We start from the raw sequence: 65,307 nt of genomic DNA on the forward strand, positions 1-65,307 counted from the left end.
TTTTATAGGATAGTTTATTCGTACATTTTCAAAAATGCCAATTTCCGAGTGGAATTTAACAGTTTTTAAGTCATTGATTTAACACTGATCATTAGCAAGAATAGTTCATAAAATTACTTCTAAAGTAAGACATTTTCATTGTTGCATTTTAAATTTAATGTATTTAATTATGGCTAACAAACAATAGACACATGAACCAGCTAGTCAATAATAAAAACATTTTAATTTTTAACACATTGTAGTTCTGCTTTTCTTCGGCTGTCCATTTTATTGCCCCGCCCCCTATTTATGTTGAACTCGTTTGGCTGTCACTCATTTTGAGTGGGAGGGGCGAACGAACGTTGTTCAAATGGATGAACAAGGTGTGCCAGGATTAATTGATGGCTAAATAGCTGACACCGGCTTGGATGTCTAGTGCCATCGATGGAACCCTGCGACTAAAAAAGGAGAATCGACTTTCGGGAATGAATGAAAGCAAATGCATGGTGCAAGCATTTAATTTTTAGTCAATCAAGCGACGTCGTCACCGTACAGGCGGACCAGAGCAGCCTCTCCTGGCACGGTGCATGGCGTCCCAAGTGGGCGACAGGTTACCAAGCTTCAGCGACCGTGCGAGAGTTTTAGCCCCCGGATCTCGGGGTATGCCAGTGAGTAACATCCCCCTTATGTTACATATCCAAGCACTTCAGTTAAAAACTAATATATAGTATAACTAATACGACCTCATAGAAGTTGTATGATTGAAACGCCCTATCCGGCGCGTAGTGATTACGTAATGAGTGACGTCAATTCAAATCTAGCAAGACAAAATATATTAAAATATGAAGAGGAATTGCCTTAAAAGCCCCAATTGATAATTGCATCGGATTTTATTCATGGTGAATCAACATTGATCATATTTATGAATACAGTAAAAATGAAGCAATTTGAATGTTTTGGCGCGGTTCATCGTCTCTCTTTCCGTTTAGTCGACCTAGTAAGTTGATCGTTTATTTCTAAGGTTAATAATTACGTTTTGAGGGGCACATTTTAAATCGTAGATTGAAATTCGAAGTAAATTTCAAGTCCGCATTCAGATATAACTATCTTTGACCGACATATTTCTCTCAGTATATCTTTTACATCCAATGTTAGCTATTGCTAGCCAACCAAAAATAAACATTTTAATAAGCAATGTACCCCATGGGAGTACAAACTATTGAACCCGCCCTAGAAAACATGGATTACGCTGTATTTTCCAAACAATAACGGTGACAAAAAGTCACGTATTCATGTCGTGAAATAAATCTCCCCCAAAATTGAATCCAACGCGTTTATTGTACATATGTGATTTATTTATTTTTGATCAATTGGAATGTATTTTTATGTCATCAAAAGGTGAGCCGACCACCTGTCTCCGAACGTCTTAAGACACCCCGTTGGATCCCTCAAAGTTAGTCAACATGGAGGAGGGAGAAAAAGGCAACAGTCACCCTAAAACGCCAGGGTCACGTGCAGAGAAAGAAAAGTTTAAAAAGAACAGGCAAATTGTGTCATGTGTAGCGTGCAACGGCACTGGATTCCTTATGCAACACCACGTACGGCCAATAGAGGGAGACAAAGATGGACAAAGTCCCGCAAAACAATCTCCACAGCAAGGTCAGAAAGGGGACAAAAAATCCCCCTACAACGAAAGATGTGCAGGTAAGAATACTTAAATTGTACATTGCTGCTACAAAATATTTTGTTTATTAATCTGAAAGATCATGTATCGGTGAATTGTTTAAAGGAGCCATTTCAAACATTATGCTGCGTTCTGACCATCTCCTCATAATGTAACTTTTCTTTTGTAATATTAAAATTTATGGCTTAATTTTTGTGATTTTAATCTCTGAATATTTCGACTATTCTGCTAGTCCTATTTCTTTTTGTTTGTACTTTTATTAAATTGACCTTGAGGAAGGTTACAGCAAGTAATGTCAAGTAAATGAGAATACATAGTTAATTCTAATTCAAGGTGGGGCATTGTGAGGTGTGGGCTATCTACTCAAACTGGGGACATTGCATCACGCCTGACGCCCACGCGCCATTCCATTGAACAAAAAAGCAGCCATCATGAATGCGGGCATTACTGTTTGTTCCACTCGTTTAGGTTGTATGGTGCCATTTGAGAGCGTGACAAGTCGCACGTTTGCATCCGTCCTACGTTCCTGTCGTCAGAAATGCGACATGCACAAAGCCCTTGTCGAGGCCACGGACCGCTACATGGCATCCCACCGCCACGCTCTGCTAGAATTGACCCACTTGGATCCCAGCGGTCAATTGGCCTTCAATCGGTCATCCCCCACATGGCAGAGAATTCCTTGTTTGAATCTCAAAAGTAAATACTTTTAATATACGTGTAAAAAATATAAGTCCGAGTGTCTTAATATTGGAAAAGAGTACTGCAGGGTTTCCGCCAGTCATTTTTTAAGTGTTACAAAAAGGCACAGTACTTGAAGTCGGGGGGTAGGAAGTGAATGAACAAATATGATTGGACATCTATGGCAGTCAATGATTTAACAAATATACAAAGCATTGGAATTACATTTAAAAGAAAGTACAGGTTAAGAAAATACATGTAGAAAATTCGATTGGAAAATACAGCTGGAAATGAGAAAATCTTTCATTTTTTAGAAACTTAATTAAAGGGCAAAGTGAAGTTTTATTTTCTCACCCCACCAGATGTTATCCTGACTCCCACTGCCAAAGGAACACAACAGAAGCTGACATAAAGGATTTATACAAGGCAGAATGTCACAGCATGTAAGTAATTAATTTTATTTAAAATCCATTATCAGTTAAATATTCATTTCATCTGGCAGATAAGTACTTAACTCAAGTAGGGAAAAAAGTAGCAGAGTTGGCAATGCATTGACATATGCAAAACAGTCTTTAATCATTTAAACATTTTTTCCTCTGTCTTTAGGACAGTAAAACCACAGCATGCTAACTGAATGCTACATGTTTTGCCAGTCTCTACATAAACTGTTAGTAGGTTGTAGCTAGGCTTCTGTCCCACACTGACTGCAGTTTAAATGTAAAGGTCCTGATATTCCTGTAATAACATGTTTGTTGCACATGTACTTCATTGGCTTTAATTTAAAAATAAATAGCAAATGGAACACTTGCGAGTGTGAAGGGTGTGTTAGTATGGCATGTTCTCATCAGTTGAAAAATATTTCTCGTACAAGGCGCATGGCATCGTCGCCACCCTGCTCCTCTGCTTTCTCCTCCCCCTCGGCATCCTCAGCGTACGCTACAGTCGCCATCTCGGCAACATTCAAATCCGCTTTGGAGATGTTCATATTTTCGCACGCTTTCTCTAAAGTCACGAGATTCCCCGTCCGGTTTGGTGAGGGAGTTCTTTTTCCAACAGCGCTCTCCATTTTGGATTGAACCTGTAGTGCATATCAATCAGGAAACAAATTAATCCATTTAATTTGTTTCCAAGATAGATGCTTTTGTACTCGTGGAGTACTTGTAGTTACGTTTGTTATGACTGTGATTGGCTGGCCACCAATTCAGCATCATAACATCTCTAACTCTTGGAAATGGCGTCACCTGCTGGTCGGCCCCGGTACCAAGATACTCAGCAGCCGCTTCAAGCAGTTCTTTTTCGTTCATGCAGTAGAAAACCGATCTAGAGAATCCATGTTAACAATTTATCTTTGAACTTTGATGAATTCTAACGTGAAATTAGATTAATTGACCAACCGCGCGGTTTTCTTTTGCTTCCCGGTCGTCTTCAGGGTCGGCTTTTCTTTCGCCTTGTCCTTTTTGGACATCCAAGACGGCAAAATGCGGCGTCGCTCCGACATATTGTTTTCCAAACCTGTTGTTTATATGACACCATTTGTTCTTTCTTGGTTTAGCGCTTTGCTTGGTGTTTTTCATTAAGACCAGGCGCGTTTTGCGGCATTGGCATATGTCGCATTTGAACTACGTCACATCCGTTTACGCCGCAGCATGTTTTGTGTCACTTCTGGGGCAAATGTTTTCTATATTTTGAAATAGGCCCAATTCAGTTCATATCGAATAAATACCTCTTGTCAAAATACTTTAACTAACATTTAAAAAAGTGTTTTTATATCCGCTGCAACACCGTTGTCAAGTTGCAGCTAAATCACTGAAACTCAACTTTATCTATATCTATATGTATTTTTTTATTTTATATATTATATATTTATATATTATATATTATATATTTATATATTATATATTTATATATTATATATTATATATTTATATATTATATATTATATATTATATATTTATATATGATATATTTATATTATATTTATATATTATAGAAATAGAGAAATTGTATTTACATTTTATTTGGCAAAAAGTGAATTCGTTTTGCATAATTTTACACACAGGGACCACACAAAATGATGTGGTGGGCTGAATCAAGACCCCGTGCTCCAAGTTTGACAGCGGTGCAATATAAAGTCAGTTCCGTTTGAGGTTGGATTTAATCTGGTGTTTCAATCACTATGGTAACTGTATACTGTGTAATTAAAACCGCAAAGTCTTTATATCTTACAAACACGCAAGGCCTGCTCTTTCTGTCGGTTTCTTCTTATTTACATCATTAAATGTGCTAAAATTTAAGAGCTCTGTAAGAAAATTGGCTGTTTAACAGAAAATTGAATAGTTGTTAATATAAATAAAATAGGAGTTCAATGAGTGCCCTGAAAAGGGTTGAAAAACAAGTATATTTTAATAATCAGTCATGCATGAAAGATGTCACTTTTTTTAAACAAGATAAATACCCAAAAAGATGATTTTGACATGAAACTGACAAAGTGTGAGTTAAATGACATTTCCCCCACTTCGTTCATGTTTGACCCACAAATTGGACAGGCTTTTTCTTCTGAAAAACAAACTGAAATCGTCTTAGTCCAGCCTGATCTGTGAAAATGGCAGCAAGCCTGGAGAAGGATGAGAGAACTCTTTGGCTTCTCATTTTTTAGAACATTTACATTTCATTAAAATTACTCACCCTGTCAACATGTGCTTAGCACTGAAAAGCTAAAAATTATTAGCCAAGTGGGCGTTCCCTGGAATAACAATGAAATGAAGAAAAAAAAACGCACAGCTGATTGCAAAATTTGGTTTTCAGCACCTTTTTAAAGAACTAAAACATGCATATAATTGAATTTGTTATTGGAAGGTTGGAGTAGGCAATACCCAGTGAATGTCTCCCCTTTTACTTGTTCCCACTTTTAATTTAGTCCAATATGCAAAGCTGCTCTTTGCAATCAAAGCATAAGCACTTGTCACGAGGGGCTTTGGCGGCGTAATTAAAGGCCGACTGAGTGAAAGCTTTGGGGCCCAAAGACGGATAGAAGTTTGGATCTTTAAAGAGAGACCCAAAGTGTGCAAAGAAATACAAGTTTACAAAAATTACAAGTTACGAAACAGGTTCTGGAACCAATGAATTTTGTAAGTAGAGGCCCCACGAAATAAGTTCTGGAACCAATAATTTTTGTAAGTAGAGGTTCCACTGTAATTCATTTTCAACAACACTTTAAAGACACCACGTGATTGATCACGCCGCCCTCAGCATAGGACTCGGAGGCTTAAGAATAATCATCAATTTGTTGAAAATATGATCAGTTTTGCGTGACCCGAGTTGAACCGGACATGTTGCCGCTCTAAAGGTCAAAGAAAAGAGTCAGTGTCACACAATCTCGACACTCACGGCTTCTTCAAGCAGACTAATCTCGCCGCTGGTCGTCTCGGGCTTAACTCCCCTTTTTGATTAAGTGTCTCCGCCATTGGCCATCTGTGCCTAAAACGCTGGTGATTGGCCATATGGCGCTCAGGCGACAGATTCAGGAAGGCCTTTCTTCCTTCGTATAAAACTTTTGCCGTTCATGTCTTGGCTAACTTCCTGCCCGTGAGAGCTGAAACTCCAGGGAAAAAAGTCTTAAAATACGTTTAAACAAAAAGGGTTCGAATAGTGATGCGCATTTGAAGCCGAGCTAAAATGATGTAATCATAACGTGGTTATTGGTGAGACAGATTAAGTCTAAAGCTAAGCTCTATTTCATGTCTAAATCAATGCGGGAATGTTTGTGTTCATCCTTGGAGACTTAAGCTGATGCTTATGTAAAAAACCGTGAGGATTAATGCAAAAAAAATGGAGTCAACATCCAGCAAAGAAGTCTTTAAAGTCAAATTCCACACAAACGGAAAAACGAATACGAATGCGATTATTTTGTATTGTGCCATGTTTCTCCCCCTCCCCCCCGATAAATGTTATTACTCTGTTTTTTAATAATAATCACTGCAAAAAGCAAATTCCTGTACTGTAGTGTTGTCTTAATTCATCAGCGTCTGCTTTCGAGGTACCCGATTGCGTCACACCCAGCCAGCGGGCGTGACCGTGTTGGTGGTTGCCGTGGCGACGGCTCTTGTCTCCTTGTGAGAATTGATTTTGTAAAAATAAACAAAATGAGAACATAATAATAATAAATAAACACTTTCAATGCCGTCGGGAGTTTTAGATATCAAATCCATTTCACTTGAGTGATCGCTTTTCGCTGCCATTTACGTCCAATCCAGTTAGATCGTCCGATCGTTGCCACCTCTCCCCAGACAAATTGGATTGGACGTTTAGCGCTGTCAATGGAAGCAAATGAATATTAACACATTATAGAAAAATTGACTTTTTTTTTTTTTTTTTTTTAACGGTAATATTATTAAGTAACGTTGGTTAGCTGCCACCCTCCCAATTCGAATGGTTTGGACGTCTACAAGTAATGAACTCATTTAAAAAAAAAATCGGTTTTAAGAGAGTAAATCTGAAAGACGTCAAAGATGGTAAATGTTGAAGTTCTCTATTTGTACCGTATTTTCTGGACTATAAGTAGCACTTTTTTCATAGTTTGACTGGGCCTGTGAAGTTGTTTTTTTTGGGAAACAGTTATGTTAACTGATGCCTATTTAGCCTGTTGTTCTCCATGTTATCATTGTTACTTTAATGCAGGGGTGTCAGACTCGGGTTGGTTCGCAGGCCACTTTAACGTCAACTTGATTTCACGTGGTTAGATATAATATTTAGATTTTTTTATAAATTGATTAAAAGAACTGGATTAAAAGCCCTGAATATTCAGTTTTTTTATAGATCTAAAACAATGTTTATTTTAGCTTTTTTTTAAAATATATTTTTAGATTTTACAAAATGATTTTTGAACTAAAAACACAGAAAAAAATTATTAAAAAATTACAATTATTGATTTAAAAGGGGGAAAATCAGGAAATTTAATATACATCTATACTCTTCATTTTAATTTGATCCTAAAACAGAAAGTTGGCACTCATGATTTACTTTCCCGGGCCACACAAAATGATGCGGCGGGCCAGATTTGGCCCCCGGGCCGCCACTTTGACACATGTGCATTAATGTATGTTTGTTGTTGCTTTTGAAAAATCCAGTAGTTGCACATGTGCAAGTGATCTCACCCTCCCTCCCTCTCCCATTTAAACCCCTCTTGAGGGATCTTCTTCTTCTTCCTCCTCCTTCTAACTGATGTGCTGAATCGGTATCTCGACGGTCTGCAGGCATCGAGGATTGTTAGTAGAAATTGTCTTTTTTTTTCATGTGTCAACAACGTCGATGTAAGCATGTCAATTCCTTCTCCGGTTGTAAAGTAGAAACTGAATGAGAGGATGAACGTGGGTGAGTAAAATGTTCTTTTTTTGGGGGGGGGGGTCGAATTAGTGATTTGAGTATTAGTTCCCTGGTAAACTTATATGCATAAAGTCATCGTTTGCTGAGATGTTAACTGGTGAAGGGTAAACCTGCTCAACTTAAAAGAATTGCATTGATGGAAGAAATTTTGGGGGAGTCAAACCAAATCTTTTTTTTCTTCTGTAAGCACTTTTCCCACACAAAAATCTGGATTAATAAATGTACTGCTTTTCAATCATTTCAGTGTACATATAGAGACTTAAAAAAATAGCCCAAAAGCTGTTATGCCCGTTTTGGCCAACTTCTCCACAAACGGTCTTTTCTTCTTTTTATCCAGTATATATTTTTTTAATGAATGAATTCAATTATATATGAATAAAATGAGTATAAAAAAATATATAAAAAAACAGACACCAATAAGAAGAAAACAAATGTTGGAATGTGATTCTAGCTCGCAGATGGCGCTAGTTTTGTGTGTTTATTTTTCCCTCCAGCAACAAGTGGACGTCCACAAATCCTTTTAAGCACTGTCTGTCTTTCCTTTCATTCTCTTGTTGTCCTCGTATGCTGTCTCCACCCGTCCGTCTGTTCTTTGCAGTCTGGATACTTCTCCTTTTCATTGAGGAGGGATTTGCTCGCGCTCAAAAGACTCCAGGTAAGAGAAAAATCTGCCCCTTTTCAGAGTGAACCCGTCCTTGGTCTCGAAATACATGTACTACAGTTTTTTTTTTTTCTTAACTGAGTGAAGCTCTGCCTTCTTTTCACCATAACGTCCCCAAATATGCTGCCAATTTTCCACCTTAAAGACATGGCGTTGGTGTATTGTTTAATGCACAGATGGCGGCGCTGCATCCAGAGGACTGAATCCGTCTGCCAAACCTTCGCGTTCTCGCCATTGCGGGAATTGGAACCGAAATGCAGAAGGCGGCAGCTTCAGCTCCCCCAACTACCCCGACACCTACCCGCCCAATAAGGAGTGCTTGTATGTACTGGAAGGTAAAAATACTACATTTTCACTGCATTTTCTTTCTACAATCACTGGTGACGTAAAAAGGAACAGAGTACAGTACAGTAAACCCTCGAATATAGCGGCTTCACTACATCGCAGATTTTTTTTCGGGGGGCATTTTTTCTTTTTTTTAAAGTTCAGAATGTGAAAATCATGCTGAAACTCGCAAGCGGAAGCCACTCCCCTGTCCTCTGCTTGCCACTAGAACTCAGCATGGAAGTAAAAAAATAAATAAAATTTTCAATATATATTTTTTTCTTCCTAAAGTTCATAAAAATGTGAAAATCCACGCTGATACTCCCAAGCAGGAGCCACCAATTTTTTTTTAAAATTAAATATGGGTTGATAGGTTCACCAATAGGCATTTCCAAATGCACGCACAAATAAAGAGAAAAGACAATCTTCTGGGTTCGCAGTTTTTCATTTATCGTGGCCATGTCTGGTCTACGTTAACCGCGATAATCGAGGGATTACTGTAATACCGCATTTATCGCAGTTAATAGTTTCCTTGACCCGCCGCTGTACATGAATGTTTTTATGTTTATTTTGACTTTTAAATCCATCTCTGTGCCATTACGTGTTTGCCAAAGGTAGACACTGTCTCCTAGTGAGTGTTGAAATACTCTCCAATGGTGACCAGACCCCCCCCCCTCTTCATGTTGGTTCTGCACGATAAACCTTTCCTATATATTTGGCGGATCCAAGTGGTCCATCTGCCAAGTGGCCAGGTATTATTTCAGTGTTCCCCTTCCCCACCAGCACTCCCCCGCCAAAGGATCGAGCTGTTTTTCGACAAATCCTTCTACATCGAGGCATCCTTCGAGTGCCGCTTCGACCACATCGAGGTGCGCGACGGGCCCTTCAGTTTCTCGCCGCTCATCAATCGCTTCTGCGGCGCCTCGTGTCCTGGCCTGGTCCTATCCAGCGGACGATTCATGTGGATCCGCTTCTACAGTGATGAGGAGCTGGAAGGAATCGGCTTCCGGGTTCGCTACAGCTTCACACCAGGTAGCTCCTCCTCCACCTCAGCCACGAGGCGCCGTGTCGGTTTTACACCATTTCTCAAAAGACGCGCGCGCTCCCGCCTTTCCGTCCAAAGACCCGGAGTTCCACCTGCACGTGGGAGGACTCCTAAACCCCATCCCAGGTAGCCTCTTCTCGACTTCTCCTCGGGCGAAAACATCACGCTGAGACTCGGAACTTCTCCAGACTGCCAGTTCGAGCTGTCCGGGGCCGACGGGCTGATCCGATCCAGCCAAGTGGAGGAAGAGTACAACGTCAAAGCCGACCAGGCCGTCGACTGCATCTGGACCGTACGCGCCCCTAAGGACAACAAGGTCCCGGTTCAGATCTTTTGTTAAAGAATGTTCAAAGTGGACGTGCGATGGATCACAAACCCGAGTTTGTACATTTTCTCATTCCGTCATGTAGATTTACCTAAGGTTCTTGGAGTACCAGATGGAGAACTCCAATGAGTGCAAGAAGAACTTTGTGGCCGTTTACGATGGGAGCAACGCCATCGAGGATCTCAAGGTCGTTGACGGGCCGACGAGTACTTCTGGGAGAATAAACCTAAAATTACGCTGACAACTAAGTGTTGCACCGACACAATAAAGACCAACTATTCATGGTTTTGGAAATTTTGTGGACAAAAACCCCCAAAAAATGCACTGGTTTGCACCAATCATCAGGTTTATTTGCATTCCCTTAAAAAAATATGAACATTTTTACGGCCCGTCGTTTGCCCTTAACTGAAATGTGGTTTAATAACGATTGGTCAGAGATGAGTGTGATGAGGGAAGCCGTTGTCCTATTTTTTTTAAAGGTTTTAAAGGTCTCAATTAGATGGGTCCATATAATTTGCCCAAAGCGGACGTGGAAAATCCCAAAAATAACCCCTTCCTTTTTTTTCCAGGCCAAGTTTTGCAGCACGGTGGCCAACGACATCATGCTGGACACGGGTGTGGGCGTGATCAGGATGTGGGCGGACGAGAGCAGCCGCCTGAGTCGCTTTCGGATGTTGTTCACTTCCTTCGCTGACCGTGAGATCAGTCACATTTTATCTCTTTATTGTCTTTCAATTGGGTTTGTTCCCTCCAATTTTCTTTTTTTTTTGGATGAAGTTAACATTTCAACTTCCCTGATACTGTTTTTTTTCTATTTAGGCTAGTTATTTTTAAGCAAATCACAGGGTTGTTTTATTTCGAAAAGATTTTCACTTTTCTCGTTGTACCATTTGTAACGCGTTTCTGTATTTGTTTGCAGCTCCGTGCGTGGGCCGCACATTCTTCTGTCACAGCAACATGTGCATCAACAATTCTCTGGTGTGCAACGGTATTCAAAACTGTGTCTTCCCCTGGGACGAAGGCAACTGCAAAGGTATTGCCTTTTTCTTTTTATGACATTTTTTAAATTTCCGTTTATATTATCGGTCAGGATCAAGCAGTAAAAATTAAATACTGCATACCTGCCAATTTTTTAATGTTTTTTGATCATTTCAAATTGTGTACCCAGTATAATTTTTTTTAGTAAGTAGTAAGTAAGTAAATTCTTTTTAAAACTGATCTCATTTCGGCTCTAATCCGGGTCGCTTCTGTCACTGGTAGCAGACGGAAAATACTGTTTTCATGCTTTAAGCATGATATGCGCACCCACCTTCCCCTTTCACCCGTCTGCCTTTTCACTACATAAATGTAGCGCGTCAGAAAGCCGTCCACTTTGGAGAAAATTTACGTGCGCCCTATGTGAGTAAAAATGTGCCATGTTACATTTGCAGTTGTTTTTCAAATCGTTTAATAGGGGTATTGCAATCATTAATATGGGGAGCAATTGGCGGTACACGGTCGATTGGTCGCCGGTCTTTTGGTCGCCCGGAAGGTTATTGATAATTACCATTTTAAATTGTTGCTCAAATTCCCAAAATACAAACTGTGAATTATTATTTAGTCATACTTAATGCCCTATTAATTATTAGGCTAAAGAAAAGCTCCAAATTTCCCGGACTTTTATTGTTTTTTGTTGGAGAACTTGTTAAGACCCTGACTGACGTAGCTTCTTAAAGGGACAACGCATGTATGTACATACAAACTCTTATACACTCACACGTCGGCTCAGTGAAAGTGCTCATGGCCATTGTTGGCTTTTATTGATGCGTAGACCGTGTTGTTTTACCTTGTTTTGTCGCCGGTCTTTTGGTCGTCGGTCTTTTGGTCACCGGTCTTTTGGTCGCTCATTGTCGCCGTCGGGGCGACCAAAAGACGGGGATCAAAAGACCGGCGACCAATCCACTGCACACGTCAATTGGCTGAGGTTGACAGGCATGAATACTGCCCGTTTTAATCATTTGTTTTTCAAAAATGTTACAGGCAGGGGCGGCCAACTCCAGTCCTCGAGACCCCCGATCCAGTCTGTTTTCCATATCTCGTTCCTCTAGCACACCTGAATAACGTAATCAACTCCTCCTCATCGGCAAGCTCTCCACAAGCTTCAAACTGATCCATATTATTTGATTCATGTGTGTTGGTAGAGGGAGATATGGAAAACAGACTGAAATAGGGGCTCTCGAGAACCGGAGTGGGCCACCTTTGTACAGCAGGTGTCTCAAACCGATTCCGCAAAGGGCCGCAGTGGGTCCTGGTTTTTGTTTCAACCGATGCAGGGTCGATATCTTCTAAAATAAGTAGCACCTGGCTGCAATCAACTGATTACACTTGCAAAAGGTGTCCGCTTGTTGGGTTGGAATGAAAACCTGCACCCGCTGCGGCCCTTTGAGGACCGGTTTGAGACCCCTGGTCTACAGGAAGGAAGTGAAGCATCTCTAGAAAACATCTTTGGTTTTTTTTTTGTGTGGTGATGTGTTTTTTGTGCTGCAGAGAAGAAGCAGAAAGGAATCTTTCAGCACATGACCAGGACTCACAGCACAGTGATCTGCGTGTCCACCGCTGTGGTTCTGCTCCTCTTGGTCATCTCCATCTTAGTGCAGATCAAGCAGCCGCGCAAGAAGGTAAATGCATACCTGTCAACCTCTGCCGATAACTGCCCTTATAAATGATTATGATTCCCCTTACAAACCCCCAAAAAACCTTACAAACACCGTACGACTCGTACAAGTCGTACGGTGTTTGTAAGGTTTTTTGGGGGTTTGTAAGGGGAATCATAATCATTTATAAGGGCAGTTATCGGCAGAGGTTGACAGGTATGTAAATGACACGAGACGCTTTTTCCCTTGCCGTTCAAAAAGTGACGTTTTTTTGGCTCAGCAGGTGTTGGTACGCAAGAACCATTTGTTCCAGCGCGACAACTTCCGCTCGGTTCTTGAGCCCCCGCATTATGAACTACTGACTCTCAGAGAAAAGGTAAAGTAGACATCTTCATTGTCAACATCATCAATGGAATTTAATGTCTTTAAGTTGGCAGTTTTGTCGTTGGCGTTTAAATTTTGGGTTCAAAGCTCGTCGCCAGACCTATAAAAGAGGTTTTTTTTAAACGGATTCTGCGATATTAGTTTTTCGCGTTTTGTGGTACACCGCGAGAAAATGGGGAACTAAAGCAGATATTTTTTGCAGAATTCCCCCATTTTTTGGTGTTTCACGATTTTCGCAGTACACTGTGAAATATGGGGGACTACTGCTTAAATATTTTTCACAGTATTCCCCCTTTTTTGCAGTTTTATTGGTACACTGTGAAACACAGATGCATACTGTGGAACTATTTTTCGCAGTATTCAACTGTTTTTTTACGTTTTCGCGTTTCGCGGTACACCGCAAATATTGTACATTGTTTAAGATGACTTTTTCATATTTAGAAACCTGTGCCTAAGCAGATTTGGACTAAAGTTTGTTTGCACTAAAAAGAGAAAATCAATGTAAAAGAATGTTAATGTTGTTTTAATGTGTAATCGTTTTTGCAAAAATCCCAAAAATGAACGATTTTGGGTAAAATTAGCAACCGTGTGATCATTTGCGTGTCCAATTTTTTTGCTGCCGTTTGAGGAGGGCCACGTTAATCGTTCAAATCGCCCTTGTCGTCGTTTTTCCAAGTAAAATTGCTGTGTAGATAGACCTTTGATTTATTATTCATTGGTTATCCGATCATCACATGGGTTCAGATTTTTTGTTAAAGGTATTTCTCTTCAAAAAGACAATTTTAAGTTTACCTTCCAGAAGCTGTCGGGAGAATTGGGAGATCTATCCGAGGAGCTTGAGTCCTTGCAGGCCCTGAGGAGATCGTCATCCTTCGGCTCCCGCTGCGTCCACGAGCATCACTGCGGCTCTCGGGCCTCGCTCAACTCTATCAAAGGTGGGACGGATGTGCGCCGCAGTTCTTCAGAGGCCATTCCGGGCGAGCTCCGCGTGGTCCCACTTTCCCCACGCAAGAAAAGTTGGCCCAGCGTCAAAGCCGCCGTGGCCCTCCGCGATCACCAACTCTTGCCCGAGCGACAGCGCCGCGTCGTGGAGGACGACCCTGACACCATCCACGTCTCCGGTTACGATATTTACCTACATGAGCCGGCCAGCAGGAGAAGCCGCTACGCCATGGCCCAGCAAAGGTCTTTATCTATGGACTTGTAATAGAATTACGAGTTCAGATGGCAATTCATTTTTTGTTACATATTACAATTGCGCTACCAAGGCTACATTCCACTTGCAGGCCAAACTCTGATTTAGATCCAATCGCCCCTGTCCAAATCTTAATTTTGATTTCTTGGAATCTGGTTTCATGCAGTGTGACAGGTCTAACGCTCAATTTTTCATATCCCATCTGAGTTAATTTATATATGGTTAAAAATCAGATTTCTCTCTGACATCACCGTGTGAATGCAAACTATTCCAATTTCTTTGTATCTGTTGTGTAAAAAATCCAATTTGGAAATGTTCATACTGGATCTGAGCTCATTCACACAGGAAAAATAATAATGTGTACAAATCCTGTATGGAACAAATGAATGCAATGTCAGAAGCTTCTGAGGTCAGGGGTTTTGGGTTAGTCCCCTGAAGGCAGAACAATAGATGCTAGTTAATGTAGTAGACATTAAGTAAACAAAATACATTCAAATAAAAGCCTTTCTATGCATGGTCTTTATTTTCTAAATGAAAAAAGACTTCCTTTACTTTGTCTTTATTGTTTTTAAGGGGAAAAAGCCTTACTATATATGATCATTTTTAAAGAAAATAAAAGCCTTACTGTCCATTGTCGGTTTTTCTTTAAAAAATGACTGTATAGTAAGGTTTTCTTCTTAAAAAACAACATAGTATAGTAAAGCTTTTTTTCTTTAAAAAAACAACATCATATAGTAAGGCTATTTTTCTTTAATAAAACAACTTAGTTTAGTAAGGCTTATTTCTTTAAAAAACGACATAGTATAGTAAGGCTTTTTCCTTTAAAAAACAGCAGTATAATAAGGCTTTTATTTATCCAAAAACGACCATGTATACTATGTCGTTTTTTCAAGAAAAAAGCCTTACTTTACTATGTTGTTGTTTTTAAAGAAAAAAACCTTACTATACTATGTTGTTGTTTTAAAAGAAAAAAAGCCTTACTATACTATGTCTTTTTTAAAGAAAAAAAGCCTTTCTATACTATGTCGTATTTTTAAGAAAAAAAGCCTTACTATACTATGTCATTTTTTAAAGAAAAAAAGCCTTACTATACATGGTCATTTTTTAAAGAAAAAAATCCTTACTATACCATGTCGTTTTTTAAAGAAAAAAGTCTTACTATACATGGTCCTTTTTTTAAGACAAAAAGCCTTACTATGCTATGTTGTTTTTTTAAGAAAAAAGCCTTACTATACTATGTTGTTTTTTTAAAGAAAAAAAGGCTTATTATACATGGTCAATTTTTAAGAAAAAAAGCCTTACATGGTCGTTTTTTGACAAATAAAAGACTTGCTATATTAAAATACGACAGTATAGTAAGGCTTTTTTCTTAAAAAAACGACATAGTATAGTAAGGCATTTTTCTTTAAAAAACGACCATGTATACTATGTCGTTTTTTTCAAGAAAAAGCCTTGCTATACATGGACGTTTTTTTTAAGAAAAAAGCCCTACTATACTATGTCTTTTTTTTAGGAAAAAAGCCTTACTATATGTTGGGGTTATTCGGGGATGTTATGTGTGCATTTTAAATCATTAATATGTATAGGAGCTTCATCTTAATTTGGGACCGAGCAAAAGGACGCAGCTGGCTTCGAGGACATTTAATTGTTTTCAGGACTATTGACAGAACATGACAGGAAACCACGTTCCAGGCCAAGGACTGTTGATCTGAGTTCTACGAAGGACTCTTAAATTGCTTTGACTTGGATTCCGGCAAATGGCGATATTCGAATCAACTTCCGAAAATACTCGCATATTGTTTAAAAACATCGCTTGGTTTTAACCATATATATGGCTTATTTGTGCAAATTCTTACACAGTTGTGTTGGTTTTCGATCCGCTCCGGTCACCTTGTATGCTTACTTGTGCAAATTTATACGCAGGTGTTCTTGGTTTCCAACCTGATATGAAATTGTTGTGGCAGTTGTTTTTTACCTTAATGGTGTTATTCAATTAGCTTATGCAATTGTTTGAATCAGATTACCTTAGATGTTTTGATTATGCGCGACTAAATGGACAGAGGAGGATGGCGTTTCTTCAGAATCATCTGTGACAAGGACGAAGTCAGGGTGGATTCTCCTTGCAAGTTTCGTAGCTGGAATATGTCAACGATGTCTCTCTGTTTTTATTAAAGTATACCTATTAATAAACCTATCACTATACTATGTCGTTTTTTAAGAAAAAAAAGCCTTACTATACCATGTCGTTTTTTTTAAGAAAAATGCCTTACTATACTATGTCATTTTTTTAAAAGAAAAAAGCCTTACTATTCTATGTCGTTTTTTAAGAAAAAAGCCTTACTATACTATGTCGTTTTTTTAAAGAAAAATGCCTTACTATACTGTCATTTTTTTTAAAGAAAAAAGCCTTACTATTCTATGTCGTTTTTTAAGAAAAAAGCCTTACTATATTATGTCGGTTTTTTAAAGAAAAATGCCTTACTATACTATGTCGTTTTTAAAGAAAAACAGCCTTACTATACTATGTCGTTTATAAGAAAAAAAGCCTTACTATACTATGTCGTTTTTTAAGAAAAATGCCTTACTATAGTACAGACGCTCCCCTACTTACGAACGCAATTGGTTCCGAGCGATTGTTCATAAGTTGAATTTGTTTGTAAGTTGATTCAGTGCTATATTTTGTATTATAATTTATGTTTAAGGCCGATATAAGTATATTGAAGGTTTATACAAGTGCATTTGTATGTTTAAGGCTTGTATAAGTAACACGCATTGGTTTGTACTGAAAAAAAACATTTAATAAAATGGAGAGAATATGTACAGTACTGAAGAGAGAGAGATTTATGTATTAGAAACTGGCCAAAAGAAGCGACCTAATGACGATTGCACAGTTTTCTTCTTATTTTCATCATAAATGATGCGGTACCACTGTATGGCATCATTCAATTGATTTGCAAACTTTGTGCAACGTTCAATATTTGGGTCCTGCTGCTCGATCTTTCTGTTTATAAATGGTACTGAATGTGCAACGCTCACCATTTTCTGACGCGCATCAAGCTTCGTTATTATTGCCACTCGTTTCAAATGAAATGGCTTGCCTCTTCCTTGCAACTCCCTCAATAGAAGCCTTTAGCTTTTTACCAACCATATTCAATATTGGATGCATGAGATATTTAATGATACAAATGAAAAAGGTTCTTTGCACACTGGAGATACATTCACGCACTTCCGCATTGCAACGAAGAAGGTAGATGCTGGGTGAGCTGAGCTCTCACAGCGACAGGCGTCGGTATTAGCGGCGGAAAGAAGTACTACTCCGAAAAAGGGGCGAAATACAAAATTGGACTTGCGAACATTTTTGGACTTAAACGCAATTTGCAGACATGTTCGTATGTACCGTTGTTCGTAAGTTGAATGTTCGTAAGAAGGGGAGCGTCTGTATGTCTTTTTTTAAGAAAAAAAGCCTTACTATACATGGTCATTTTTTGACAAATAAAAGCCTTGCTATACTTAGTGATTTTAACAATTAAAAGCCTTACTATACGTGGTCCTTTTTTAAGAAAAAAGCTTTACTATACTATGTCGTTTTTTTTAAGAAAAATGCCGTACTATACTATGTCGTTTTTTTTTTAAAGAAAAATGCCTTACTATACTATGTCGTTTTTTAAGAAAAACAGCCTTACTATACTATGTCGTTTTTTTAAGAAAAAAGCCTTACTATACCATGTCGTTTTTTTAAGAAAAATGCCTTACTATACTATGTCATTTTTTTAAAAGAAAAAAGCCTTACTATTCTATGTCGTTTTTTTAAAGAAAAATACCTTACTATAATATGTCGTTTTTAAAGAAAAACAGCCTTACTATACTATGTCGTTTTTAAGAAAAAAAGCCTTACTATACTATGTTGTTTTTTAAGAAAAATGCTTTACTATAGTATATCTTTTTTTAAGAAAAAAAGCCTTACTATACATGGTCATTTTTTGACAAATAAAAGCCTTGCTATACTTAGTCATTTTAACAATTAAAAGCCTTACTATACATGGTCCTTTTTTAAGAAAAAAGCTTTACTATACTATGTCGTTTTTTTTAAGAAAAATGCCATACTATGTCGTTTTTTTTTTAAAGAAAAATGCCTTACTATACTATGTCGTTTTTTAAAGAAAATGCCTTACTATACTATGTCGTTTTTTTAAGAAAAACAGCCTTACTATACTATGTCGTTTTTTAAGAAAAAAGCTTTACTATACTATGTCGTTTTTTTTAAAGAAAAATGCCTTACTATACTATGTCGTTTTTTAAGAAAAAAGCCTTACTGTACCATGTCGTTTTTTTAAGAAAAATGCCTTACTATACTATGTCATTTTTTTAAAAGAAAAAAGCCTTACTATTCTATGTCGTTTTTTTAAAGAAAAATACCTTACTATAATATGTCGTTTTTAAAGAAAAACAGCCTTACTATACTATGTCGTTTTTAAGAAAAAAAGCCTTACTATACTATGTTGTTTTTTAAGAAAAATGCCTTACTATAGTGTCTTTTTTTAAGAAAAAAAGCCTTACTATACATGGTCATTTTTTGACAAATAAAAGCCTTGCTATACTTAGTCATTTTAACAATTAAAAGCCTTACTATACATGGTCCTTTTTTAAGAAAAAAGCTTTACTATACTATGTCGTTTTTTTTAAGAAAAATGCCATACTATACTATGTCGTTTTTTTTTTAAAGAAAAATGCCTTACTATACTATGTCGTTTTTTAAAGAAAATGCCTTACTATACTATGTCGTTTTTTTAAGAAAAACAGCCTTACTATACTATGTCGTTTTTTGAGAAAAAAGCTTTACTATACTATGTCGTTTTTTTTAAAGAAAAATGCCTTACTATACTATGTCGTTTTTTAAGAAAAAAGCCTTACTATACCATGTCGTTTTTTTAAGAAAAATGCCTTACTATACTATGTCATTTTTTTAAAAGAAAAAAGCCTTACTATTCTATGTCGTTTTTTTAAAGAAAAATACCTTACTATAATATGTCGTTTTTAAAGAAAAACAGCCTTACTATACTATGTCGTTTTTAAGAAAAAAAGCCTTACTATACTATGTTGTTTTTTAAGAAAAATGCCTTACTATAGTATGTCTTTTTTTAAGAAAAAAAGCCTTACTATACATGGTCATTTTTTGACAAATAAAAGCCTTGCTATACTTAGTCATTTTAACAATTAAAAGCCTTACTATACATGGTCCTTTTTTAAGAAAAAAGCTTTACTATACTATGTCGTTTTTTTTAAGAAAAATGCCATACTATACTATGTCGTTTTTTTTTAAAGAAAAATGCCTTACTATACTATGTCGTTTTATAAGAAAAAAGCCTTACTATACTGTGTCTTTTTTTAAGAAAAAAGCCTTACTATACTATGTCGTTTTTTAAGAAAAAAAAGCCTTACTATACTATGTCGTTTTTTAAGAAAAAAGCCTTACTATACCATGCCGTTTTTCAAGAAAGAAGCCATACTAGACATGGTCATTGTTTTAAGAAAAAAATCCTTACTATACATGGTCATTTTTTGACAAATAAAAGCCTTGCTATAATTAGTCATTTTTAACAATTAAAAGCCTTACTGTAAAAGGTCCTTTTTTAAGAAAAAATCCTTACTATACTATGTCGTTTAAGAAAAAAATCCTTACAATACATGGTCGTTTTTAAGAAAAAAGCCTTACTATACTATGTCGTTTTTTTAAGAAAAAAAGCCTTACTATAAATGGTCATTTTTAACAATTAAAAGACTTACTATACATGGTCCTTTTTAAGAAAAAAAGCCTTACTATACCATGTCATTTTTTAAAGAAAAAAGTCTTACTATACTATGTCGTTTTTTTAAGAAAAAAGCCTTACTATACTATGTCGTTTTTTAAAGAAAAAAGCCTTACTATACTATGTCGTTTTTTAAAGAAAAAAGCCTTTCTATACTATGTCGTATTTTAAGAAAAAAAGCCTTACTATACATGGTCGTTTAAGAAAAAAAGCCTTACCATACTATGTCGTTTTTTTAAGAAAAAAGCCTTACTATACTATGTCGTTTTTAAGAAAAAAGCCTTACTATACTATGTCGTTTTTAAGAAAAAAGCCTTACTATACTATGTCATTTTTTTAAAGAAAAAAAGCCTTACTATACATGGTCCTTTTTAAAGAAAAAAAGCCTTACTATACCATGTCGTTTTTTAAAAGAAAAAAAACCTTACTATACTATGTCGTTTTTTAAGAAAAAAGCCTTACTATACTTTGTTGTTTTTTTAAGAAGAAAGCCTTACTATAAATGGTCATTTTTTAAGAAAAAAACCTTACTATACTATGTCTTTTTTTAAGAAAAAAGTCTTACTATACTATGTTGTTTTTTAAGAAAAAAAGCCTTACTATATTATGTCGTTTTTTAAGAAAAAACCCTTACTATACCATGTCGTTTTTCAAGAAAGAAGCCTTACTAGACATGGTCATTGTTTTAAGAAAAAAATCCTTACTATACATGGTCATTTTTTGACAAATAAAAGCCTTGCTATAATTAGTCATTTTTAACAATTAAAAGCCTTACTATACATGGTCCTTTTTTAAGAAAAAATACTTACTATACTAAGTTGTTTTCTAGGGAAAAAATCCTTACTATACTATGTCGTTAAAGAAAAAAATCCTTACAATACATGGTTGTTTTTAAGAAAAAAGCCTTACTATACTATGTCGTTTTTTTAAAGAAAAAAGCCTTACTATACTATGTCGTTTTTTTAAGAAAAAAGCCTTACCATACTATGTCGTTTTTTAAGAAAAAGCCTTACTATAAATGGTCATTTTTAACAATTAAAAGACTTACTATACATGGTCCTTTTTAAGAAAAAAAGCCTTATTATACCATGTCATTTTTTAAAGAAAAAAGCCTTACTATACTATGTCGTTTTTTTAAAGAAAAAAGCCTTACTATACTATGTCGTTTTTTAAAGAAAAAAGCCTTTCTATACTATGTCGTATTTTAAGAAAAAAAGCCTTACTATACATGGTCGTTTTTTAAGAAAAAAAGCCTTACCATACTATGTCGTTTTTTTAAGAAAAAAGCCTTACTATACTATGTCGTTTTTAAGAAAAAAGCCTTACTATACTATGTCATTTTTTTAAAGAAAAAAAAGCCTTACTATACATGGTCCTTTAAGAAAAAAAGCCTTACTATACCATGTCGGTTTTTTTAAGAAGAAAGCCTTACTATACATGGTCATTTTTAATTAAAAAAGCCTTAATATACTGTGTCATTTTTTAAGAAAAATGCCTTACTATACTTTGTCATTTAAAAAAAAAAAGCCTTGCTATACTATGTCGTATTTTTAAGGAAAAAGCCTTACCATACTATGTCGTTTTTTAAAGAAAAAAAAAGCCTTACTATACTATGTCATTTTTTAAGAAAAAAAGCCTTACTTTTCATGGTCATTTTTTAAGAAAAAAAGCCTTACTATACATTGTTGTTTTTTGACAAATAAAAGCCTTGCTATATGTGGTCATTTTTTAAAGAATAAAGGCCTTCCTTTACATGGTCGTTTTTTGACAAATAAAAGCCTTGCTATACGTGGTCATTTTTAACAATTAAAAGCCTTACTATACATGGTCATTTTTTAAAGAAAAAAAGCCTTACTATACATGGTCTCCCTTTTGGTGTCCATTTTGGCAGATTTTTTTTCCAACCCATCCAATACATACAGTTTAACCAATGAGGTTTCTGCTGAAAAAAAGAAGCACCTGACTGCAATCCACTGATTGCACTTCTACGATACCAGAGTGGTGGAAAGGTTTCCCATTACAGGTTGGAACGAAAACCCGCACCCACTGCAGCCCTTTCTGGAATAGTTTGGGGACCATTGCTATACATGGTCATTATTTGTAAGAAAAAAAGCCTTACTATATATATAGTCATCTTTTTTGAAGAAAAGAAACCTTACTATGCATGGTCATTTTTATCAGGAAAAAAAGCCTTACTACACATGGTCATTTTTTTCTGCAAAAAAAGCCTTACTATACATGGTCATTTTTTTCAGAAAAAAAGCCTTACTATATACATGGTCATTTTTTTTCAGAAAAAAAGCCTTACTATACATGGTCATTTTCTTTCAAGAAAAAAAGCCTTACTATACATGGTATCCCTTTTGGTGTCCATTTTGACACTTTAACGACTGGTCAAAGAACGCCGCGTGGTGGTACGCCATTAACGGCGTTCTCTCGCCCAACACGGCCAGGGTAAAGTTGGGCCGTCCCCACGCGTACACCAAACTGTTGAAGAAGCCTTGCAAGGACACGCTGGCGGCCTGAAATCAACAGAAACACAGCTTTCAACAAATACACCTTCTTTCCTCCACCTCCTTCTTAATAACAATACTTCAAGTACGTATGGCCTCATATATGGCCAGAACATTCGATTACATCCCAATACCACACTATACAATGATCCTTGCCATTTTTGCACATCACGTGATAAAAAAACAAACAAATTAAAATCAACATAAGCATACAATTTATATGCATTTATTTGTGAAACCTCATTCAGCAAAGTAAGGTTGTTTTTTCAATGTTTGAACAACATGCCTTCGTGATAACATTTTCTCAGTGTTTAGTGCAAACCAGATGTAGCCATGCAGCATTCCAAACAGCTTAATTTTATAACCAAATTTTTTTTTTTTAAATGGCAGGTCAAAATATTAGCTGGAGCATTCCTGGGCTACCAACCATCAAAAAAATAGCAAAATAACTTACGTGAGATATAATATAGATATAATTTTTAACATGATTAAAAAGTACAAAACACACCTGGATCAGGTAGATGAAAAAAAAGCTGCGCTGTTCAACACCAGGCCACACCATCAAGCTTGAGAGCAAAATGACTAGCAGGGCTGGGAACATGTGGAGGAGACATGCTAGTAGTCAAGGCAACCCAAACAATGAGAGTTTCTCAGCAAAAATCAGTTCTATTTGACTCCTCCCCCATATTAATAATTTCTTTGGCTATGACACGTCGCGGTCGTTGGAGCTGTTTTACGAAAATAAACACGCGTGGAACCTTAAAAGGTTAGAGGTGATTTAAAAAAAGGTGACTTTAGCTAATTTAACATTGAGTTTTAGCTTTAAAATTGTTACACAGTACCGTACCTGGTGCCCAACAGAAGAAGATTACCATGACCATGTTCCTGGCCGTGGAATAGACACCTTTCAATCTCCTGCTGGAACGCCCATCTCCTTCCACCGGGAACAGCGCCTCCTGGCGGTGCTCTTCGTACCACCTGCCCACCTTATGGTAAATCACCTTTTGCCCGTAAAGAAAAAAAACCAGAAGCGATGTTAAGACTTTTTCAGAATGAAAAAGGCTGGACCAGCGGGTGAAATCTTACGGCGCAAGAAAAGATCACAGGAATCACCACAGCCAACAAAAAGACTCGCATAAAAGTGTCATGGATGATCTCCTGGAAAGACAAACAAATGTGTGACTGGAATGAAATAATTGCTACCCACCGACATTGACTTTCTTACAGTTTTCCATATGTCCAAATATGATTGGAGAATGAGGAAGTCTCACTATCACCTTAGGTGCAATTTACTTCACTGAGCCAAACCCTAAACCAAAAAATGTAGCGCTTTCAAAGAGCATCAATGGCGTTGACGCCCTTGGCCGTCATGCACTGAGCTCGGAGGGACGGACGGGAGCTGAGACACGTCTCGCTACCAACAAAGGGCGCCGAATGGAAACAGTCGGCAAGCGTCTTTATCTGTTTAACATCAAAGGACCGACTTAACAAGCGGCTGTGACAGGTCGTTTATGCTAGGTGGGACTCTCGGCACCACACTTAAGATCCTGATGAGAGCCTGATGATTGTTAAGAGAGTCAAACAAGCATGTTCAAGCAAAGCGTGAGTATTGCGGTGGGAACATTACAAACGAGACATTGGCAATGATCTAGTCCAAGGGTGTCAGACTCGGGTTGGTTCGCGGGCCGCGTTAACGTCAACTCGATTTCATGTGGGCCGGACCAATTTAGATATAATATTTAGATTTTTTTTAAATAAATTGATTAAAAGAACTGGATTAAAAGCCCCGAATATTCAGATTTTTGATAGATCTAAAACAATGTTTATTTTAGTTTGTTATATATTTTTAGATTTTACAAAATGATTTTTGAACTAAAAACAGAAAAATGGACTAAAAAATTACAATTATTGATTTAAAAGGGGGAAAAGCAGGAAATTTAATATACATCTATACTCTTCATTTTAATTTGATCTTAAAACAGAAACTCGGCACTAATGATTTACTTTCCCGGGCCACACAAAATGAGGCGGCGGGCCAGATTTGGCCCCCGGGCCGCCACTTTGACACATGTGATCTAGTCGATTAATGCTAAAATACAAATGTCGCCCTGTTTTACACTCACCGCATCGGAGCAGGAATCCTTCCAGATGTGTAGGAACAAAAGACAACTGAAGGTGAAAAAAGTTGACAAAAAATGTGAGAACTGGCATGTTTTTTTTTTACATTCAATGATAAAAATGTGCTTCTGACCTGGAGCAGTATTTGGCGTCATCCCCGGTGGCAACCATTTTCAGGTCTGGATTGAGTGGAGTCGCTTTAATGAAGGGTGTCAACACGTAGGCTAAGTACACGGCGGCAGGGATGGACCTGATAACATTTGCGAGATATTAGCCGCCACGTGGACGTCTACAAGTGACCAACCAATTGAACGAATCATTAGAATGGACGCTCACCACACGTAAACGTACACCGGTAAAGATAACACTTGACTCCAGCATGGACTCTGCGAGAGAGAGAGATATTATTCCAGTGCATATATTAAGAATGTGCGCATTAATAGGCGTGTTGATGTCCCACCCGCCTTGCTGTGTCCTCAGACGGCGTCATCCTCCATCCTTTTAGGTTTTTTTTGGACTTCCAGGCATATACTGCGACCAGCAGGAATGAAATCAGATAAAATGTCTGCAGAATAAGAAGGGAAAAAACAAGTTGAACGCATTCAATGCCATTCACAGCAATTTGAACACATAGGCATACAACAATTTGGAATATATCTGCTGTGGAAATAAAAACGGCTAAACCAAGGGGCGGGAGTTACGTTGATTTTGGTCAAGTTGTTTAATTGTTTTTCCCCATCGTCATTAAGGTATTCATAACACAGCACAGCTGCAGTAGAAAGTTGAGAAAAAGCAAACAATACTTCCACTTCTGCTTTCGCAACAAACTGAAGTTTTCATGACTAAGTAGCACTGCCTAAAATACTTTTTGGGGGAGTTTTATTTTGAATACCTTTATAATCTGTGATCCTTTGACTGCTGAACTGGCTTTTTTTTTTATTTTTTTAATATTCAACCTGATACCTTGAATATAAATTGTTGTCAACCAAAATTCGTACATATTTACGGTTTGTTGCTTTTATGTACTTTTCTACCCTAGAATTTCACCGATAACAATTTTCAAGTGTATTCAAGAATGTTACTGTTTATTAAATTATATTATTCTGTTGATTTCTTCTTGTTTTTATAAATCAACAAATCCAAACAGGGGGTGGCCCGGTAGGGCGAGTGGTTAGGCCTCACAGCTCTAGGGTCCTAGGTTCAAACCCAGGTTGGTCCACCTGTGTGGAGCTCGCATGTTCTACCTGGGCCTGTGTGGGTTTCCTCCAGGTACTCCGGTTTCCGCCCACATTCCAAAAACATGCATGGTAGGCTGATTGGACACTCTAAATTGCCCCTTGCGTGAATGGAGCCAATTCAGGGCATCCCCTGCCTGGGGCCCAAAGTCAGCTGGGATAAGCTCCAGCACCCCCCACGGCCCTTGTGAGGATAAAGCGGTTCAGAAAATGAAATGAGAGAAATCCAAACAATAATAAAGTAATATTAAAGGAGTGATGTACTCACTAAAGTACTTTTTTTTTGCATATTGGATTGGATTGGATAACTTTATTCATCCCGTATTCGGGAAATTTCGTTGTCACAGTAGCAAGAGGGTGAGGATGCAGGAATAGGAAAGGCATTTTAGACATAAATAGATAGGTAATAAGTAGGTCAAGAAATAAATACATGAATAAATATATAAATAAATAAGCGTGTTGCTTAGCACATACACATAAATGTACATGCATGCATATAATGAATGCAAAGGGCTTACAGTTTGCTACTGGAAGTTGAGCTACATTTCATATCTGGCTGCAAATCATAATTACATTTGAGTGGCCCTTCCAGTAATTCAGTTTGGCATGGGACTGCCTAAAATGGCTTGCACCAACCTGGGAGATTAAATTGAGTCTCTTTTTGCTTACCAATGACAGCGGCAGGCTATACTGGCAGATGGTCACATTATTATTCCCCCGAACTTTATTCATGGCGCTGGTAAACATCAGAATTAGAGCAGCCATGAGGTCTACCGCGGACAACTGAACCAGGAGAAGCACCTGCACGCATCAACAAACAAACACCTTGCTTTCATTCCTGCTACCCTGTTAGCTAGCTAGCCAGTGTGCGAGCTAGTTAACAGAAAATAGAAGAAATGATCATCAAATAATAATCGGAGACTCAAACCTGTTCCTTCAGATGCCTCCATCGTAGCAAAGAAACCACCAGCACAGAACAGCTGCCAATCACGCTGTAAATTAAAAGCGATTTGTCATCATGTGTCCAATTACCGGCGAATAGGATGGGCGGAATTTGGCAGGCTAGCAAGCGGCGAAACCGGCTATTAACATTTCCACGTCGCGTTGCTTGTTGTACAATAGAGTCAATGAGGTTTTTAAAATGCTGTCTAGTCGCTATTGTTGGGTCGAGACGCCGCCTAGTAAATGACACGTTTGAGGAATTATGAAGTAATTATGCTCAAGGGCGCGCCCAAGTGAAACACAATATGTTCTCTGGCGTTAATTGACGTCAATGTTCTTTTAATTTCTGGGCATTGAAAATATTCCGCATTGGAATGAATGCAAAGTGGGAAAAAAAGGTCACATTCATTACATGTAAAAAAAAAAAAACATATTGAGCAATTGTTTATTATGAGATATAATTAATTTATTATTAATGTTTAACAAGCAGTAAGTATCAAGTCACAAAGAAAACTATATATTCATTATTCTAAAACAATGACAAAAACAAACTAAGCCTTTGGCAATCTACAAAAGGAGAATAACTCTATTTCTTCTAGTATTTTCAATGTCAAAATTAAGTCAGGCCTATTTTCATGTCAAAATTTACGAATCAATTTTCTTCTTTAGAAAATATTTTGCCATCAAATATATACGTATTTTTCTGTGTGTGGGTTTTCCCCAGGTACTCCGGTTTTCTCCCACATCCCAAAAACATGCAGGGTAGGCTGCTTGAACACTCTAAATTGCCCCTTGCGTGAATGGAGCCAATTCAGGGCATCCCCTGCCTGGGGCCCAAAGTCAGCTGGGATAAGCTCCAGCACCCCCCACGGCCCTTGTGAGGATAAGCTGTTCAGAAAATGAAAGAATAAACTCCAATGTCAAAGTAATGATTACATATGTCACCTGGCAGTTAGCGTGAATAAATACACGGTTGACAGAACCTCAATCTGGAAAACAAAACAATATTTTACTCTCATTTTTAATGTCTCGGATCAAAAAAGGTCTTACCTGATAAACCGTAAATGTGCCGTTGAGACCCATGCTTGATCAACGAGATCAAGTTCACGTCAAGTTTGCTTGGAGTCACGCACTCAATAACTTTCCTCAACGTTACCTCGACATACAACACGTGTATATTGTGGTTAATGAACACAAATGTAAAATGAAACAAGTCATGTGGTGCTGCTTCCACCTGCAAGATGCTTCTGTTTTTTTAAGAGTGATTACTAACTATCATCAGCAAATGAATGGGAAAATCCATTCTTTGGGTTTCCGTTCTATTTTTATTCTGAAAAGAAAGTAAAAACTTTTCATGTATGAATTATTATATACCTTTTTATAATCAGAAGGTAACCAAAGAACTTCTGTCGTTTTTTTTATTAGCCGTTGATGCGTGTAAAAAATAATAATACACATACCTACTGTGAATTTTTTTTCCCTTTAAAAACACACATTGGTTACCTCAATACATTCATATTGTACATGCAGTACAGTACATACAGCCCAGGGGTCAATTGCCCCCCAGCTGACCCCCATTTGACATCCATACAGTATTGCCTACATATATTTTACAAGGCCAATTAAAAAAACATTAACAAATGAATACTTTGACATTGTAAATGTGATCTTAGCTTGCAGTGAAAGAATTGTAACTTTAAAAATGATGTCCCTCAAAGGGTTAAAAGGATCCCCGATTACGTAAATCATGTCGTAATTTTAAGCAATATGAATGTTCCAAAAGGACACTCGTTAAATATGAAATAAAATGACATCGTGGTCACAAAGTTTTTTCACTGGGCTGACGTTACATAACAGAGACAGGCAGTTTTCAATCATTAGCCAAAGACGCTATCAGAATAGAGAGTGGAAAATGAACGTTTCCTTGTCGTATTGGACGTCCGGCATCGTCAATGGCACTGAAATGAGCATTCCCAGCCAGTCTTTAGTGTGCACTTTGTATTTAGTCATTTTAATCTCATGAATTGATTTTAACAATGTATGAAAATGTGTGGATAATTTAAAAATTAAGAGAATAGGTGCTAATATTACAATTTTTAAAAGGACCCTTAAAAATAATAAAATATGATTTAATGATAAATAGTATATAGTAGGGCGGCCCGGTGACACGAGTGGTTAGCGCATCGGCCTCACAGCTCTGGGGTCCTGGGTTCAAATCAAGGTCACGTCCACCTATGTGGAGTTTGCATGTTCTCCTGCGTGGGTTTCCTTCGGGCACTCCGGTTTCCTCCCACATTCCAAAAACATGCATGGTAGGCTGATTAGACACTCTAAATTGCCCCTAGGTATGCGTGCGAGTGTGAATTGTTGTTTGTCTCCTTGTGGCCTGCGATTGGTTGGCCACCAATTCAGGGTGGCCCCCGCCTCTGGCCCGGCGTCAGCTGGGATAGGCTCCAGCACCCCACGTGACCCTAATGAGATAAAGCGGTTCAGAAAATGAGATGAGATAGCATATAGTATATATAAATATAAGCAATTTGTAAATGTAAAATCATAATCAAATAGAAAATTAAAAGAAAACGTATATATTATAGTAATACTATTGATTGAAATATACTTTTTTCATCTATTTTGAATCATAAAATAGATGAAATATTTACTAACATATAATCAGTTTCAATTCAATTACCTATTCAAAACTGTCCAATAAAGTGACCACTGAAAGGGTTGAATGGCAGCAAATGTAGCATGTTCAAAATGGTAAGAGTAGAAATAAAGACCAACACGTTCTGGTGTGGGACGCTTTTATTCACCAGGGGGATGCGCTTTGTTTGTTTTTTTGTTGACCAACTTCAACTTTTTTATCGTCTAATTTAGTGAGTTTCCACATTTCTGATGCAAACAAATGAGTAATCCTCTGTTGAGCAGTCCTCATCCTGCCAAAAACCATCTGGAAAAAAATAAATAAAAAAATACGGATAAGAAAACAGTTCAATAGCATTTCACCAAAAACAAACCAAAAAAATCTCCAGGTGCTTTTGTCTAATTAACAAAAAAAAGGAATTTTTTAAAGGTTCATAAATGGAGACTTATTGACATGACTGTGGTTCAAACAAACTGCACTAAAAGGACATCATCGGGAGTGCCGCAGTGAATTTGTTCGATTGGACGGCTAGCAACGTCAATAGCAACCAATGCGAAAGAAACGTCAAGGAGCGGCCAAGACGCACACCCTCTCACTAAATAGTTTATAATTATTGGGCATCAAAGGAAGACAATGAGTTAAGCATTTTATGACCAAGCCCTCTATATATATATATATATATATATATATATATATATATATATATATATATATATATATATATATATATATATATATATATATATATATACATTTCAAAAAACGTGGTATCGGTTCAGCATCGGCATTGACCAATCCAACACAGCCAGGTGTCAGCATTGGTATCGCTGCAACACAATAGTTAAAGTCCCGCTATTATGAATTATGAGACCACACTGATTCATAACTATTGAAATTGTGCAATAAAAATCATTTATGTAACAGTTGGCCTCTGCATAGTTGAAACTGACGACCTCACCGAGCGTGAAAATTCCGGCACAGAGCGCATAACTCGTTGGAAAACAGTATTCAAGACTCATTGACTTTAATGTGCGAGGAGTCGGAATAGAATACAATTTCCAGCATCCTCGTACAATGAGTTGTTTTGTTTTTTGGCCTAAACTGCACCAAAATATACCGAGGTTAGATGGTTAGCGTGTGTGCTAGCTGCCCTAGTTAGCAGCGACATGATGGTGAAATCCAACATTCTTTGGGGCTTCTTGTTCTGCCCCACTTTTAATTTTGTATTCCGTGATAAAACCAATAAGAATATGTCAAAATACTGGTTTTTCGTTTATTCATACGCCTTTTGCCGGCTCCAGTATTTATTGTGACGTTGTCGTTTTCTTAAGGAAGCAGAGGGCAATGTTACATAAATGATTTTTCATAGTTATTGAATGGTTTATTTGGGAATCCTCTTGGATTCGATCATTTAATTGGAGGGTAAACATTTGTGATCTAGCAGCAACACCGTCATGGCAAAACATAGGGATTTGGCTCACCTGTCACATCCATCGCAACACAGGAGCCACTTCCGTCAGGTTCAGTCCCAGAAGGGTCAAAGTTGCTGAAGTCACTGCTTGCGCCATCATTCCAAGTAAAGTCACCCTAGAAGACAAAGAGACATTTAAAAGCTTCTCTCTTCATTTTAGCTGCCAACAATAGAGACTATTTCATTAGGTCAGTATTTTTGATTATTTTTTTTTTTTCACCGAAGCAAGATCGTTAATCCCTAGCCAGATCAGGTCGTTTTCAGCATCTTCAGAAATTCCTGCGATGAATGCATTCTCCAAGAGATTCTGGATGGAGACCAGGTTGCCACCCAGACTCTGGCAGATAGACTGTTGGAGTAAAAAAGAAAATAATAATGAAGATTTCCATTGTTAACTAATGCCAAGGCCAATCCGTTTTGACAGGGAAGGGCCAACGAGCAAACAAGCTTTTTAAAATTCAAGCCAAAAATGACGAAAGAAAATGCGTAACCATTTTTCACCGCTTTATGTGGGTGAAAATTATAAAAAAATAACATTTGGGAAAAAAAGAAAAATAAATATGAACGGATTACATGAAAAATATGTTACGAATGTATGAAAACAACGAGTGTTTGTTTTTTAAAAAGGAAAAAAAATCAATGTTTAATTTCTTATGAAGCGGATACAATTTTGAATTCAACAATACTGCTAAATATTTTCTCCCTCAAAATAAATGGTGATTTGTCTGCCAATCAATTAGTCAATCAATCCACAGCCCCTTTTTCCATTTCTTTTTACTTTAGGATGTTCCAATTATTTGGAACGTTCATACGCCCCGCCCAATCAAAATGGATTGGACGCCGAGTGCTATCAATGGCACTGAAATTTGAGCATTTACAGTTAGTCTTCCTGATTGAAATACATTTTCCATCAATAGCATGCAATGAGTTAAATACTAGGAAAAAAAGCAACTTTAACCAGACTGTATTTCATTTTTTAATTCATTTTCATTTTGTTAATTTCTAAATTATAATAACTACTTACCTCTGCATCGGCAGAATCTCTGACTTCCTCTAGAAATCTGTAACAATGACAGTCCAACTGAGTCCAGCCTTTAGGACAGTTATTGATCGCTACCCGGAAAAGAGTTGCCGATTAAATTCATGTTGACGAAACGGGCAAATTGTTTTGTGTATAAAAATATCACCGACTTTTCCAAACATTCCAAAAAGAGAAGCAGTTCTGCAAAAGAAAGAAAGACACATCAAATAGAAGAATATTTTCCCCAAAGGAAGAAACTATGTGGAAAAAACCCCGTTTTGGACTCACCGCGCCGGTCAACAGAGCGCTGAACCCACAAAAGAGGAACAGCGAGCGTAGAAACAAGGTCATCTGGCAAACAATTCAAAACATATTTTTCATAAGGAAAGTTGTTTTCGCCATGTCAAGTAATAATTGTACAATGGCTAAAAGATTGGATTCATAAGGGAGTGACATTCGGGAGAAATTACCTCTGCGGTCGAGTTGCTTGATGCCCAGGAAAAAGACGACGACCGTTCCTTTTATACGTCGGGTTGGCCGTTTTGGAATGTTTCAAACTCTGTCAAAGTCACATAACATATCCAACGGGTTTGCACCACAAGGAAATAACTTCGTCGAGTTGACGAAGGTGTACACGAAAAAAAGACTTAATTGATGGTGTTTTGTTTTTGTCGAACAGGTTTAGACAATGAGATCAAGAATTTAACCCTGTGCGGAGTTAACATGTTCTCCTTGGGCCTGGGTGGGTTTCTCTGGGGCACTTTGACAACGGGCAGCCGTAGACAGGGAATCGAACCGCAGACCCTTTGGTCACCGGACAACTTGAACTACCAACTGGGGCGCCCCCCCAAAAAGAGTAGTCAACATGGCCCCACCATGTTGACTACATTTTTTGCGCTGTTATGTGGCGTGACAACATTTTTCCATTCCTGCACAAACCTGCTCATCGTTCGCCATCAGGCACCGTGTAAATTTATGGCGAATACGTGGAGTACCCAATGGTAGGCCAGCAAAGTGTATGGAGATTGTCAAGCAGGACGCAACACTAGCGCGACAATTTCAAATAAAATAACCGACAGGGGAAATGTGTTGAAGCTTTGAGGGATTTCATAACTTGGACCAGTAATTTTCACATCGAAGGGTTTTGTAACCTGAAGATTTTGTATGTAGAAGCATTCATAAGTAGGGGTCCCACTGTATTCTTGACTTTTTCCATTGGTCCCCGTGCTGTTTTTCATTCGTGGATATACAGAAATCGTCTCTGTAGTCTAAAGGCAGTCCATACACATCCGCCTATTGTACTAGAAAACTGGTTTGTAGTCCACCTAGTAAAACAAATTGCAGTTACTTTATAACTATTATTCGAGTAAAGTGAATGTCTTGTTTACTTCATTGTTGTTTTCGTGCACTTCAGTCTAGCAAGCATTAAGTTGTTAAATCAAGTTTATTAGCTGAATCTCTATTGTCTACTAAAATATTCTTTTTCTTTCCCTAGTGACTCACTCCACTTAAAAACCTGTTTGTCAAAGACTAATTATAATCACTACCAAAGATTTGCCGTCCACATATGTGAAAATAATCCCACTCGGAGGCTCGTCTGCCACACTACATGTCCAAAAATGTCACGTCAACGTATGGGGAGATTTTTCTTAGATATTGATTTCTTAATTTTGGGGGGTTGCAGAATCCACTTCAAGTCATTTCCTTGTTACGAGACTTGAGCTGATGCGTCACGTGACTTTGGTGTGATCTGACATATTCAACATTCCAAAAGCGGCCAACCCTACCTATAAAGGAAATCGGCATTGGCTTTGTCGTCGGTGTCGAGCAACGTGACAGCAAAGGTATCGTCTTGTTCGACTTCTTCTATTCAATTGCATCGGACATTAACTCCATCTTCATTTGGCAAGATCCGAAACACAGAAGCTAACATATTTGTATGTCATCACACAGATGGCATTTGCTCTTTCCTCTCTTTTCCTGATATTGGCGATCAGCGGACTGTTGCCTGGAGTCGTAAGTCAAAATCTCTGATACGTCGTCGCTATCTTCATTTGTTCTGCTGATCGATTAATTCAATTGCCTTTTTTTTTTCTTCAGTGTCCCTTCCCTTTGAATCACTGGAAAAGTTGGTAGCTGTAACCAAATGATAATTTTTCAAATGAAAAATGTCAGAATGTTGTTGACGCTGACACCCGATTTTATCCACATGTTTATTTTGTAGAAATCCGATGCCCCTCAGGCTGGACTCAGTTGGACTGTCAATGTTACAAATTCAAGTCAACCCCGGCTAACTTCATCGATGCAGAGGTATGCTAGATGTGAAGGCGGGAATATTTTTGTTGTTGATTCAACTTTTTAGTCTCCCTCAAAACATTTTTCCCCCTCACCTTTGTTTTCAATCAGCTGGACTGCATCAACGAGGATGGAAATCTGGCATCCATCCCCAGCATGGTGGCAAATATCGTGGTTCAAGAAATTCTTCGAGCCGGCTGGGCTTCGACGGGCTGGATCGGACTCCATGATGCAATTCAGGTGAGATGACTATTTGGGAAAAAAATGGCTTTATTTTGAAGTCAGAGGTTGTCGTCTGAACTTTTGTTCATGCTTTTATTTGCCATTTCTTTCTAATTAACATTCATTCATTCATTTTCTGAACCGCTTACCCTCACAAGAGTCGCGGCGGGTGCTAGAGCCTATCCCAGCTGACTTTGGGCACCAGGCGAGTTTCCCATCTTTTCTCGTTATTTTTTAAAAAGGTCATTTAAAATGGAAAAAGAAGAAGCCAATACCCATAGTTAGTTGGGATTGGCGCCATCACCCCCGCGACTCTTGTGAGGATAAGCGGAAGAGAAAATGAATGAAAGTTGTTATTAAGCGGATTTGTAGTATTTTGAACGTCTCTAAACCTTACATGGCTCTGAAAATAGACGACCATTCATTTGCCAATCGATGAATCAATCAATCTCCGTCTCCCAGCTAAATTTTGCTCGTGTCGGGCCAGAACTCGGTCGCAACTCGAAGACGGGAACTATGTAATTTAGCCTCATTTGTTGTTTTGTTTGACCCTTCGCCTAAATGTCAGCGCGGCTCCAAACATTAGCGAGAGTTGATTTGAATCTTTCCAATGCAACCTCTTTTTTTCAGAACAAAGACTTCATCTGGACGGACGGTTCGTTTACAGATTTCCGAAACTTTGGAGTGTCTGAGCCTGATGAAAGCGGGCCCTGCGTGCAAATGGACATGATGAGTGAGTAAAATCTCTGATGAACCCTTTGATGCCAGAATGGACATTTACCAAATAGACATGCTACCTCTACTTACGTCACCGCATAGCAAATATTCCGGTTAGGAAACGCCTCCATGGGAAACTTTGGTGTCAGGATACGAAAGAAATTCAAGTTGCGAAACAAAAACGCTCCCCCCTAAAAAAAAAAAATCAAACATCTCTAACACCTAATGACAGTTCCTGTATTTTAGTTTGAAATGACTTACTACTTTGATGTACTTTTGTATTCCCCCCAAGTACGTTTCATGTAAATTCGGGCATCAAAAGGGTAGAATGGCTTAAAATGATAGCGTCATTCCTAAATACTGGGTTCTTACAGCTGGAGAGTGGGGGGACGTAGACTGCTCCACGGACACGAATCAATATGTTTGCGTCATGGATTTGTGCCATGGCTCAAGTTCTGCTGTTCCAGACCCGTGCCCGATGTAAATGGAACCCTAATATCACTAATTTGTGGTGTCTTTGCTTTTAAGAAATTCGCAGCCTCTCTTGTTTTCTCCTTTCACAACGCCTACTTATTATCGATGATTGACAGTCAATTTTGACTGTCACTTTAGAATGGATTGACCTGTTCGTGCCGGGGGCGTGGCATTCAATAAAGAGTCCATTCTTTCATTTGACCTTAAAATATGTGCGTTTTTTTTGGGAGGGGGTCAAGTTGGCAAATGTATCATACTATAACTAAATCATCGGACGTTGTTGATTTCTAAACTGACTTGTCTGTCAATGTTATGTTACTGCAGGGCAAATTGGAATTGTGATCGCAAAAAGTATGTAATCAAGTTAGGTGAGTAAGCCTGAGAGCAGATTTTATGTTCCTACTTCCTACGTCATAACCAAACTGAGATAAACAACATTCCTACGCGACATCGGGGGTGGGATGTAACGAATAACATTTACTCTTATTAGTCTAACCAAGCAATTTTTTGGTAACTTGATAACGAAGGTGCAGGTCCAATCCATTTGGAATACTAGTGGTTGAAATGACCAGTAAATGTCCGAGCATCAACAGGAAGGCACCTGAATTTGATAAAACCGGAGAAGTCGCTGTGAATGGCAATGTTTCAATGCCATTGACGTTGATAGATGCCCAATCCATCACCATCAATTGTTGCCAGTGAGTTAAAAATCAATCATTTTAGTTTAACTTTCATTCATGCAATTAGATTTTCCCATTACAAAGTAAAAGATAGAAATATATGTACGTATTATTATTCACTTATTTTTTTCATCCGCTAAGGACAATTTAGCCTACAATTAGCCAAGCATTCATGTTTTTGGGATGAGGCGGGAAAGCGGAGTACCCGGAGGAAAGCCACGCAAGCCAGGGGAAAATATACAAACTCCACACTAGGTTGAAACACACCTGGGATTGAAACCTCCATCTCAGAACTGCGTGGCCGACGCGCTTACCACTTGTCCACCGGGTCGCCGTGGTAAATAAAGCCAGAAAGACACAACAATTGAAGTCATCTAATGACATGCGGGGGAATTTTACGCGATCGTCGACGACACACCTATCTTCGTGAATCCTCCACAACGTCGGCTCAAGTTGCGGAGTGCAAAGTTTTGCGGTGAAAAAGACTTTGAGAAGAAGAATTATGCTCATTTTCTCGGTATGTAACCAATCCGGTTCAATTGTCTTGTCTCTGATAATTAGTGTGCTTGTGTTTGTCAGCCCGCACGCCTAGTTTCCAGTGCGCTCTTGGATTTTATTTTGTTTTCTTCCTTTTTTTTTACACTCAATTTAAAGCAAAAAAAAACAAAACAAAGAACACCATGCTTTTCGAGTGGTCAAAACATACGGATTTGTCCTACACTTCAAGTTCAAATCACTCAAAACATTCCCAAAAGCAGCAAAAATGAACAATTCTGCCAAATTTGTAACCAAACGTAACCATACATTTTCAAGGGCTCCATTTAATTTCATTGGTCGTTTCGTTTTAAACTTTAGGAAAATATATCCGCTTCAGAGAAAAATGGCTACACCGTACTTGCTGTGGTGACATGGATCGGGAAATCAAAGATTTTACGGCTAAATGATGGTTAAATTATTCAAGATATTTTAATGTCTTCTGTTAGGCAAAACATTGCTGCTTTTGTCCACTGGCTCGACAAAATCACCCAAAAAGGACGTTGTGGCTTTAACATTTGAGTCAATTACTACTTCATGTCCAAAACAAAAGCTGATTGACACTTTTGACCTCATTTATCCTTTTTAGTGAGCCAAATTGAGTAAAGCCTGACTACTTTTATCTAGGAAGCATTTTGCTTATAAAGGCACAAAATGGCTCCCATCAAAGCTTTTCACAACCTAACTATTTTGTATGTAGAAGCTTTCCATAAGTAGAGTTATCGAAATTTTTATTACCAAAAGACATGCGGTCAATACTCATTGTAGATGTCAAATGAGGCCACGTATTGACCGGTGGGCCACAATTAGCCCCTAGGCTACAAATTAGTCACCCCTCTCAATACACATGGAATAAAAACTAAAACTAGCAGCACTGAATGAGTTAAAGGTTCATTTTTTTCCTCTCGTGGCACTGACGTACCCTACACATTACGAACATTCCGAGACCCCCGATATATAATCGTCAGGTTCTCCATGTTAGAGCATCAAGGTAAGCTTTCGTCACAGCGTGGATTTTCACACTTGACTCCATTTTGGCCCGGTATGCCAAAAGTAATGATCGAAATTGGAACTATTTTGCTCTCAAAACAGATGGCCTTTGCTCTTGGCTGGTTTCTCCTTTGCGGGATTGGCACGCTGTCCACTGGAGTCGTAAGTCCTGACCACCCCCCCTCCCCAATTTAAAAAATTTAAATACCTACCTCGTGTTTTTTCGATGCCATGTCTGGTCCACATTAACCACGATAGTCGAGGGATTATTGTACAGTGGTACCTCGTCATACAAAATTCCCGTCATGCGATCGAAATTTCGATCGAATAATTCGCCCGTCATGCGATCAAAATTTCGTGATGCGACCAAGCCAGGTCTTTTTTGCATATCTTTCGTGTATAACAATATCTACGAGCACGGAACGATTAATTCAGACGAGTTTCTCCTAAGACCAGGAAACGCTCAACGCGCATGCGCGGGCAAAAAGAGGGCTTTCTGGGTAATGAAGTATACTCGTGCACACAACACCCATAGGCAATGGAAACCTTTCTCAGAATAAAACTTCATTACCCACAATCAATACGTGGGTAAGCTCAACTATTGTATTTCCTGTTATTCTTTCTAAGGAAAGAAGCTCCCGCGATCGTTCTTTAAAGACTATTTCTCGTTGGCAAGTGGTCGTGCGTTATCCTATTGTGAGGACATTTGTGTGCATCATTTTGGGAATATTTTGAAGGCAATACAACAGCAAACAGTCCATCGATAGCGAACGTGAGCGTGGAGGCGTGGCAAACCGCCAACCCGGAAAATGAAGGTAACAAAAGATTACAACAAAATTAGAATTCAGTTTTGTCTAAAGTTACATTAAACGTATGTTTGAGTGTCTGTATATATTAATCCAAGTTAATTTAAATTTGTTTGTTCCGTTTACGAGTGCGTTGTCGTGGAAAAAATACGAACCCCAACCCCCCACGCCCCCAAACGTCTCTGTCTCCCGTCGGCGAAATCTGCCCAATTTTAGTTAGATTAAACACATTTTATTACTATTAAACCACTAGTTATGTGTTACTTTGTTAATAGATGGCGAATTAGAAGAAATAAAACATTTTTTCCAATCCAATATCCTGTTTTTGGCGTTTTTCAGAGGGCTGGAACGAATTAATTTGTTTTCCATTCATTTCAATGGGAAACGTCCGCTCGAGTTACGAGAATCTCGTCATACGAGCTCAGTTCCGGAACGGATTAAGATCGTATCTCGAGGTACCACTGTACTTCACTTGTCTTTTGGCCCCCTGGTGGTTGGTATACCTGACCTGCCATTAAAAAAAAAGAACAACTCTTCGTTATGGAGTACTATACATCCTTTGAGAAGTTTTTTTTTAATCCTGCATTTAAGCAGGTTTGCACTAAAAAGAGAAAATGTTAAGGCCAAATGTTATTCAAACAAAAGCATGTTTTGTTGTACTCAATGAGATTTCAGGGGGGGAAAAGAACATAAATGTAATTTTATGTTCATTTTGATGATTTCTTCACAAGTGATATACAACTATGGCAATCGTTTTAAAGTGTCGTATTGAGATTAGGTGGAATGGAATGGTGATACCAATCGTATCGGTAAATATGAGGCAATATACACTCCTAGTACTAAGTGGGGGGCTGATATAGGGTCGTTTTGTTTTACCCGTCAAAACACGTGAACGGCTGTGTCTCCCCTCAGCACAAATGGCGGTTCGAAACGTTAGCAAGACTTGATTTGGATTTGTTTGACCTGCTCATTCCAGTTCAATGAACGTTTAATAAACAGGGTGTACTCTCTCCTTCTTTTGATCGAAAAATTTACAATCATGCATAATCCATGCTGCAAGAGGGTGTGTGTGTGTGTGTGGGGGTGTGTGTTTTGGGACGCAGTTGCATATCCCAGCCCACTGTGGGCACACTGAATCGGTGGCACAGACCCTACACATACATTCCTCGTTCTTTAGGTGCTTGAAGCACCTTTTTTTTCTCTACGAGAATCTCCATGTGCAGACACTAAAAAGATGGGAGTAGATTTGTTTTAATAGACGTTGGGACTTCTTATTTGCATTTGCACAAGAAACATGGGTATTCTATATAGTATTTTAAATCAAGAGACTTGATGACACCTATTGGGTCCTCTTTTTTATTTATTTTTTAACAAAATGGGAATTAGGTGGTAGCCTGTGCAGATTATTAACGCAGTGATCCTTTTTGCGCGACTCGAGTGAGGAAACACCATTATGTCTTCATTGTAGCGCACTTTTTGTGAAAATGTCCATGAGACGGTAAGCCACAGGGAAGCCCCCACGTTGGAAAAACTGCCTTGTTTGGAGCAGACACCACTGCAGCGCTTCAGCCTCCGGTTTGAACTTGTACGCTAAAATGGCTGACTTCCTCAGAGCCCCATTCAATTTCCTGTTTCATGACAACGAGTATACTTGTCCACATCAATGTTTTGGCTGTGCTGGCTCTTGCGGCATCATCGTTGTTTTTTTTTAAGAAAGCCGATAGCATCTTTACGGAAATTATTTTTTTGGGGGGGGGGGGGGGTTACAATTTCAATAGCTATGAATCGGTGTTAGTCATGATGGCTTATTTTGGCACTCTTACACACGTTTCACTCATTTGATTGCTTACCTGTCAACTTACATGTTTTTTCCCATATTTTATACTTTTTTGATCATTTCAAATTGTCACACTGTATAACAACTTTTGTCCGGGAATTTTTTTTCCAGTAGGTTTTTTGGTAAAACCGATCTCGTTTGACAAATTTCGGCTCTTATCCGGTCGTTTCGGTCACTGGTATCAGAGGAAAACGTCATCGTGGACTACTAATATTGTCTTGCTTTAAGCTTATGTCCACGTGCATTCCCCTTTCACCTGTCCGCCTTTTCACTATAGAAATATAGCGCGTCAGTAAGCAATGTACCCAGACAGTCAAGCTGTCAGCGTCATACAGCGACATCTACAGAGTTGTGAATTTAGTGCATATAAAAGGCGCAATGACTGATTGGGCACTATGTCCATTTTGGGGAAAATTTTTAGACTTTTAAGTGTGTAATCATTTGCAATATTCAGACTTGAAAATAAGAGTGATAAAAAAGACACAAAAACAATAATTTGATGCAGACAGATTACTTCATTTAAGAAAGCGACGCTCTTTGAAAAAACAATTTTGTCGTCGCCAATGATTAGGCATTGGGGAAGAAGAAAAAAAAGAGCGGATAGCAAACCAAGCCGTACAAATCCACCGCAAAAAAGTGACACTTTGAGAGCTCTTCTGTTCTTCCAGGAAGTTTGGGAAGAGGAGCGATTAGTGTGAGTGAGTCAAGACATCGGTGATGCAAATGTACGGGCTTTCACCAGTGCAATCGACAATGTCCCAAGTTGCATCTGTAAAAAAGGTGTGTATTTAATGGCAAAACAACTTTGAAAAGTGGAACCACTGACTTACCGTCCGACTGCAGCTCGACACAGGAACCAGATGCGGAACTGTCGGGGTCCCCACCCAGCGTGCCAAAATTTCTCAGATCAAATTCTGAGCCATCAGTCCATAAGAAATTGTCATTCTGGAAGACATTTACAAAAAAAATTGTGAAGAACAAAAGGGCTTGCAGCTGCTGCTTAGTAGCCAGAACCCAATCGGTCTTGATTCCGCGTCATCGCCATTACGCTGCAAAATTGTCTGCAGGTGCTTTGCGCTTGTAGTAAAATTTGGGTTACTTGCTATTCATTTCGGGGAATTTTCCAGCCAGTTCCTTGTTAACCGCCGCCGTTGACGGTCCTAGACATTCAGTTCATTCATTTGCTCCGGTCAAAATGAAAGAATATTTGAATATATGAATTAACATTTCTAGATATCATTTTTTTCCACATTTGTCAATAGCATAAGAATGTTCATTCACAAACTCTGCAATGAATCGTGTGATGGTTTTTCAAAGCTAAAGTCCTCCAAGTGAATAAGTGGCATAGTGAACACCAGTTTTTTTTTTTTTTTTTACAATAGTGCCAGAAGATGTTGATGAATGTTTTTACCTCGACGGCGTCGTGGAGTCCAATCCAAACACCACTTCCACTATCTCCACCCGCTTTAAACAGTTCGGTAACAAATGCATTTTCCAGGTCAGTGTGGATGGAGACTAAATTTCCACCGAGGATATTGCAGACGCTCTGTGGCAAAAAGAGAATAGTTTTCACTCGGTGGGTCCAAAATTTCCACTATGGCTAACCATTGAGTTTTCTTTCCTTCTTACCTCTGCGTCAGCAAACATCCTCTCCTCGGTTTGGTAGATGTAGCAGTGACAGTCCAAGCGAGTCCAGTCTTTGGGACAGTCATTATCTACGACAAAATCAAAATCTGGGCGTTAAAAGGAAATCTGGACAAATCTGCTGTCAATTCTGACAAATCCAACAACGCCTTACCTTTTTCTATTTTCTTAGGTACAGACCACTGTGAAGAAAAGCACTCTGTTAGTTGTTGACATAAATGAAGACGAGGGTTACGGCCTAAAAAAGTCATTGCAGCTTGTCCAAGCTGTACAGTTTTTTCCCCTCTTCTTTTTTTTTTAACCCAAGATGACCATCAGTGATGCATACCACTATAAAAAAAATGAACCCACATCATAGTGTCTAATCATCTTTCTGCGGTTAGTGTAATGCCAAATCCGCTAAATAATTGTTTGCAAATTAAAAGGCTTTAATTTTTCAGCCTTTAATTGGCCCTCAAAACAAAAAGAACACAAAATATCATTTGTCATAAATGTGTATCTTTTTTTTTATGACATCCGTTTTATCTGGGGGGAAAATATCTTATGGCACAAAATTCATCTATCAAATATGGTACGCTTGGGTAAATGATTTCATTTTTAGGAGACGTTTTAAAGCGGGAGGGATGAACGTCACCCCATCGAGTTCATTTATTTTATTTGTGTAAGATTTTTTCCCCCAGAAATGTGCCAGTGTACGTCATTGGCATCGCCTGACAATGTTGGAATCGGTATCGGGAGCACAAAAACGGTTTTGGCACATCATTAATAAGGAAATCAAACACCACAATGAAAGGGTCAGTTTGGCTCGATTTGGACTTACGACTCCAGTCAGAAGTCCGCTGAACATGCAGAGCAGGAGGAAGGAGCGAAGACCGAATGCCATCTGTGAAAGGAGAGCGAAACACAAAACGTTAGCTATCGGGCAATAAAGAATCTCATCCTCAAGCTGAAAAAGTCCCTTGAAAGTGAGTTTTAAGAGAAGGATGTTACCTTTGCAGCTGTGATGCTTAATGCTGAGGATGTTGCCGATGTGTTCCTTTTATATGTTGTGCCGATGTCATCTTCGTGCCAATGTCATCTTCGTGTCAATCACACCACTTGTAATACCTGTTTAGTAGCAATTGCCTAAATGTGGCACCACGGCTCTCTCAGGCTGCGTAATTGGCGTTTACATGGAATCTTAGTGACGCTTTCACATTTCGACCAAATGCTTGATCCCAAAAACTAGAGGCAATGGACATTTTAGATCTAATTTGTCCTTTTTAGTGACCCAAATGGCTGTGTTTACTTTAGGATTTAAAAACTTTAGATTTTAGTTGATTAAATCTACTGTTGAAGCCCCCCCCCCAAAAGAAAAAGAGCTGTCAAAAAGTGACACGCAAACAATAAGGTGGTCATTAAACCTGACGAGTCACATACCGTTCTAGAAGACAATGTCGAGTATGTGAGAGCGGTACGTTTGTCATTATGAGAAGAAGATTCTTGCCAATAGGTGTGTCATCAATTGAGGCCCTAATTATCATTTACAGTAATAACCTTAATTAGCATTGTTCAGATTTGACTGAGAAAAATCCCCAGGGTGTAAAAGCTGACGCAAACAGCCTAGCTGTGCAAAGGTATCCATTTCATGTCATCTGTGTTTCACCTTCTCCGGTGCAGAAACTGAAATGAGACACAAAGTGTGAGTATCGGTCACAGTCTGGACACAAAATCTATGACAATAACAATTTGTACAATTTGTTACTAACCAGGAATCTAACTTTCACTGGTGTCATCTCATTGATTAACGACAGAACTAATGGGGGCTACCAAGAACCAAATTGTCTTATTTTGGAAAGCGAGATCATAAGAACTGTATTCCGAATTTTCTTTTTACCTCGCGTTATTTAGAGGAATAGGGGAGGCATATTTACGTACAGTTGTGGTCAAAAGTTTACATACACTTGTGAAGAACATAATGTCATGGCTCTCTTGAGTTTCCAGTTATTGCTACAACTTTTCTCTGATAGAGTGATTGGAACAGATACTTTTTTGTCACAAAAAACATTCATGAAGTTTTGTTCTTTTATGACTTTATTATGGGTTAACAGAAAAAGTGATCAAATCTGCTGGGTCAAAAAAATATATACAGCAACACGAATTAGCAATTTTGGTGACTTAGAAAGTTGTGTCAGTGAAATGAGCTTCATAGCATGGCCTCTTAACTTTTTGTGAGTGATTATGAGTGACTACAGCTGGTGACTTCTCTGAGGCCATTGAAATAGGGCTTATTGGATGCAAACACCCACAAATGCTACAATGGGAAAGTCAAAGGAGCTCAGCATGGATCTGAAAAAGCAAATCCTTGACTTGAACAAGTCAGGAAAGTCACTTGGAGCCATTTCAAAGCAGCTGCAGGTCCCAAGAGCAACAGTGCAAACAATTGTTTGTAAGTATAAAGTGCATGGCACTGTTTTGTCACTGCCACGATCAGGAAGAAAACGCAAGCTATCACCTGCTGATGAGAGAAAATTGGTCAGGAGGGTGAAGATTCAACCGAGAATCACCAAAAAGCAGATCTGCCAAGAATTAGAAGCTGCTGGAACACAGGTGTCAGTGTCCACAGTCAAGCGTGTTTTGCATCTCCATGGACTGAGAGGCTGCCGTGCAAGAAGGAAGCCCTCGCTCCAAAAGCAGCACCTCCTTAAGGCTCGACTGAAGTTTGCTGCTGATCACATGGACAAAGATAAGACCTTCTGGAGGAACGTTTTGTGGTCAGATGAAACAAAAATCGAGCTGTTTGGCCACAATGCCCAGCAATATGTTTGGAGGAGAAAGGTGAGGCCTTTAAGCCCAAGTACACCATGCTGTGGGGCTGTTTTCCTGCCAATGGAACTGGTGCTTTACAGAGAGTAAATGGGATAATGAAGAAGGATTACCTTCAAATTCTTCAAGATAACCTAAAGTCATCAGCCCGAAGATTGGGTCTTGGACACAGTTGGGTGTTCCAACAGGACAATGACCCCAAACACACATCAAAAGTGGTAATGGAATGGCTAAATCAGGCTAGAATTAAGGTTTTCGAACGGCTTTCCCAAAGTCCTGACTTAAACCCCATTGAGAACTTGTGGACAATGCTGAAGAAACAAGTCCATGTCAGAAAGCCATCAAATTTAACTGAAATGCACCAATTCTGTCAAGAGGAATGGTCAAAGATTCAACCAGAAGCTTGCCAGAAGCTTGTGGATGGCTACCAAAAGCGCCTAATTGAAGTGAAAATGGCCAAGGGACATGTTACCAAATATTAGCGCTGCTGTATGTATTTTTTGACCCAGCAGATTTGATCCCTTTTTCTGTTCACCCATAATAAAGTCATAAAAGAACCAAACTTCAGGAATGTTTTTTGTGACAAAGAAGTATCCGTTCCAATCACTCTATCAGAGAAAAATCAGAGTTGTAGAATGAGTGAAAAACTCAAGAGAGCCATGACATTATGTTCTTCATAAGTGTATGTAAACTTTTGACCACAACTGTAAACGAGTGGCAATATCTCGTAATTTCTCCAGGAATTGCCTTTTCTGTGTTCTCAATGGTGAGGTGAGCTACCTAAATTGCAGTACCTTTCTTACAAAGAAAAACATGTTTTGTTTGAGTTGTGTGACATTAGATGATTTTGTGGGACTGTAGTTGACATCATGAACAATGTCATTTCTCACATTCCTACTCTGCCAAGCCCACTTTCTGGATTCTTCTTTTTAATCAAGCAAAATGACAGGTTAGACGACTTAACAATATGCGCTTGTTTTTCCGTGTTTATTGCATTGTCATAGCTGGGGTTTTTATAATTGCAAAGATAATTTGTTTTGTTCTTCTGGTTCCTCCTGTTTTGAACCAGTCTAAATTGGACTGGAGTGCAAAGACAAATCAGTAACAATTCTGAAAATATATACAAAGTACTGATTGTGTTTTATGGATTTATTTCCATTTTCAACAACTTGGTTTTACCAATGGCTTGTTTTTGTCGATACCCTTTGGGTAACACGGCGCAAAAGTGGAGATTTCATTTCCCCAGTGGTGCTCCGTCAGGGCCGGCCAGTAAGGCCTTCACTGGTGGCCTTAAAAAATATCTGAATCATAGACTGATGTTAATGATTGTCAAGTTCTTCTCTACTTTCTTCAGATTTTGCCCCAAACTTGAAAAGGGGCCCGATCTTTTCACAGCAGGAACAACTCAAATCCTTCCAGTTTACAATTTTATTGAAGTTTTCCAGTGAGAGGAAAGAATTAGCTGTTTCTGAACGGTTTAGCTTTTGCTGAAAGGGTTAGCTGGTTGTTGAAAGGGTTACCTGTTGTTGTTGAAAGGATTAGGTTGAAAACCAGTTGCGTGTGATCGGGTCTGAAGGGTATCTCTGGTTACTTTGTTGCCTGTCTTCTTTCAAGGCTGGACTACTGAATTTATATCCTGGTTCATGACCTACGACCTCAGGCAGGAAGTGAGGTGAGGTGAGTTTGATTGGTTTTTTTCCGGCAGATGGTGCATCGCTCGTACTTCTCTTCGTCTGTGATCTTGTCTGTACTGCTGCGAAGAATTTTCTTTGGAGTTTATGAACTCCTTCCCTGGCATAGGCAGCGCCTTCTTCGGCCGACTTCTTTGGCCGACTTCTTTGGCCACTCTTCGATGGGCAGCCTTAAGAATTTAAGTCCATCTTGCCATGCGGAGCCCTCTCTGAGGTCCTCCGGGGTTGCTCCTCTTGTTCGTATGTCCGCTGCATTGATGTCTCCCTGGACCCACCACCAGTCGTCAGCGGACGTGGTCTTTTGAATCTCTCCAACTCTGCTGGTTCCAGCTTCTTGGAGAGCTTCCCTGTTTCAGAATGGCACCCTTCTGTTTGGCAGGGTTGACAAGGCCTATTGGATCATAGGGGCCAGCTACCTGGCTTAGTAATTGTCTCCTAGTCAGTGGTTTTCAACTGTCAAGTTCTTCTCTACTTTCTTCAGATTTTGCCCCAAACTTGAAAAGGGGCCCCGATCTTTTCACAGCAGGAACAACTCAAATCCTTCCAGTTTACAATTTTATTGAAGTTTTCCAGTGAGAGGAAAGAATTAGCTGTTTCTGAATGGATTACCTTTTGCTGAAAGGGTTAACTGGTTGTTGAAAGGGTTACCTGTTGTTGTTGAAAGGATTAGGTTGAAAATCAGTTGCGTGTGATCGGGTCTGAAGGGTATTTCTGGTTCCTTTGTCTTCTTTCAAGGCTGGACTACTGAACTTATATCCTGGTTCATGACCTATGACCTCAGGCAGGTGGTGAGGTGAGTTTGATTGGGGGTTTTTTCTGCCCCCTGTTGGTCTGGAGGGGGGGCAGACATATCTTCTCCATAGTTGACATGACAATGATATAATATCGATGAATACTTGCAAATTGTCTATCAACTTCTTTTCATTGCTTTTCCGCTGGTTAAACTACTTCCAGATTGTGTTTTCATATTTAAGCAATTAACCAATCACATTTGGGCTATTATTTGTTGAGATGGTCAGAAATCTATACCCACAGGCGTTCATAACCAATACAGCGGGCCCTGTTGGATAAAATACCTAAGTGTAGGTAAAACAGTTGCTTTAACCAATCAGAATTCGATTTTGGCGACACCATGGCCTTCTAGCATGTGCAAAGAAACGTCAGTGTTTTCACACCCTCTGATTGCATAGTGAGAGTTTAGCCAGAGCTAGCAAATTGCATCAGTAGTGAGCTGCACGAGAAAATATATTTTTATGTATATTTAATAGCGTTTTTCTCAGCCCACAATGGTTGAAGGAGGAGATGAAATGGATTTGGTTGCAGATTCACTGTCAACGCCATTTTCAAGACGGTGTTTTTGAGAGAAGCTAAACCAGGGTGGATCTACAGCTGAGCGAGCATGTATGTTGAGAAGCGAAACTCCACAACGAAAAGGTGAAGAAAAATAGGGAAATCTTAATACGACTGATAAGCTGGGTCATTTTTGGCGACAAGCAGTGACTTTAATTTTGGGGAAATGACTTGTGCCAGAAATATGACATCACCAGTGGCTATTTTTGAGTAATGAAATAAGAGGAGTGAGCAATGCAATCTGTACATGGCGCAAAAATCCTCTAAGCAAAAGAGGGGGGCTTCGTAAATGATCTTCAGTGAGTAAAGAAACAACGGTTACCATAACTAACACCCTGCTTCGTCCAGAGCACCAAATGGTCCCCCGCTTATGAAACCATGAATGAATAACCCCAAAATGGACCTCTTTGGTAACAGCACCACTCATCGTGTTTGGAAGACGTCGAAGGACAACGACTTCCATTTAAACGCTATAGCAACTCTTAAGCATGGAGGTGGAAAGAGGCTCAAAACATTGCTCTCTGGGCTGTTTCCTTCATATTTCAATGTTTTATCATTCATTCACGCTTATCGTGGGCTGTGTCGCGGGGCGCTGCGGCCTATCCCAGCTGACTTTGGCCGAAAGGTGGACTACTCCCCAGACTGGTCGCCAGTCAGTCGTTTGGGTACTCAATGAGACAGACAATCCTTCGTACTCACAATCACAACGCTACTGAGCGGGAATCAATCCCATGCTCGTCCGCGCTGAATTCAGGGCCTAGGCCATAAAGTTGTTGTGTCTTATCCTTTTTTTCTTGAATTAAACAAAATCTTCAAATGCAGTTTTTTGCACTTATTATTTTGAAAGAAAACAGAGTGAACCTTTTTGGGTTCGGCAACCAAATAATTTGTCGAAAAAACAGACCTAAATCAAAACTCGGGTTTTGATTGTTTTCGACTGTTTTCACCAATTCATTTTTCATTTTCATAACTTGATACCTTTGACACTTTGAATTTAGTTTTAACCAATTGGAGTCTTTTGCAGTAGATTGGAAACAAAAAGTTGATTAGACTACTGCTTTTAAAAATGAAAGATTTGCCTCTACGACTTTGAATTCTAACAGTTCAAGCTAAATCAATAAATGTTCACAAAATGAACTGTGGGAACAGGTCGTCACTGGCTACAAAACTAAATGTCAAAGACATCATTAAGTGGTTTCTTACAATGCAGCCAAACAAGGTGCATTCTTCTTTGCAAAAACAAACGCTCATTGTTTCCTTGAGTTTTATTTACGAAGAACCAAAGTGACAGCCGGTAATTAGTTGATGCTTTTTTATTAAATTCCTATGTGATTACAAGCACATGACAACTTTTAACTCTGGTAATTTTCCACAGCTGCTAATTCTACTGTGCAGGTTACCAAACTGACAGCCGTTCTTAAACATTGAATAAAAAGGCTTACAATAAAACGATAGGATTCATTTTGTCCATTGATAAAATGGAGAAGATGCAAGTAATAGAGCCTAACCAAAAATATTCCAGTTGGCGGAAAAAGTCATTGGAAAAACGACTACTAAATGACATGGTGACGACTATGCGATTAAAATACCGGTTGAAAGTGGGGATGTTTGATGTTTCGTAACTTGGATTTTCTGTTCACTTCTTTGGGCAAAAAAATTCCCAGTGAGCGTTTCTTAAACGCAATATTTCGTACAGAGGTACCGTGGTACTACTACAGTGGGGAAAACGAGTATTTAGTCAACCACCAATTGTGCAAGTTCTCCTACTTGAAAAGATTAGCGAGGCCTGTAATTGTCAACATGGGTAAACCTCAACCACGAGACCGAATGTGGAAGAAAAAAAACTGAAAATCACATTGTTTGATTTTTAAAGAATTTATTTCCAAATTAGAGTGGAAAATACGTATTTGGTCACGTATGTGTGTGTGTGTTTGTGTGTGTGTTGTGTGTGTGTGTGTTGGGGTTATTCTGGGATGTTATTATATATGTGCATATTGGGGCACATATGGAATATGTGCATATTATTAAATCATTCTTACGAAGCAGACGAAAGCTGGCTTCGAGGACATTTAATTGTTTTCAGGACTATTGACTCGGACAGGACACCATGTTCCAGGCCGATGACTGTTGATCTGAGTTCGCAATGAAGATCTACGAAGGACTCTTAAATTGCATTGACCTGGATTCCGGCAGATGGCGATAATCGAATCAACTTCCGAAAATACTCGCATATTATTTAAAAATACTGTCGCTCGGTTTTTAACTTATATGGAATTATTATGCTTATTTGTGCAAATTCTTACGCAGTTGTTTTAGTTTCCGATTCGCTCAGGTCAGCTTAAACGCTTACTTGTGCAAATTCTTACGCAGTTCTTTTGGTTTCCGACCTGTTATGCAATTGTTGTGGCAGTTGTTTTTGACCTTAATGGTGTTATTCGGTTAGCTTATGCAATTGTTTGAATCAGTTTACAGTAAGTGTTTTGATTATGCGCGACTAAATGGACAGAGGAGGATGCCGTTTCTTCAGAATCATCTGGGACGAGGACGAAGTCAGGGTGGATTCTCCTTGCAAGTTTCGTAGCTGGAATATGTCAACGATGTCTCTCTGTTTTTATTAAAGTATACCTATTAATAAACCTATCAGTGTGTGTGTGTATATATATGTATATGTATATATATGTATATATATGTATATGTATATATATGGATATGTATATATATGTATATGTGTATATATATATATATATATATATATATATATATATGTGGCGGTCTGCATTTTCTCGTAGCGCCTTCAACGTATCAATCCAACCCTCATTTTTCCAGTCTTTAACTTGATAACTTTTACACTTTGAATTTAGTTTTGACCAATTGGAGTGAGTCTTTCGGAGTAGATTGAAAACAAAAAGTTGTTTAGACTACTGCTTTTAAAAATGAAAGATTTGCCTCTACAACTTTGCAGTTCAAGCTAAATCAATAAATGTTCTCAAAATAAACTGTGGGAACAGTTCGCCATTGGGTACAAAACTAAATGTCAAACACATCATTAAGTGGTTTCTTACAATGCAGCCAAACAAGGTGCATTCTTCTTTGCAAAAACAAACGCTCATTGTTTCCTTCTGTTAAAATTTACGAAGAGCCAGAGTGTCAACCGGTAATTAGTTGAAACATTTTTGCTATTATTTAATTCCTATGTGATTACAAGCACATGACAACTTTTAACTTCGGTAATTTTCCACAGCTGCTAATTCTACTGTGCAGGTTACCAAACTGACAGTCGTTCTTAAAAATTGAATACAAAGCCTTACAATAAAACGATAGGATTCATTTTGTCCTTTGATAAAATGGAGAAGATACAAGTAATAGAGCCTAACCCAAAATATTCCAGTTGGCGGAAAAAGTCATTGGAAAAACGACTACTAAATGACATGGTGACGACTATGCGATTAAAATACCGGTTGCAAGTGGGGATGTTTAATGTTTCGTAACTCTGATTTTTTGTTCACTTCTTCGGGCAAAATTTTTCCCATGAGACCGAATGTGGAAGAAAAAAACAGAAAATCACATTGTTTGATATATATATATATAGACCTGGGATCGAACCCTGGACCCCAAAACCAACGCACTAACTACGCCTCCACCGGCCCCCACTATCATTCCAAATCTCTAACCAAAATATGAATCTTCAATATTAACTCCAATGACAACCTTGGAAGAAAAAAGAATATGCCAAAATGCCATTCTGGCAGCTGTCATTGTGGAAAATAATCAAATGTTTCAATTTGACCAAATAAAAAAGAATAAAGTATTGTGACGTAAAGTATTGGGTCCCTAATATGACATTTTATTAGGGACCCATGAAAAATCGCGTTGTAAAAAATATTTATTAGTTTTGTATTTGTTGTATTTATTAGTTATTCAATCCAAACCAATCCAACAGGGTGGTGCAACAGAGTGATGCAAAAATGTTTTTGTCTTTTCATATGCAAATGCTCTAAAACTGGTATGAACTGATTGGTTAAGGAGTCATTATCTGAACAGCCTAAACTATAAAAGAGAGCAAAGGCATTGTGCTTGGCATCAGAGATAAACAAGCGCAAAGGTACTCTTGTTTCCCACAAATACAATTGCACTTGACGTTTTCCAGCTTCCTTCTTCACTGGGTCGGGAGAAGGTTTGAGAATATCATTGAAGAATTGTAATATATCTCTTAATTGTGGTACAGATGGCATTGACTCTTCGCTCGCTGCTCCTTCTCGGTGGCTTGATTGGAATGATGACTGGAGTCGTAAGTTCAAATCGTATCAACGTACTGTATTTTAGTTGTGTTTTTTATATGAACTGTTTTGTCTAAACGTTCTCTTTTTCATTACAGCGGGCATTCCCTACAAAACATCTCAAAGGTAGGTTGTCGGAGCAGTAGATTTATAAGTGTGTTGGCAATGTCTCGATGGTGATTTTTTTGGTTTTGCTTTTTTCCATGTCGATTTGCCGATACCGATTTGGAATCCATATTTTTAGACAAGTAATGCAAAATAGAATACAAAAAACCTGTGCTTTACTTGTTACATTCTTTTTTGTAAAACGAAAAAAAATCATCATTTAATTGTTGCATTTCGTCATTAGCTTGTTGCGTTCTTTGCAAAAAAAAAAAAAAAATCGTCATTTACTAGTGTTTTCTACCGGTACCTCCTCAGGAAATGCTGTTTACGAATAATATTACAAGAAGCTCTGTTAAAATGTAGATGGACACTCAAAGCCCTCTGACATTACATCCTTATTTAGTACCTACGAATGACGGAGTATTGTGGGTTCAGAATCTTTCTCAAGGATACTTAGGAGAGGAATCAGACCAGGAATCTCTGTATTGGGGAACAACAACTACACCACTGAGCCACTTATCATTTTTTTGTGCTATAAATCGGACTTTGGTGGCAACAGCCAAAGAACGTATGATGAAGTGAAAAACTAGATATAAGTCGCAATTTTGGGAGGGCCATTTTGATTTGATCAGAAACCAAGAACAGATATATGTTTAAAAAACAATGATGAATGGAGAACTGGCTAAAAAGGCAAAAAAAAACAGCAGGCCGTCAGTGATCAGAGAGAGAAAAATGGCATTTGAGTATTAGTCGCAAGCTCAGCTAAACTATGAAAAAAAATGGTAATTTATAATCCATAAAATACGGTACTATCATTTTGAAAGAAAAGTAGTCCCACACAGCGGCTTGATTTACAGCAACCAAAAATCCATTGCGATGGTGCTGAAAATACATGAACACTTGATTAGTTCTGATCTTGCGACCAAATCCGATGCTCCAAAAATAGCCAGAACTCAGTATTGGCTCGGGACATCACGATTGCCAATGACACCAAATTGTTCTGCAGACGTGAGCTGTCCTGAAGGATGGACCCAGCTGGACTGCAAGTGCTACATCTACCAAGACGAAGAAAGGGACTTTGCGGATGCAGAGGTATGGAATACCCAAGTTGTTGCCGACCAGTTTACTGCTGATATATTTAATTGTGTATCTGTCTGCCCAATGGGCTTATCTTGCCAACTGTCGAACAGATCTAAGCAAGGGAAATCCGCTTGTCTCTTCTCTCTTCTCATCAGGCCGTCTGCAATGTTCTGGGTGGCAATCTGGTCTCCATTACAAGTGACCTGGAGAATGAGGTTGTTCGCGCACTTGTAACGGCAGGAGGAGGCATTGAGACCGAAGCCTGGATTGGATATCACGATACCGTCGAGGTGAATCAGTTGCCGGAAGAAATGTTCTGATGGAATCCTGCCAATTTTGATGGGTTAAAATGTCTTTCCTCAGAGAAAAGGTTTATTATCCCAAATCATTCGTGTGGATCGTTTTTAATTGGTGAAAATGTATTAACTTTATATTAACACTGGGATGTCCGTCTCCTTGTGCCCTGCAAATGGCAGGCGACCGATTCAGGGTGTACCCCGCATGGTGCCCGTAGTTAGCTGGGATAGGCTCCAGCACCCCCCACGACCCTTGTGAGGATAAGCGGTTCAGAAAATGAACGGATATCGATACTAGTTCATTATCCTCCTGGAGCCAATCCGAGCTAACTATGGGCAAAAGATGGATAACACCTGAATTGGACGACTGCCAATCGCAACCAAACAAATTTTGTTCATAAATACACTGCCTTCTCTTGGGTGTATACATTTTGAACAGTCCAAATGCCTATATTGGTTCTCCACATTTCCGTGTCAAAAAGCATTGTTTTACATGCTACATGCTGCATCGCACAACAATGTTACAGAGATTTAAGATTGTGACAAATAAGCAGCTTCTTCAAATTCCAGCAGTCATCAATTTTAATGTGACTTTGTTTTCCAGAGTGAAAACTTCATGTGGACTGACGGCGAAACAAGCAATTACGATAACTTTGCTTCAGGTCAGCCCATGTCTGGAAGTGGCGATTGTATTGAGATGGGATCAAGTAAGCAAAACGAAAGGTTCGACTTGGTTAGGAATTTCATGTTATTAAACTGAAACATTTATTTCTTACAGATGAAGAATGGCAAAATGACTTTTGCTCTTCCGAAGGAGCTTATGTTTGCATCATGGAGGCGGGCCACTAGCTCCTTCTTTCTCCAATCCTATCTTCGGTCACAATTGCATTCCTTAATCAAGGCCAATCAATAAGACAATGTCGACTTTAGTGGTGTCTTTGGGTTTTAGGGTTCACATATATTTCTTCTTTTCTTCCACATAGCTCAAACGTAATGAAAAAGAGTGATAATGAGAATGAGTACTTCTCTAGTAAATAAAGAGATCTGTCTGCATCAAAATATGTTTGTGTGTCTTTTAACATGTTGCGAGTCTGCTATTTAAAAAAGGGAGTATAAAAATCATTGCTCTGAAAATTAAACAACAGTGCTGCATTACAATCTATCCAAAACCCAGTAGGTTTTTTTTGGGGTTGTCCCATATCCGAAATCGGACCGGAATCTATCAGAAATCAGGCCCGATGGTGTCATTTTCAGAGGATCTGAATTGGGTCAAAAAAATGTTTTTTTTTTAGGTATTAACTCAATAGCTCCCATTGACGGCGAGAGACGTTCAAACCATTTTGACTGCGAGGGCTGGCGGTGATCGTACTCTTGCTGCCAGCCTGCCAAGTCATAATGGATTGGCGGCCTTTCGCTGTCAATGGTAGTAAAATATGATTACATGCTATGGCAGTTGATGAGTTAAAACAAGTTATAACAAGTAACAAAATGATACATATGTATAATGCAAAAATGTATAAATATTCACCATATTTTGTAATATATTCTATACTTATTTTGACACTTTTGAAACAAACCTGCATCACTAAAAAAAGGGAATTTGTCATTCCCCTCCAATACATTTAAAAACCCTGATCTTTTTTTACCCGATTCCAGATCTCCCAAAATGACCCGATTGGGAAACGATTTTTGGTACATTCCGATCCGATTTTTGATTGGGGACATCCATGAATGCTAATACATGTAGCGTCCGTCATCATTCTCTTCACACGTGAGATTTACATAAGAAATTTTCAATTTACAAAAAAAGTTCTGGAACCAATTAATTTTGTAAGTAGAGGCATGACTGTATGTTTGTGTGTGTGAGTGTGTGAGTGTGTGAGTGAGTGTGTGTGTGTGAGAGAGTGTGTGTGAGTGTGTGAGTGTGTGTGTGAGTGTGTGTGTGAGTGAGTGTGTGAGTGTGAGTGAGTGTGTGTGTGTGTGAGTGTGTGTGAGTGTGTGAGTGTGTGTGTGTGAGTGTGTGAGTGTGTGAGTGAGTGAGTGAGTGTGTGAGTGTGTGAGTGAGTGTGTGAGTGAGTGTGTGTGTGTGTGAGTTTGTGTGAGTGTGTGTGTGTGTTAGTGTGTGAGTGTGTGTGTGTGAGTGTGTGTGTGTGTGAGTGTGAGTGAGTGTGAGTGAGTGTGTGAGTGAGTGTGTGTGAGTGTGTGTGTGTGTGTGAGTGTGTGTGTCTGAGTGTGTTTGTGTTTGTGTGTGAGTGTGTGTGTAAGTAAGTGTGTGTGAGTGTGTGTGAGTGTGTGAGTGTGTGTGAGTGCGTGGGTGTGTGTGTGTGGGGGGGGGGGGTTAACAAACTCCTTTTCAAACGCGTGACTCCATTGTTCAAAATAGAGAATACAGACGCTCCCCTACTTACGAACGAGTTAGGTTCCGACCGAGTGTTCATAAGTTGAATTTATTTTGTAAGTTGCTCAGCGCTATATTTTGTATTATAATTTATGTTTAAGGCCTATATAAGTATATTGAAGGTTTATATAAGTGCATTTGTATGTTTAAGGCTTGTATAAGTAACACGCATTGGTTTGTACTGAAAAAAAATTTTTAATAAAATGGAGAGAATACATACAGTACTGTATACATACATTAGAGCAGGGGTCTCAAACTTGCGGCCCGCGGGCCAACTGCGGCCCGCGGGACGATAATTTGCGGCCCCCGTCTTAATATGAAAGATCGATGGTTTTTTTTTTTTTTTTTTTTTTTTTTTTTTTTTTTTTTTTTTTTTTTTTTTTTTTTTTTTTACCCCTTTCCCCATGATGGCGCCGTTTAAGTGGCAGCCAGTGGCAGTAGCTCTGTCCACTCATGTTTTTCTTGTTTTACAGCATGTTTTACATGAAAAATTAGAGGGAACATTGACATGCACCTGCTGGGGCAGGTGTGATACTGGTGTGCCGATAGCGAGCAATGATGATGTCGTGACCGGATGATTCGCCTAAAGACGTTTCGCCGACGGACGTTTGACAGACGGACAGGTCGTACTAGTATTTGTTAGTTTAATTTTAATGATTAAATACAAATACTAGTATTTGTATTTAATCATTAAACGCTGTTTTCAGCTGGATTTGACCGAATTTGAGAGCATTTTGAGCCGTTTGGCGAATGGACGTCTATAGACGTTTTTTTGCCTCCATCGCGATATCATCCAGTATTTGTATTTAATCATTAAATGCTGTTTTAGGATGGATTTGACCCGATTGCTGTCATTTTACGGCTCGGTTCTGCTACATCTGCCTGCCCAAGAGTGCTTATTCCCGGACTGCCATTGATGGTAGACGAACATTGATTTTTACTATAATTGGATTGGATTGGATTGGATTGGATTGGATAACTTTATTCATCCCGTATTCGGGAAAATTCGTTGTTCCAGTGGCAAGAGGGTGAGGATGCAGGAATAGGAAAGGCATTTTAGACATAAATAGATAGGTAATAAGTAGGTCAAGAAATAAATACATGAATAAATATATAATTAAGTAAGCGTGTTGCTTAGGACATATATACATACATGCATACACATAAATGTACATGCATGCATACGGTAGGTCTTAACACACAGCCATTTTTTTGTTAAAGAGCCTGACAGCTGATGGGAGGAAGGATCTGCGGAAGCGCTCCTTCCTGCAATGAGGGTGCCGCAGTCTATTGCTAAAGGAGCTTCGGAGGGACTCCACAGACTCATGCAGGGGGTGGGAGGTGCTGTCCATGATGGACATCATCCTGGTCAGCATCCTCCGCTCTCCCACTTCCTCCACAGAGTCCAAAGGACAGCCCAGAACAGAGCTGGCCCTCCTGACCAGCTTATTCAGCCTGTTCCTGTCCCTCTCCGTGCTCCCGCATCCCCAACAAAGCACTGCATAAACACTGCAGAGGCCACCACAGTGTCGTAGAAAGTCCTCAGCAGTGTCCTGCACACTCCAAAGGACCGTAGACTCCTCTCCTTTGGACAACACCGGCGGCGGGCCGGATTAAAAATCCTAACGGGCCGTATATGGCCCGCGGGCCGAGGTTGAAAAACTTGTACACACACGATCCGGCGGGGCGAGCGTTCGAATCCCGTTTCGGCGAAACCTCCGTTCGGCCGAATGAACGTTCGGTGGAACGTCCATTCGGCGACCTGCCCGTCTGTCAAACGTCCGTCGGCGAAACGTCTTTAGGCGAATCATCCGAGTACCGATGATGTCGCTCACACTGGTACTCAGTGCGCTCAGGGAGGTTGTCTTTCTGCTCAGACCAACAAAAAATTAGAGGGAACTTTGGTTCGGAGCTGAATGAACCAATCACGGTGAGGTATACGGCTCTTGAGGGCGGGACATCGGCCGGGCTGTCCAGTGCCTCGCTCACTCACTCATTCATTCCTCCAATCAGCTGGGCGGAGGAGAAGCCGTGAGGCCGATCACTCCGCTCGGCGCGCACACTCCTCCGCTGCTCTCAGCATAGAACTGAATGAGGCGCTATGATCCGTGATCCAGCCTGTGTCAGTGTCTGTAGCCATCTCCGCGATTGAAACGGAGAGCGAAAGTGCACATGCGCCACAAACCCGCGCGACTGAATGTGAAAGATCAACCCGAGACTCATTCCAAGTGGAAAAACATATTACAGAGCCCCAGAGATGTCTCTTTCAAAGCCTGCCGTGAAGAGAAAGGTCGGTGATGAGCACAGACAGTTTCAAGAAAAGTGGGGAGTGCAATATTTCTTTGTTGAACACAGGGGCACCCCGACGTGTCTCATTTACACTGAAAAAGTTGCGGTGCACAAGGAATACAATTTGAAACGTAATTGTACTATGAGACATGCTGAGGAGTACGAAAAATACCAGGGAGATGAGAGAGCCAACCAGGTTGCCAGTCTTAAAACACGTCTTCTGAGGCAACAGGATCTCTTCAAGAAGGCTACCAAAGACAGTAATGCAGCAGTCAAAGCTAGCTACGCCGTTTGTGAGTTGATTGATCCTGTGCTAAGTGATCCCAAATGGCTCATGGACTTGGCTTTTCTTGTTGATATCACACATGAGCTTAATGTACTGAACAAGAAGCTACAAGGCCAGGGGCAACTTGTCAGTGCTGCCTAGCATTCTGCACTAAACTTGTGTTATGGAAAGCCCAGCTCTCTCAGACAAACCTTTGCCATTTCCCAGCATGCAAGGCTCTCGTGGATGCAGGCACACCATTCAGTGGTGAGAAGTATGTTGAGGCCATTTCGAAGCTACAGGAGGAATTTGATCACAGATTTGCAGACTTCAAGACACACAAAGCCACATTTCAAATTTTTGCGGACCCCTTCTCCTTTGATGTGCAAGATGCCCATCCTGAGCTTCAAATGGAGCTCATTGACCTGCAGTGCAACTCTGCACTCAAAGCCAAGTTCAGGGAGGTGAGTGGAGAAGCAGACAAGCTTGGGCAATTTTTGAGAGAGTTGACCCCCAGCTTCCCTGAACTTTCCCGAAGGTTCAAGCGGACCATGTGCCTTTTTGGGAGCACATACTTGTGTGAGAAGCTCTTCTCCACCTTGAACTTCAATAAGTCCAAGTACAGGTCCAGACTTACTGATGAGCATCTTCAAGCTCTACTGAGGGTCTCCACTGCTTCCTCCCTCAAGCCAAATGTGACTATGTGAGAAGAAGCGCTGCCAGGTCTCTAGCAGCAAGGAGTAGGCAAAAGAAGCCGTGTTCAGAATATTTCATGTTCAATGTTCCATTCAAGTTCAGAAAGTTAAAGGTTAAAGAGCTGTTAATACAGACATTTGAAACGGAATAAAAATAATTCATTTTCTCTACTTAGCCAGCCAGTGTATATCTACTGTATACTCATTAGTATTATTTGGTTTTATATTACTGATTGATTTATTTTTTATTCATCTTTAAGTTAATTTATTTAATTCATTATTTTTTGTTAAAAAATAAAGATATTTGATAACGTTGGAAAGTTTTATCAGTGCTTTTCTTGTGGAAATCCTGATGCGGCCCAGTCTCACCCAGACTCGGCCTCTAGCGGCCCCCAGGTAAATTGAGTTCGAGACCCCTGGCCTAGGCCATAAAGTTGTTGTGTCTTATCCTTTTTTTCTTGAATTAAACAAAATCTTCAAATGCAGTTTTTTGCACTTATTATTTTGAAAGAAAACAGAGTGAACCTTTTTGGGTTCGGCAACCAAATAATTTGTCGAAAAAACAGACCTAAATCAAAACTCGGGTTTTGATTGTTTTCGACTGTTTTCACCAATTCATTTTTCATTTTCATAACTTGATACCTTTGACACTTTGAATTTAGTTTTAACCAATTGGAGTCTTTTGCAGTAGATTGGAAACAAAAAGTTGATTAGACTACTGCTTTTAAAAATGAAAGATTTGCCTCTACGACTTTGAATTCTAACAGTTCAAGCTAAATCAATAAATGTTCACAAAATGAACTGTGGGAACAGGTCGTCACTGGCTACAAAACTAAATGTCAAAGACATCATTAAGTGGTTTCTTACAATGCAGCCAAACAAGGTGCATTCTTCTTTGCAAAAACAAACGCTCATTGTTTCCTTGAGTTTTATTTACGAAGAACCAAAGTGACAGCCGGTAATTAGTTGATGCTTTTTTATTAAATTCCTATGTGATTACAAGCACATGACAACTTTTAACTCTGGTAATTTTCCACAGCTGCTAATTCTACTGTGCAGGTTACCAAACTGACAGCCGTTCTTAAACATTGAATAAAAAGGCTTACAATAAAACGATAGGATTCATTTTGTCCATTGATAAAATGGAGAAGATGCAAGTAATAGAGCCTAACCAAAAATATTCCAGTTGGTGGAAAAAGTCATTGGAAAAACGACTACTAAATGACATGGTGACGACTATGCGATTAAAATACCGGTTGAAAGTGGGGATGTTTGATGTTTCGTAACTTGGATTTTCTGTTCACTTCTTTGGGCAAAAAAATTCCCAGTGAGCGTTTCTTAAACGCAATATTTCGTACAGAGGTACCGTGGTACTACTACAGTGGGGAAAACGAGTATTTAGTCAACCACCAATTGTGCAAGTTCTCCTACTTGAAAAGATTAGCGAGGCCTGTAATTGTCAACATGGGTAAACCTCAACCACGAGACCGAATGTGGAAGAAAAAAAACTGAAAATCACATTGTTTGATTTTTAAAGAATTTATTTCCAAATTAGAGTGGAAAATACGTATTTGGTCACGTATGTGTGTGTGTGTTTGTGTGTGTGTTGTGTGTGTGTGTGTGTTGGGGTTATTCTGGGATGTTATTATATATGTGCATAATGGGGCACATATGGAATATGTGCATATTATTAAATCATTCTTACGAAGCAGACGAAAGCTGGCTTCGAGGACATTTAATTGTTTTCAGGACTATTGACTCGGACAGGACACCATGTTCCAGGCCGATGACTGTTGATCTGAGTTCGCAATGAAGATCTACGAAGGACTCTTAAATTGCATTGACCTGGATTCCAGCAGATGGCGATAATCGAATCAACTTCCGAAAATACTCGCATATTATTTAAAAATACTGTCGCTCGGTTTTTAACTTATATGGAATTATTATGCTTATTTGTGCAAATTCTTACGCAGTTGTTTTAGTTTCCGATTCGCTCAGGTCAGCTTAAACGCTTACTTGTGCAAATTCTTACGCAGTTCTTTTGGTTTCCGACCTGTTATGCAATTGTTGTGGCAGTTGTTTTTGACCTTAATGGTGTTATTCGGTTAGCTTATGCAATTGTTTGAATCAGTTTACAGTAAGTGTTTTGATTATGCGCGACTAAATGGACAGAGGAGGATGCCGTTTCTTCAGAATCATCTGGGACGAGGACGAAGTCAGGGTGGATTCTCCTTGCAAGTTTCGTAGCTGGAATATGTCAACGATGTCTCTCTGTTTTTATTAAAGTATACCTATTAATAAACCTATCAGTGTGTGTGTGTATATATATGTATATGTATATATATGGATATGTATATATATGTATATGTGTATATATATATATATATATATATATATATATATATATATATATATATATATATATATATATATATATATATATATATATATATATGTGGCGGTCTGCATTTTCTCGTAGCGCCTTCAACGTATCAATCCAACCCTCATTTTTCCAGTCTTTAACTTGATAACTTTTACACTTTGAATTTAGTTTTGACCAATTGGAGTGAGTCTTTCGGAGTAGATTGAAAACAAAAAGTTGTTTAGACTACTGCTTTTAAAAATGAAAGATTTGCCTCTACAACTTTGCAGTTCAAGCTAAATCAATAAATGTTCTCAAAATAAACTGTGGGAACAGTTCGCCATTGGGTACAAAACTAAATGTCAAACACATCATTAAGTGGTTTCTTACAATGCAGCCAAACAAGGTGCATTCTTCTTTGCAAAAACAAACGCTCATTGTTTCCTTCTGTTAAAATTTACGAAGAGCCAGAGTGTCAACCGGTAATTAGTTGAAACATTTTTGCTATTATTTAATTCCTATGTGATTACAAGCACATGACAACTTTTAACTTCGGTAATTTTCCACAGCTGCTAATTCTACTGTGCAGGTTACCAAACTGACAGTCGTTCTTAAAAATTGAATACAAAGCCTTACAATAAAACGATAGGATTCATTTTGTCCTTTGATAAAATGGAGAAGATACAAGTAATAGAGCCTAACCCAAAATATTCCAGTTGGCGGAAAAAGTCATTGGAAAAACGACTACTAAATGACATGGTGACGACTATGCGATTAAAATACCGGTTGCAAGTGGGGATGTTTAATGTTTCGTAACTCTGATTTTTTGTTCACTTCTTCGGGCAAAATTTTTCCCATGAGACCGAATGTGGAAGAAAAAAACAGAAAATCACATTGTTTGATATATATATATATAGACCTGGGATCGAACCCTGGACCCCAAAACCAACGCACTAACTACGCCTCCACCGGCCCCCACTATCATTCCAAATCTCTAACCAAAATATGAATCTTCAATATTAACTCCAATGACAACCTTGGAAGAAAAAAGAATATGCCAAAATGCCATTCTGGCAGCTGTCATTGTGGAAAATAATCAAATGTTTCAATTTGACCAAATAAAAAAGAATAAAGTATTGTGACGTAAAGTATTGGGTCCCTAATATGACATTTTATTAGGGACCCATGAAAAATCGCGTTGTAAAAAATATTTATTAGTTTTGTATTTGTTGTATTTATTAGTTATTCAATCCAAACCAATCCAACAGGGTGGTGCAACAGAGTGATGCAAAAATGTTTTTGTCTTTTCATATGCAAATGCTCTAAAACTGGTATGAACTGATTGGTTAAGGAGTCATTATCTGAACAGCCTAAACTATAAAAGAGAGCAAAGGCATTGTGCTTGGCATCAGAGATAAACAAGCGCAAAGGTACTCTTGTTTCCCACAAATACAATTGCACTTGACGTTTTCCAGCTTCCTTCTTCACTGGGTCGGGAGAAGGTTTGAGAATATCATTGAAGAATTGTAATATATCTCTTAATTGTGGTACAGATGGCATTGACTCTTCGCTCGCTGCTCCTTCTCGGTGGCTTGATTGGAATGATGACTGGAGTCGTAAGTTCAAATCGTATCAACGTACTGTATTTTAGTTGTGTTTTTTATATGAACTGTTTTGTCTAAACGTTCTCTTTTTCATTACAGCGGGCATTCCCTACAAAACATCTCAAAGGTAGGTTGTCGGAGCAGTAGATTTATAAGTGTGTTGGCAATGTCTCGATGGTGATTTTTTTGGTTTTGCTTTTTTCCATGTCGATTTGCCGATACCGATTTGGAATCCATATTTTTAGACAAGTAATGCAAAATAGAATACAAAAAACCTGTGCTTTACTTGTTACATTCTTTTTTGTAAAACGAAAAAAAATCATCATTTAATTGTTGCATTTCGTCATTAGCTTGTTGCGTTCTTTGCAAAAAAAAAAAAAAAAATCGTCATTTACTAGTGTTTTCTACCGGTACCTCCTCAGGAAATGCTGTTTACGAATAATATTACAAGAAGCTCTGTTAAAATGTAGATGGACACTCAAAGCCCTCTGACATTACATCCTTATTTAGTACCTACGAATGACGGAGTATTGTGGGTTCAGAATCTTTCTCAAGGATACTTAGGAGAGGAATCAGACCCAGGAATCTCTGTATTGGGGAACAACAACTACACCACTGAGCCACTTATCATTTTTTTTGTGCTATAAATCGGACTTTGGTGGCAACAGCCAAAAGAACGCATGATGAAGTGAAAAACTAGATATAAGTCGCAATTTTGGGAGGGCCATTTTGATTTGATCAGAAACCAAGAACAGATATATGTTTAAAAAACAATGATGAATGGAGAACTGGCTAAAAAGGCAAAAAAAAAACAGCAGGCCGTCAGTGATCAGAGAGAGAAAAATGGCATATTGAGTATTAGTCGCAAGCTCAGCTAAACTATGAAAAAAAATGGTAATTTATAATCCATAAAATACGGTACTATCATTTTGAAAGAAAAGTAGTCCCACACAGCGGCTTGATTTACAGCAACCAAAAATCCATTGCGATGGTGCTGAAAAATACATGAACACTTGATTAGTTCTGATCTTGCGACCAAATCCGATGCTCCAAAAATAGCCAGAACTCAGTATTGGCTCGGGACATCACGATTGCCAATGACACCAAATTGTTCTGCAGACGTGAGCTGTCCTGAAGGATGGACCCAGCTGGACTGCAAGTGCTACATCTACCAAGACGAAGAAAGGGACTTTGCGGATGCAGAGGTATGGAATACCCAAGTTGTTGCCGACCAGTTTACTGCTGATATATTAAATTGTGTATCTGTCTGCCCAATGGGCTTATCTTGCACACTGTCGAACAGATCTAAACGAGTGAAATCCACGTGTTTCTTCTCTCTTCTCATCAGGCCCGTCTGCAATATTCTTGGTGGCAATCTGGTCTCCATTACCAGTGACCTGGAAAATGCGGTTATTCGCGAACTTGTAACGGCAGGAATTGGCATTGCCTCAGGAGCAGGCGCAGGCGTTTTTTCCCCTATATGGATTGGATATCACGATGGCGTTGAGGTGAATCAGTTTGCCGGAAGAAATGTTCTGATGGAATCCTGCCAATTTTGATAGGTTAAAATGTCTTTCCTCACAGAAAAGGTTTATTATCCCAAATCATTCGTGTACATCGTTTTTAATTGGTGAAAATGTATTAACTTTATATTAACAGTGGGATATCCGTCTCCTTGTGCCCTGCAATTGGCAGGCGACCGATTCAGGGTGTACCCCGCATGGTGCCCGTAGTTAGCTGGGATAGGCTCCAGCACCCCCCGCAACCCTTGTGAGGATAAGCGGTTTCAGAAAATGAACGGATATCGATACTAGTTCTTTATCCTCCTGGAGCCAATCCGAGCTAACTAT

At 38.8% G+C, this 65,307-nt stretch overlaps 8 protein-coding genes and 1 long non-coding RNA gene across 15 annotated transcripts in view; 5 read left to right on the forward strand and 4 right to left on the reverse strand.

Moving 5' to 3' along the window:
* The first annotated feature begins 299 nt into the window (after nt 1-299).
* terb1 (telomere repeat binding bouquet formation protein 1) lies at nt 300-4,560 on the forward strand. Of its 5 annotated transcripts, none has more exons than XM_077595303.1 (5): nt 300-647; nt 1,378-1,683; nt 2,132-2,359; nt 2,704-2,784; nt 4,401-4,560. In XM_077595303.1, exons 2-4 carry the CDS (start codon nt 1,443-1,445, stop codon nt 2,751-2,753), a joined length of 519 nt encoding a protein of 172 aa, XP_077451429.1. In that variant the 5' UTR covers nt 300-647; nt 1,378-1,442; the 3' UTR covers nt 2,754-2,784; nt 4,401-4,560. The 5 variants fall into 5 exon arrangements, with proteins under 5 accessions (XP_077451429.1, XP_077451430.1, XP_077451428.1 ...); XM_077595304.1 differs by lacking the exon at nt 4,401-4,560 and adding an exon at nt 2,948-3,145; XM_077595302.1 differs by lacking the exon at nt 4,401-4,560 and having other exon boundaries at nt 2,704-3,145.
* Nucleotides 2,784-3,968, reverse strand: LOC144070842 (uncharacterized). The gene is made up of 3 exons (XR_013299468.1): nt 3,736-3,968; nt 3,583-3,661; nt 2,784-3,419 (listed from the first exon to the last, which is right to left on the reverse strand). It is a non-coding gene; the product is annotated as an uncharacterized LOC144070842 (long non-coding RNA).
* Nucleotides 4,561-7,533: 2,973 nt separating the features above from the next.
* On the forward strand, nt 7,534-14,809 carry neto2b (neuropilin (NRP) and tolloid (TLL)-like 2b). Of its 3 annotated transcripts, none has more exons than XM_077597312.1 (12): nt 7,534-7,711; nt 8,322-8,378; nt 8,561-8,719; nt 9,492-9,740; nt 9,832-9,879; nt 9,942-10,069; nt 10,164-10,265; nt 10,648-10,774; nt 10,998-11,111; nt 12,605-12,735; nt 12,992-13,087; nt 13,895-14,809. In XM_077597312.1, the coding sequence occupies exons 1-12, from the start codon at nt 7,702-7,704 to the stop codon at nt 14,300-14,302; spliced, it is 1,629 nt and encodes a 542-aa protein (XP_077453438.1). In that variant the 5' UTR covers nt 7,534-7,701; the 3' UTR covers nt 14,303-14,809. The 3 variants fall into 3 exon arrangements, with proteins under 3 accessions (XP_077453438.1, XP_077453439.1, XP_077453440.1); XM_077597313.1 differs by having other exon boundaries at nt 12,995-13,087; XM_077597314.1 differs by lacking the exons at nt 12,992-13,087; nt 13,895-14,809 and adding an exon at nt 12,928-12,982.
* Nucleotides 14,810-22,256: 7,447 nt separating this feature from the next.
* Nucleotides 22,257-27,230, reverse strand: LOC144071538 (uncharacterized). The gene is made up of 10 exons (XM_077596738.1): nt 26,892-27,230; nt 26,633-26,764; nt 25,189-25,293; nt 25,065-25,114; nt 24,862-24,978; nt 24,734-24,779; nt 23,697-23,768; nt 23,458-23,611; nt 23,119-23,201; nt 22,257-22,619 (listed from the first exon to the last, which is right to left on the reverse strand). The coding sequence occupies exons 2-10, from the start codon at nt 26,726-26,728 to the stop codon at nt 22,443-22,445; spliced, it is 900 nt and encodes a 299-aa protein (XP_077452864.1). The 5' UTR covers nt 26,729-26,764; nt 26,892-27,230; the 3' UTR covers nt 22,257-22,442.
* A 2,462-nt stretch (nt 27,231-29,692) lies between these two features.
* Nucleotides 29,693-32,582, reverse strand: LOC144071672 (snaclec alboaggregin-A subunit beta'-like). Its single transcript, XM_077596979.1, has 7 exons — nt 32,512-32,582; nt 32,330-32,392; nt 32,212-32,242; nt 32,045-32,133; nt 31,241-31,369; nt 31,031-31,136; nt 29,693-29,855 (listed from the first exon to the last, which is right to left on the reverse strand). The coding sequence occupies exons 2-7, from the start codon at nt 32,390-32,392 to the stop codon at nt 29,779-29,781; spliced, it is 495 nt and encodes a 164-aa protein (XP_077453105.1). The 5' UTR covers nt 32,512-32,582; the 3' UTR covers nt 29,693-29,778.
* A 1,265-nt stretch (nt 32,583-33,847) lies between these two features.
* On the forward strand, nt 33,848-35,958 carry LOC144071590 (ladderlectin-like). Its single transcript, XM_077596822.1, has 7 exons — nt 33,848-33,885; nt 33,995-34,057; nt 34,142-34,169; nt 34,266-34,351; nt 34,448-34,576; nt 35,189-35,291; nt 35,650-35,958. Exons 2-7 carry the CDS (start codon nt 33,995-33,997, stop codon nt 35,757-35,759), a joined length of 519 nt encoding a protein of 172 aa, XP_077452948.1. The 5' UTR covers nt 33,848-33,885; the 3' UTR covers nt 35,760-35,958.
* A 5,133-nt stretch (nt 35,959-41,091) lies between these two features.
* LOC144071968 (snaclec botrocetin subunit beta-like) lies at nt 41,092-43,300 on the reverse strand. The gene is made up of 7 exons (XM_077597506.1): nt 43,231-43,300; nt 43,061-43,123; nt 42,395-42,422; nt 42,226-42,311; nt 42,008-42,142; nt 41,427-41,541; nt 41,092-41,365 (listed from the first exon to the last, which is right to left on the reverse strand). The coding sequence occupies exons 2-7, from the start codon at nt 43,121-43,123 to the stop codon at nt 41,286-41,288; spliced, it is 507 nt and encodes a 168-aa protein (XP_077453632.1). The 5' UTR covers nt 43,231-43,300; the 3' UTR covers nt 41,092-41,285.
* An 8,877-nt stretch (nt 43,301-52,177) lies between these two features.
* Nucleotides 52,178-54,903, forward strand: LOC144071969 (lithostathine-1-like). The gene is made up of 7 exons (XM_077597507.1): nt 52,178-52,188; nt 52,312-52,374; nt 52,462-52,489; nt 53,475-53,560; nt 53,704-53,838; nt 54,449-54,551; nt 54,623-54,903. The coding sequence occupies exons 2-7, from the start codon at nt 52,312-52,314 to the stop codon at nt 54,691-54,693; spliced, it is 486 nt and encodes a 161-aa protein (XP_077453633.1). The 5' UTR covers nt 52,178-52,188; the 3' UTR covers nt 54,694-54,903.
* An 8,369-nt stretch (nt 54,904-63,272) lies between these two features.
* Nucleotides 63,273-65,307, forward strand: part of LOC144071967 (snaclec 3-like) — a 2,615-nt gene continuing 580 nt past the window's right edge. The window contains exons 1-5 of the mRNA XM_077597504.1: nt 63,273-63,283; nt 63,407-63,469; nt 63,557-63,584; nt 64,577-64,663; nt 64,808-64,965. Coding sequence (XP_077453630.1) covers nt 63,407-63,469; nt 63,557-63,584; nt 64,577-64,663; nt 64,808-64,965 — 336 coding nt within the window. The 5' untranslated portion in view covers nt 63,273-63,283. The remainder of the gene's footprint in view (nt 63,284-63,406; nt 63,470-63,556; nt 63,585-64,576; nt 64,664-64,807; nt 64,966-65,307) is intronic.

This window comes from Stigmatopora argus, chromosome 3 (genome assembly GCF_051989625.1).
Source record: "Stigmatopora argus isolate UIUO_Sarg chromosome 3, RoL_Sarg_1.0, whole genome shotgun sequence".
Lineage (NCBI taxonomy): Eukaryota > Metazoa > Chordata > Actinopteri > Syngnathiformes > Syngnathidae > Stigmatopora > Stigmatopora argus.

Coding starts and splice junctions, on each gene's coding strand:
- LOC144071672 (XM_077596979.1), bottom strand. CDS start 32,392: ATGACCTTGTTTCTACGCTCGCTGTTCCTCTTTTGTGGGTTCAGCGCT. Junction 32,243..32,329: donor GCGCTCTGTTGACCGGCGCG/GTGAGTCCAAAA, acceptor TTTCTTTTGCAG/AACTGCTTCTCTTTTTGGAA. Junction 31,370..32,044: donor GAGATTCTGCCGATGCAGAG/GTAAGTAGTTAT, acceptor TTACTCCAACAG/TCTATCTGCCAGAGTCTGGG.
- LOC144071538 (XM_077596738.1), bottom strand. CDS start 26,728: ATGGCTGCTCTAATTCTGATGTTTACCAGCGCCATGAATAAAGTTCGG. Junction 25,115..25,188: donor CTGAGGACACAGCAAGGCGG/GTGGGACATCAA, acceptor TCTCTCTCGCAG/AGTCCATGCTGGAGTCAAGT. Junction 22,620..23,118: donor TTTTCATCTACCTGATCCAG/GTGTGTTTTGTA, acceptor TGTTGATTTCAG/GCCGCCAGCGTGTCCTTGCA.
- LOC144071590 (XM_077596822.1), top strand. CDS start 33,995: ATGGCATTTGCTCTTTCCTCTCTTTTCCTGATATTGGCGATCAGCGGA. Junction 34,170..34,265: donor CCCTTTGAATCACTGGAAAA/GTTGGTAGCTGT, acceptor TTTATTTTGTAG/AAATCCGATGCCCCTCAGGC. Junction 35,292..35,649: donor CGTGCAAATGGACATGATGA/GTGAGTAAAATC, acceptor GGGTTCTTACAG/CTGGAGAGTGGGGGGACGTA.
- LOC144071969 (XM_077597507.1), top strand. CDS start 52,312: ATGGCATTGACTCTTCGCTCGCTGCTCCTTCTCGGTGGCTTGATTGGA. Junction 53,839..54,448: donor GATATCACGATACCGTCGAG/GTGAATCAGTTG, acceptor TTTGTTTTCCAG/AGTGAAAACTTCATGTGGAC. Junction 54,552..54,622: donor TTGTATTGAGATGGGATCAA/GTAAGCAAAACG, acceptor TATTTCTTACAG/ATGAAGAATGGCAAAATGAC.
- neto2b (XM_077597312.1), top strand. Junction 8,720..9,491: donor GTGCTTGTATGTACTGGAAG/GTAAAAATACTA, acceptor CTTCCCCACCAG/CACTCCCCCGCCAAAGGATC. Junction 12,736..12,991: donor TCAAGCAGCCGCGCAAGAAG/GTAAATGCATAC, acceptor TTTTTGGCTCAG/CAGGTGTTGGTACGCAAGAA.
- terb1 (XM_077595303.1), top strand. CDS start 1,443: ATGGAGGAGGGAGAAAAAGGCAACAGTCACCCTAAAACGCCAGGGTCA. Junction 1,684..2,131: donor CTACAACGAAAGATGTGCAG/GTAAGAATACTT, acceptor CCACTCGTTTAG/GTTGTATGGTGCCATTTGAG. Junction 2,360..2,703: donor TCCTTGTTTGAATCTCAAAA/GTAAATACTTTT, acceptor TCACCCCACCAG/ATGTTATCCTGACTCCCACT.
- LOC144071968 (XM_077597506.1), bottom strand. CDS start 43,123: ATGGCATTCGGTCTTCGCTCCTTCCTCCTGCTCTGCATGTTCAGCGGA. Junction 42,423..43,060: donor GCGGACTTCTGACTGGAGTC/GTAAGTCCAAAT, acceptor TTTTCTTCACAG/TGGTCTGTACCTAAGAAAAT. Junction 42,312..42,394: donor ACCTAAGAAAATAGAAAAAG/GTAAGGCGTTGT, acceptor ATTTTGTCGTAG/ATAATGACTGTCCCAAAGAC.